At 35.5% G+C, this 67,370-nt stretch overlaps 2 protein-coding genes across 10 annotated transcripts; both read right to left on the bottom strand.

Moving 5' to 3' along the window:
* Positions 1-7,741: 7,741 nt before the first annotated feature.
* LOC122299428 (uroporphyrinogen-III synthase, chloroplastic) lies at positions 7,742-21,712 on the bottom strand. 9 transcript variants are annotated; one of them, XM_043109704.1, is made up of 10 exons: positions 21,382-21,687; positions 19,605-19,692; positions 18,921-18,990; positions 18,107-18,225; positions 14,314-14,406; positions 10,451-10,506; positions 9,674-9,759; positions 9,164-9,298; positions 8,263-8,328; positions 7,742-8,209 (listed from the first exon to the last, which is right to left on the bottom strand). In XM_043109704.1, exons 1-9 carry the CDS (start codon positions 21,613-21,615, stop codon positions 8,280-8,282), a joined length of 930 nt encoding a protein of 309 aa, XP_042965638.1. In that variant the 5' UTR covers positions 21,616-21,687; the 3' UTR covers positions 7,742-8,209; positions 8,263-8,279. The 9 variants fall into 9 exon arrangements, with proteins under 9 accessions (XP_042965638.1, XP_042965639.1, XP_042965643.1 ...); XM_043109705.1 differs by having other exon boundaries at positions 7,742-8,149; XM_043109709.1 differs by having other exon boundaries at positions 7,742-8,139; positions 14,314-14,400.
* Positions 21,713-23,007: 1,295 nt separating this feature from the next.
* On the bottom strand, positions 23,008-30,920 carry LOC122299437 (polyadenylate-binding protein RBP47-like). Its single transcript, XM_043109723.1, has 6 exons — positions 30,297-30,920; positions 27,745-28,216; positions 24,143-24,198; positions 23,948-24,078; positions 23,621-23,717; positions 23,008-23,374 (listed from the first exon to the last, which is right to left on the bottom strand). The coding sequence occupies exons 1-6, from the start codon at positions 30,660-30,662 to the stop codon at positions 23,213-23,215; spliced, it is 1,284 nt and encodes a 427-aa protein (XP_042965657.1). The 5' UTR covers positions 30,663-30,920; the 3' UTR covers positions 23,008-23,212.
* Between the last annotated feature and the right edge of the window lie 36,450 nt (positions 30,921-67,370).

Raw genomic sequence — 67,370 nt, 5'->3', positions numbered from 1 at the left:
CAAAAAGCAATCTATTTATTTTCTCAACATCCCCCCAATATTTATCATATTTGGCCTGCATCCTCATAGCCATACCAGATAATAATCCACATGAACCCGTACAACCTTCTTGCAAGTGGTAGTGAAGCTCTGAGAGCTCGCTGAAGAATAAGTTTGCAGTTGTATATGCGGATCCAGATATCCGCATAGTCATATCATAAAAAACTTGTAAAAATCTCACAAAATACCCCACACTAGTCCAGTCATGTGTGTCTGGCGCACCAAGCCCCTTTCCTGCAGGCTCCAGCAAAGCATACTTAAGTGCCCCATCCTCGACCTCCATCCGCTCGAATGCTCTTTGGTACTTTTGTGCCACATCCAACATAAGGTATGTTGAGTTCCATCGAGTCGGAACATCCAAACACAATGTCTTAGAACATGAAATTCCAAGCTGGCTTGCTATTTTCTTGAACTTTGACAGCCTTTGAGGGGAAGCCCTCACATACCGCACAATGTTGCGGACTCTGGTAATGGAATCATCAACCTCTTTTAACCCCTCACTGACAATAAGGTTGAGGATATGAGCACAACATCGAACATGAATAAATTCGTGGTTGCGGATGACATCAGCTTTCATACTCGTATTTCTCTTGAACCATTCAATTGCGGTGTCATTGGCACTGGCATTGTCAACTGCAATACATAAAACTTTTTGGAGATGGGCTATTAAGACAGCGGTGCCGTGCTTCTTTGAATGACATTTGCAGAGTTGCCCACAGTGGTGGCATTGGGCCTGTGGGTTCTCAGGATTACCAGGAATCCTGGTAAAATGCTCCCATGTCCAAGACCTTTTTCTAGTATTTCGTGGTTGAGATGGAGTTGTAGATGGAGGTGGTAGATCCCCAATACCCATCTCCTCATCCTCATTAAACTCATCCTCCTGTTCTATGTCTACTGGCATTGGAAATCGGCTACTTGCACAAGAAGTAGCTGCTTTAGAAGTGGGTCTAGATCTCGGTGTCGGTGACGGGATTGTGGGGCTTGGATTCTCTTCTGACCTTCCACTAGGTGAAGCCTCCATATCTATAAAAAATAAAATAAAAGAAATAGTTAATATAAATTCATCTATATGACAATTAAGATATTGACTCAGCCACCAATATTGACTCATCCACCAATTAAGATATATCACAAAATATTAATCCCTCCGGCTTGATAATGCAAGATCCATATTATTCACCAACAACATTTAAAGCAATATGATTCGAATGCCTATGTATATTCAAATTCTAAAGAATATTTATATCAAAGAATAGTTGATAATTTTAATTCGGCCTAACTAATATATATATATTATATATATATATTGAACACGACAAGAAAAACACAAGCAAGACATATATGGGCCATGTTAGGTTCGACAACAATGATGTTACATTTTTTGGCCCGATGCACGTACGAAATGGCTATAAAAGGGAGAGGTGCAGGAGGATTTTTTTTTGGCTCTGAGTATTAGTATTTTTTTTCCCATTCTTGAGAGATATTTTTTTCTTTGTTTTTTGTATTATTGTTTTTAGTTCTTGAGAGAACGCAGGTGGTAAACATCATGATATGTGTAGTGAGTTTGCTTTCAGCATCATGATACGTGCAATACTGAGTTTGCTTGAAAAAGCTCAGTGTAAGTACAGGAGTAAATCCTCACAATAATACATATATATACATATGTCAATAACATATTAAGTTGGGGTTATTCTAGCTTCCAAGGACAAAATTATTTTGGGCAAACTCCAAAGAAAAATAATATTTAATAACTTTCGAAAAGGAAAACACCAAAGCAAAAACATTTCCAGGCCTTCAACAAGCATAGCACTACAAAAAAGAAAAAAAGAAAGAATAAAAAAGAAGCTTTGACAAAAACTAGCATGTCTTCTTGCAATGGGCTGAAAAATCCTTCAGGAAGGCTGAAATATTCATTCGGGAAGCATGAAACATTGCAAAAAAGTGGATGTTCCACGGCTGTGCTATGACTTTTCTTTTTTGAACATTCTTTAAAGCAACCAACCAAGTTTCACATTTCTTTATTACTATTCAGAGTGTACATATCCATATTTAGCTCACCCAAGTGCAGAGTCTACAGCCACAATAACCCACCAAACTAAATGCTTAATTAATAATACTAATGCAAAACTACTGCAACATATATATTGGCTATTTTCTTTGACAAAACATATGCATGCTGAATGTTTTATTCTCAATGATCGATGCAAATGCCTAATGCTCAGAGTGATAGAGGAGATTCTTTGAACTTTTCTTGACTTATTGACAGCACATGATAGCTTAGACTGGGATGCAAATAGGGTGTTGAATCACTCTCACTCGTGTACATAATAGTATAATACTTATTCATATATCTAGCAAGCATCTTGCTGCCATGTACTTTCCAACCTTCATTGCTGCAGAACCGAGAGGGAGATACAGATGGACCTCAAAGCTTTTTCAGGCTTTGAGGCATTTATTCAAACACCTGGCGCACGAATCCATTTACACCTCAACAACATATGATTCTTACTGTAAATTTATCCTAGATACATCCAGCAATTTCCAAAATACATAAAGTTTAAATAGGACCTAAATACATCCAGCAAAAATGAGTGGCCAAATTTTCATTCCTAGGCCTACGGCTTACCAGTTTGTAATGGTGAATCGATGCAGGCGACTCGGCGGGCAGTGTGTTGACGTCTTGGGAGAGCTTTGACTTTGAGGCAGCCAACGGTTGAAGATTAAAAACGAGTCCGAGATTGAGAGAAGAAGTGGGGATGTTTCGGCGTTTCGCGAATGGAAGAAGGGAGTCGAGAGTCCGAGACGAAGAAGAACTGAAGAGTGAAGAACCAGCCTCGGCCGGAGAGACCCAGCCCGCAGCCATACGACGTCGTTCCTATCTTAAAGGAATGTCGTCGTTTAAATTAAGAATCTAAACAACACAGAAGCAAAACGACGTTTTGCTTTTGTGTTGTTTTTTAAAAACATCGGAGTCGGAGTTCGGAGTAGATCCAGACTCCGAACTCCGACTCCGACTCCGACTCCGACTCCGTTTTCGGAGTGGCTCCTATTCCGATTCCGAATTCCGACTACTCCGACTCCGTCGGAGTCGAATTCGGAGCGGAGTCAGAAATCTCGGAAATTTGCACAGCCCTAATTATGGGACACTACCCCCATCATATTGCCAATATCAAAGACTCTGTCCCACGACAGGATGAGCCCCCACACAACAGATTCTAGTATTTTTCCACTATTTAATTCCACCCCCCCCCCCCCCCCCCCCCCCCACCTCTCTTTCATTAGCAATTCCCTGTTGTTTTCAAAACCAAGAAATCTTGTATTTTTATTTTTATTTTTTATAATTCATCCAAGTTATTGGTTAGTGAGTTATTACGCATTCTTTTATGGGTGGATGCTCCTGGCAAGTTTACCAACTACATGCCCTTTAAGATATAGTTTTTTTATAATTCTTTTATAAAAAAAATGTAAGTACTAATAAAATAATAATTTTTTTATATGAATATCAAATTTAGCCATTTTTTTAAAGAAAGTGAACAGAACTTGTAAACTCTAACACTGTATATATCATTTCTATTTATATATTACACAGCCATTTAAAGATTTTTCAATTAAGACTCAACTTAGATTGGTTAAAAAATCTACTTTTTGATCAATTACATTAAATTGATATACATATTAATACGCAGTTGTGCTTACAATTAGATTTTTTCCCGACTTATTTTATTGTCTTTGGAGTGGAAGCTACTTACAAACGGATGCTGGATAATTTAAATTAAAAAAAAGGGAAAAAGAAAAGGAAAAAGAAAAAGGAAGAGGAAGAGGTTACCATTTGCCTATAGAAAACTATGAAAAATGAAACATTGATAGATTGGTCAACACTTGGCAATCATTTTCGTATTATACTCTAAAAGCATTCGTAGGGCTGAGCAGAAATCCGAAAATCCGACTCCGACTCCGACTCCGACGAATCGGAGTCGGAGTCGGAGTTTTTTTCCCCCTGGAAGTCAGAGTCGGAGTCGGAGTCGGAGGTGGAGGTGTCCCGACTCCGACTCCGCTCCGATCCGACTCTGACACACCGGCTCCGACTCCGACTCCGATATTTTGTATATTTTATAAAAATATGTGTTATCAATATATTAACATCTAATAAATAATAATTTACATTACTAATTTACTATAAGTTACTATATAAGTTACTATATAAGTTATTATAGCTTATTTTATATTTTACAATTTACATTACTAGTTTACTATAAGTTAATATATAATATATAGTTATATTATATATAATTATAGATTATATATATACTATATATATTAAGGGCTTATATAATATATAGTATATATAGTAACTTATATAGTATATATAATATATATACTATAATATATATAGTTATACTTATATAATATAATATATATAGTTATATATTAACTTACTAATTAACTATACTTATATAATATATATATAGTTATACTTATATACTATAATATATACTTACTGATTAACTATACTTATATAATATATATAGTTATATATTAACTTACTAATTAACTAATAACTATACCCATACTATATATATATAGTTATACTTATATACTATAATATATATAGTTATGTATTAACTTACTGATTAACTATACTTATATAATATATATAGCTATACTTATATACTATAATATATATAGTTATATATTAACTTACTAATTAACTATACTTATATAATATATATATATATATAGTTATACTTATATACTATAATATATATAGTTATATATTAACTTACTAATTAACTAATAACTATACCCATACTATATATATATAGTTATACTTATATACTATAATATATATAGTTATGTATTAACTTACTGATTAACTATACTTATATAATATATATAGCTATACTTATATACTATAATATATATAGTTATATATTAACTTACTAATTAACTATACTTATATAATATATATATATATAGTTATACTTATATACTATAATATATATAGTTATATATTAACTTACTAATTAACTGTACTTATATAATATATATATAGTTATACTTATATACTATATAGTTATATTATATATAATAGTATAGTTAATATATATAGGATTAAAACAAAATTAATATTTGATTTAGAGTTTAAAAAAAAAAAAAAAAAGGGCTGAATATACCAAAACAGAGCCCAAACGGCGTCGTTGAACTCTGTTTTGGTTGCCAAAACAGAGTTAATAATTAATTGTAGTAAAACGGCGCCGTTTTGGAGGTAAACGGCACCGTTTACTTCAGTTAAGACTCAAGACTCCAGATATTTCCACATCCCGCCCCCCCCCCCCCCCCGAGACACTGATTAGGGTTTCTTCAAAGTTTCACTCTCTCTAGTCTCTGGCCATTCGGCGAATCGGCAGATTGCAGTGCGGCACTCAGCCCCCAGTTTCTTCAAAGTTTCACTCTCTCTAGTCTCCTCTCTCTCTCTCTCTCTCTCTCTCTCTCTGTGACGGAAATCATGGATATGGCCCATATGGGTTTGAAATCATAGTCGGTGCCTTCTCTTCGTTCGAATAGTTCTCCGGCGCCAGTCGCAGATCTGGGACGGTGCCTTCTCTTCGTTCGAATCGTTCTCTGGCGCCAGTCGCAGATCTGGGTTGTCTGTTTTTTGGTAACTTGGTCAGTTGGTTGTCTGTTTTTTGGTAACTTGGTTGTCTGTTCGGCACTCGGCAGTCCCCGTCTGCCGTCGCCCCGAGTCCCCACGCCGTCGCAGATCTGGGTCATCGGCTCATCGCACGGTGCCCACGGGCCACTGCCCTCCCACGGTCTCACCGACTCCGTCCCGACTCCGCTCCGACAAGTCGGAGCCGGAGCCGGAGCGAAGCATATAGCCTTCGAAGCCGGAGTCGGAGGTCGGACTCGGCCTCCGACAAAGTCGGAGTCGGAGTCGGATGACCCAGATACCGACTCCGATTTGTCGGTGCTCAACCCTGAGCATTCGTGTGTTTCAAATTCCTCGATCAGTTCTATAATTAATTGTTCAGACTTTTCGTGTTTGCTTTCCACAGCATTGGTACCGATGTGTTGGCGATCTATAGAAAAGGCATGCCCATATATAGTTTTCAATGCGTTGTTACTAACAGACTTAGGTGTTTCCTTTCTTCATTTACAGGTAGTTTAAATATCACTTGTCCCAACATATTGCTCCTTTTAAAAGTTACATCCACTTGCAATCTGAGAAAGAAACCCCTCCGTGCTCACCAGGGTGGCACGATTGCCACCATCATTGATACCATTTTACGGCTTAAAAAAGTACGAGAAAGATTAATAATATGTGCAGGCCCAGGATGCTCTTCTCTCTTGGACATGGAGCCATGGAAAATATCTGGGACTTTCGAGAGTCATGAGAGTGATGAGAAAACACAGTTCCGAAATAATCATGCCTTGATCAACCGTAAGCAAATTCTTCTCTACCCATGATCATTGAGCATTTTCTCTCCCATCCTTTTCCTCTTTCATTCCTAATATTGTCTGTCTGAAATAGTAATGGCAAATGTTATCTTTCTAGAATCCCCAGCTGGAGTTTTCTTTTCAGCCAGTTTCTCCGACTATGGCAAAGCTGGCGACAAACACAAGCCTCAGGGCTCATAACACAACCCACGGTTTCTTTATAACCAGAGAAAGCTATCTATGCCAGTCATTCGCAAAGAATACGAACATAATACAAACTGTAATCAAACTTCAAAGGCATTGCATTGTGCTTCTTGTGAAGTTTCCTTGGGTTTATGACATATACCAATATGACTCGGATGCATATACTAGAAGACTCACCAAGGCTTCTCTGCAAGCTTCAGTGGATTGCAGATCGGGAATGCTTGAATTCAGCTAATACAGGTACATTTGACATATATATGATTTACACATATTAAATCAGATCCATTCACTATATTTATATACATTTATCCATATCAAAGAATCCAAAACCCTACCATGTTACTGAGAAATCTCTAATTTTAGAAACTCCAAATTTCAAATCCTCCCAACACCACCAGTCAAGATATTCCATGAACTACGATTAAAAAAAACATTTTAATCACTCAATTCCGTGCGTGCAGATCCAAACACACTACATAGATTAAACATTCTAGCCCTGATAGCCTAACCTATATAAAATGATTATGCACTATATGGCTAAACCAGATTTTTCATAATCAGACACAGCCAAACCACATGCAAATATAATGTATACAATTCTTCCATCCAAGCTCAAAACAGGCCTGAAATTGTAAAACCAAACCTGCATTCATCCTCACTCCACACCAAATTTCGAAAATCTCAAACCTATCAAAATTGCCCAACCCACAACTTGTAGTTCCAGTCCTCAACTGACTCTTATTGATGCACCTATGCTGCTTCATCATTGAGAGGTACTTGAACAGGTAACTTTTGACAAATTCCAAACCTACAGCAATAGCTAATAAGGCATTGCAAACAAAAAGACAATACACCATTACAAAGAATTGTGAACTCACCCGCCACCACATAATAATCGGAGGATGAAGACGCAACTTGACCTAAACTTTATTTGATCAACCCAATATTAAAAATGACCCCAGCTATAAACCTCACTGAATCATGCATATTAAGAAGGATTCAAACGAGTCATTTAGGAAGGTATGGACAGCAAAACTTAAGCAAGGCATGGCACAAAGCATAATAGTGAAAGTAAAAGGCTTCTTCTCTAACAAATTGTGTACAACGAATTTTAATGATGAAAGCTATGATACAGCATAATTTATGAGCAGACAATACTCGCCACTTTATCCTAAAAGCAATTTCTACTAATAGTCATTATTTTATATATGAGTACAAAAAATTTTATTCATTGTCAATAGAGTTGCACACCTGATGTTGGCTTTAATACAAAAAAGAAAAGATTTCTGCATCAGGATATCCACTTGACTAGCCTTAAAAAGATGCCATGGCAACTGGATATGATCTCTTCAGGGTGTCGAAGATCTTACCCCTTTCTGCCATGCTGCTTCTAAGAACTTCATCTTCCTTTCATGCCTTGTTTACACATGAGCCGCTAATTTTTGCATCTATGGGGCCCTGCCATCATCTGAACTTGTTACCTCCTCGTCAATTTGCAAAACCCTTGGTAAAAACTGAAAGGAAACAACTAAAATAATTATGACTAAAACACTGGAAGAGAAAAAGGGAAAAAAAACGTACCTTGGTAACATGACCTTCTAGAGCTGATCATGTGATCCCAAAGCTTCAAGGATGCTATCAACCCACCTGCCAATTGACTTCGCTAAATTAGGAATGTGAAACTAACTCATTTGGAATACAACTAGTTATATTCATCAAAACAGATTCTCAATTAAGATGTTCACCCCAGAACATAAAAAATAACTTCCATAAATCCACCACCCAATGATATAGATAACCCCATTTAGCTAGAGTACCTCAAAAAATTCCTAGCTAAGTCAGTCTCACTACCTCCAGATATTTAAGCGTTATCTCCATCATCATGGGTTTACATTTTGGATGGATCTCGTTCATTTAACTGTGATATCCCATACTAAGTGAGTATAGGTGGTGGATGGGATCCCACATTACTTGGAAAGGAAAGGTTCTTGCTCTTATAATGATACTTAGGGGCTTTACTTGTCCCATTGACTAGTCATTTTGCAGTATAGACCCAGATGTGGCTTAGATTATCTTCTCATCAATAGCTTTACATAAACATTTTTTGTTATGAGAAGCTAGTAACAAACGCCAACATTAACAGCCAATTCACAATTAATGGAAATAATAGTCAGTATAACGAAATCAATGACGTGTATTTTCCCCCTCCTTAACACATTATAAAATGATAATGAAAACAAATACCCCTTAAATAAAAAGAATCAGCCACAACCAGCAGTCAAACCTTACAATAGACATTCTAATTCCAATTAAGCACATTTGAAAAAGAAGCCTATTTTCCCTAAGTTCACAAAATAGAATTGCAACACAAGCTAGTTCAGCATCGCTCGGCATAAAGGGTTTATAATTGCGAACTTATGTAAAAAAAGATACTGGCATAAGGTAGATCTTCCAGAAAATAGGTAAAGAAAGTGAACATTACCCTTCAAGGCCTGGTTGCGCTGGGTAGTACACATTTTGTAGGCCTAATCTTTTTGCAGCCAAAGCAGTTGTCTCACCAATACAGGCAACTGAATTGTTCCATGACTGTGAATCGCTAATAAGTTTGACCCAGGCACTGTTGCAATGGAGATATACAAACTAAATAAGATTTATGAACTAAGTACATGATCTAAAACTTCCTCACCAAAACCCTCTGATCAATCTAGGTAGCCCAAACAAGAAAAATAAATATAAGGTGCCCCATTGACCCCTAGTATAAGTGGTGTGACTATAAAGTTGACTTAAAACTCCATCTAGGTGGTAAATAAATGTATGAAATGGAAGATTTGGTGGCACAGAGGCAACTTAATCCAAAATGTCCTCAATTGCAGGAAAAAAGACCACTAATGACAAGTGAAAAAAGGTCAAATCCATGTCAAACCATTCCATGTAACTTAGGAAAGTAATCAAATATCACATAAAATAAGATAAAATAAAACCAATTACACACCGAATCGAAGAAGGTGAAGCGACTGCAACAACAGGAGTAGAAAGTGCCTCCTGTAAAAGCATTTGGTCAACATCCTGGACTTGTACCTGGAAGAAACCATATCAAATGATGGGTCAAGAACCACAAGAAAAAAAAAAAAAAAAACAGCTGGCGAAAATGATGTCATATAAACAAAACATAATGATGGAGACTGTCTCAGACTAATTAGTTTAGTAATTCATGATACATAATGGAAGCCACAACAATCAAGCACTTTAGAAAAACAAGCAAAATGCTCAGAATCTGAATTGACTATAACCACATCAGAAATCATAAATTCAATCTGGTTGATGCAATCCCTACAAAGGGGGAACTATCTGACTCTGAGACTGTAAGGTGAAAATTAAGGCATGTGATTGAACTAAAGGATTGAATATGAGAGAACATCGCAAATTATGATTCATCCAACTGCAGTCCCAGTTAGATAATCGGTTATCAGAAGCATACTAGATTTCTAACAAGCAAAGGTTAATATAGACAAGTTGATATCAGCATGTGTGACAGAATATGGAAAAATACAGATTTTACATTATAATTTACAGTAGGGATATTTTCTCAGTTGCATCAAAATTAAATCAATAGAGGAAAAGTCTTTAATGGAGAAGTACTGGTAGCAAGCCAATGATAAGACATGTTTATTTTTAATGTTTTTTAATTGCAATATGTCAATACAAGTTTTAATACATGAATAGAGAGAAGCAAAGACCCACAGCTACACCACCATTTTAAATACTTTACCGTTGTATATGTATTTAGCCTTGTGACCTCAAATCCACGATTAGACAAGCCTTCCTCTGCAGCAAATAAAACATAATGGTTGATTAATATTATTTCCCAAGCTTTGGCCAAGTATAAAGGCAAAGATGGTGAACTTCAAGCATGTTGCTGGATGCGAAATTATGATCTATGAATAATATAAACTATTAAGCTCAGGCTAATACATGTTCCTACGAGATACAATATTTGAAGGAGATTCATCCATATGAGAAAATCCCCAACTGCCTGAATGTGGCAAATCAAACTTGTTAATAAAACAGACCTGACCATGAATGCTAAATTGGCATTCAAATTAACGAACTCCACAAGAGGCTTCCGGGAAATTACTACCTAGTGATATTAAACTGTAGTGAGGGGGAAATGGATCTTATCATATATCACAAAACCACTATTCTTATCTTGACTACAGAGGCTGGGTTAGAACAGTATAAAATTGTAAAAGCAACATATCTCCAATGCTGCGCACAAAATAAAAATTAAGTCATCACCAGGGCTAAACAGTACTGCAACAAAATGTTGTTTATTGATGATGTGATTGAAGAGTAACGTAATTTTATTGAACATGCAAGGGGATGCAAACCTAGTGAACAGGGAGTATACAGAAGGATACACCCAACTAGCAAAACAAGAAGAAAAAAGCGAAAGTGTTCAAAAGCTAGAAAGCTAGAGAGTTGGGAGCTATTGTGAGCAGCCATCCAAACATACAGAGTGCTGAAAATTTTCATCTTTATATTTTTCTAACCTTTTCTCTAGATGATTCACACAGCACCTCTGAAGAGGTGTGAATTGGTCCAAGGTATCTTCACCGATTGAAGAAGGCAGATTAGGGTTGTGAGACCTTTTTTTTCTTTTTCTTTTTTTTTTTTTTTTTTTTCTTTTTTTTTGGGATGTCAGGGAACCTCTCCAAGGACCCATCCCTTCAAAGTAAACTCCGGTCCCATGCACCACACCCTTAGAAGTTTCCCTACACGAAACTGGTTAAATCGTTGGCTTTTCACCAAGGGGTGTGGCCCCAAAGGATTGTTTATACCCATTAAGTGTTGAACCTTGAACCTTGAAGGGAGTGATACCCAAAAACCAAGGCCTTCACCACTTGAAGGGTTGCGAGACTTAATTCTCTTTAACCAAGCCCTATCGGGGAAGTGGGCTGTGGTGTTATGCCTACGAAAGAGAGAGCCTTTGAAGGGTACTAATTGACACAAAGTATGAAACTATAGGAGGAAGTTGGTGCTCACAAAAGATAAGGATGCCTTTTATGATTCATCTTTGAAAGAATATTAGAAGAGCTAAGGGGGACTTCTCCCGTTTGCCTATATTTGAGATGGGTGATTGGTCCAAGATTCACTTCTGGCAAAAATTGTGGTATGGTGATCAAACCTTGAAGAGTTCCTTCCCAAAGTGATTCAAAATTGCTTGCAACAAGGATGCTTATGTGTCAAAATCTTTATCAGTTTATACATCTCTAGTCAATGAGGTGTAACCATTAATAGGGAAGTTAATGATTGGGAGATGGATCTCTTTTCATCCTTCTTTGACAGACTATACACGTGCAGGGTGGGTCAAATTGATGAAGATAAATTGGTTTTGGCCCCACGTAGGAAAGTGTTTGAAGTAAAATCTTCTACAATGTGCTATGTACTCGTGACAAGACTCCTTTTCCTTGGAAACTCATTTCAAGAAATAAAGCACCACCTAAAGTAGCTTTTTTTACTTGGACAGTGGCCATAGTGAAGATCTTACCTTGGACAACCTGACAGAGCAGGGCATGATAGTGATTAATCGGCCTCTTTGGGATAGTTTAGGTGATGCCTTTTAGGATGATAAGAGTTCCTAACAAGTTGGAAAGAGCAATTTGGTAACCATAAGTGTGCACCTATGTGGAAGTTTAATCCATGATGTGTAATATGATGTCTATAGAGAGAAACAAACAAACACAATTAAAATTGCGGAAAATCAGTGATTAAGCTCAGTCTTCCATTCTACTCACCCTTTTTCATTGGATAAGATAGTGTTGCTCTCTCTGTTTCTACTTTCAAGAACCTTTTACTCTTTGTCCTTTTGTTTGTTAGGCAATGTCTTGTATACTTCTTGTGTACTACTGTAACAGTATTTTTCATACTTTCTTTTTTGATTGGTAAAAAGAAATTTACTTTTTTTTTTGATAAATAAATAAATTTTATTGATCAAAGAATGGCAAAAGCCTGTATTACAACTCTAATGTCCCACCTAAGTGAGCACATTAGAGGCTAGGAAATCCCGAAGGGCCATGCCATTAAAATCTACAGCAATGGCCCAACTACAAAGAGTTCTAAAAAACAAGAACTTAAGCTCCTCTATAGATCTTTCCTTGTCTTCGAAAGTCCGCTCATTACGCTCCCCCCACAAACTCCATAAGATGCAAATAGGTATCATCTTCCACATTGCTTTAATCGGTTGACTACCTCTTATGCTAGGCCAGCTGGCCAACGCTGCCTCCACAGTTTTCGGCATCACCCAAGCCAGTGCCAATCGAGCAAACACGTCGTTCCATAGAGTCCTTGCTACATCACAATGTAACAGAAGATGATTTACCGACTCTCCCCCTTCTTTACACATACAACACCAGTCTGCGATAATGATCCTTCTTTTCCTTAGATTATCCGTGGTAAGGATCTTTCCCAGGGAGGCTGTCCAGACAAAGAAAGAGGCTTTTGGAGGTGCCTTGTGGTTCCAGATCTTTCTCCAAGGGAAGAGAGAGTTGGACTCTGGGGTGAGAGCCTTATAGAAAGACTTAAAAAGAAATTTACTAAACCACGTAAATAGGCATAGCCCAAGTACATAGGCAATGTACAAGAGAAAACACCTAATTACAACCTAAGAACTAAAAAAAGCAACAAAGAAATCATTAAAACAGGTCCCATCCAATACAATAGCCAATGCCCAAAGAAATAACGTATGGAATAAAAAATCTCTATCTTACCCATCAAAAAATTCTTACAGCATCTTTCACAATTGTTCTTAGGATCTTTGAGTGGATTTCTCGATGGGTTTGAGCTGAAATAGCTTTTGCAAATGGCAAGCAGCCCAAAGAAAACCTATATCAAATTGTCTTAACATTTTTTATGCATTTCGTAGGTCCTGAATTTCTTCAGGGCACTACATCCCATCAATTGCTTCATCACACACTACAGCCATCTAACCTAGCTTTTGGATTGTATTATCATTTTGGATTGGTGCTATTTGTGTGAGAAAAATGGGGAAACTGTGGTCGGTTACATTGTGAGGTGGCCAGGGTTTTAAGGGATGAGATCTTCAACCGGACTGGTGTGGCATAGGTAATGCCTAGATGGGTAATGGATATTTTCAGATGTTGGAGTGGCCTTCGGGCTAATATTCGAATTGCTACAGTGTGGAAAAGGATTCCTCATTGTATCATGTGGTGTCTTTGGATGGAGAGAAATGGTAGGTGTTTTGAAGATCAAGAGCGTTCCTTGGACCAGTTGAAGAGATTTGTTTTCAACACCTTACTTTCTTGGGCTTCTGTTAATGTTTGTAATGGTACTAGCTTTCATAATTTGCTTGTATCTTTATCTACTTTCTAGTGGTTGCTAGGCATTTTCCATGTATACTTCCTGCATACTTGGGCTATGCCTATTGTTCATGCAATAAAATTATCAAAACAAAAACCTAGCACTTCACATGAATTACAATGCAAACCAACCAGATTCGTTGTACAAAGTAGTCTCATCAAATAACAAATATATCATGATATTTAGGAGAACGAATTTTAGTATTTAGATGGCCACGATGTAAAGAAAAGCATATAAAAGGAACATTTCATATACCAATCTCATTGCTAGCTTTTGCAGAAGCAGGATATAAGACTCTGCAATTTAGCCCATTCTTTGGAAGCTCAGAAGCCAGAACCTTACCTGTCGCTGGAGAGAGCAAATTTTTAGAAACAAACAATTGCCATTTTGATGCTTAGCAGAGCGAAACTACAATCATTTCCCTGAACGATTAATTATTAGATGAAAAAATTATTATAAACAGTAAATCAAGTTACTAATGATGCAGACTCAAAAGAGAATCACATTATTTTTTTTGACAATTAATAAAAATTTTATTACCAAGAATAGGCACAGCCTAAGTACACAGAAAGTATACAAAGGAAATACGTTCTAGATACTAGAAAGCAAGAAACTACAACAGACACAGATTCAGTACATTATCACCATTCCTTACAAAGATCCTAGCCCAGAAACTAAAGTAGAAAAGAAAAAATAATGAAGATCTTCAAAAGAACGCTCAGTCTTCAAAACATCTCCCATTCCTTTCCAGCCATAAGCACCACGTTAAACACAAAGGAATCATTCTCCATCTGGCAGCAGCACATTTCCTTGCCTCAAAACCACGCCAACATGCAAGGAGATCCACAATTTCCTTAGGCATCACCCAATATAAACCTTTCCAACCAATAACCTCATTCCACAAAGACTTTGCCACCTCACAATGTAAAAAATGATTATTTACAGATTCACCATTCTTCTTGCACATGACACACCAATCAACTATACACAAACCACATTTTCTAAGGTTATCCGTAGTCAATACTTTCCCTAGAGCAACCACCGAACTGAAGAACACCACCTCAGTAGGTACCTTCACCCTCCAAATGCTTTTCCAGGGGAAAACACAGCCAAAATGACAATTAAGCAGCTTATAAAAAGAACTGGCTGAAAACCTGAAATTTCCATCATGATCCCACAATAGCCTGTCCTCTCTTCCCTGCATCACTTTTGAGTAATAAAATCTTCCCAGAAAATCTGAAACAACAATCACTTTACAGTCATTTGCATCTCTAATAAAGTCAACATTTCATAGAATATTATTATCTGTACATTGAAGGTAATCTGCCACAGCAACATTTTGATCCCTTGCAATCCTGTAAAGAGATGGAAACTCTGATTTAAGAGCTGATTTCCCACACCAAATGTCATGCCAAAAGAGAATCCTCTTCCCTTCCCCCACCTTAAAGTTAATAGAAAACTCCCCCCAACCTTTACTAACACCTTCCATAAACTCACCCCATATGCTTCTCTAACTTCACTAGAGCACCAATTCCCCCACCCACTCCCATATTTAACAGCAACAATATTCTTCCATAAAGCATCTCTCTCTTCATGATATCTCCAAAGCCATTTTCCAAGGAGTGTGTTATTAAACAACCTCAAATTTCTCACCCCCAATTCTCCACAAGAAACCGGTTGACAAACTTTATTCCAACTAACCAAATGAAACTTGTTTTCCTCTCCTATTCCTCCCCATAAGAAATTACGATAAATATTCTCAATTCTACTAGCAACCCCAGCCAGTAAAGGGAAAAGTGAAAGAAAATACATAGGAAGATTAGACAACGTATTATTTATCAAAGTAATTCTTCCCCCTTTAGACAAATATAACTTTTTCCATCCACCCAACCTTCTCAATAACCCCATCCCATATCAAAACAGATTTGTGAGGAGCCCCCAAGGGAAGACCAAGATACTTCAGCGGCAGTGAAGCAATCTTACACTAAAATATTAGCCAAATCTGAAATATTACCTACGGCACCCACCAGTACAATTTCAGACTTGTTTAGGTTAATCCTAAGACCCGAGACAGCTTCAAACATAACAACAATGCTCTCAAAGATAGAATATGTTCTTGAGTGGGCTCACTGAAAATCAATGTGTCATCGGCCAAAAGAATATGAGATAATTTCATGCTATGCCGTTCCTCATTGCCCACCTCATAACCCACCAAGTACCTTCCTTCTACCGCCGCTTCCAACATTCTACTCAATGCATCCATGACAAGGATGAAAAGAAAATGAGATAATGGATCTCCTTGTCTCAAACCACGTGAACTATTGAAAAACCCAACCAGAGTGCCATTCACCAAAATGGAAAATCTCGACATCAAAATGCAATGTTTGATCCACATTCACCATTTCTCTCGAAAACCATACCTCCCAAGAAAATACAAGAGAAAATCCCAGCTAACATGGTCATACACTTTTTCCATGTCCAATTTAATCAAAATTCTAGATTCATATGATTTAGGCATCATTTGGTTATGCAGTTCAGATGAGATGAGATGTGATGTTTGTTGAAAGTTGAATAAAATATTGTCATAATATAATTTTTTAATGTTAGTTTCATTTTGGAATTCGAAAAAATTGAATTGTTTATTATATTTTGTGTGGAGATTAAAAAAATTGTAATGATGAGATGAGATAAGATGAGATGAGATAATTTAGGTTTAGGTAAACAAACAAGGCCTTAATTCTGCCGTCCACAGACTCATTAGCAATTAATACCGAATCAAGAATTCCTCTCCCTCTTACAAAGGCATTTTGAGATTTCGATATAATATTTCCCAACACGCCACTCATACAATTAGCCAATATTGTAGAGATTATCTTGTATACCCCCTTCACCAAACTAATAGGCCGAAAATCGCGCATCTCCACAGCCTCTACCTTTTTGGGAATAAGTGCTATAAATGTAGCATTGAAACTTTTCTCAAATTTCATCAATGTATAAAATTCATGAAAATATGTGGTTGGAGATTAAGGGTTTGTGGATAGGGTGAGAATGTGGTGGTCTTTGTACTCTTTTTATGGTACTCCGAGCTTTATACTGGCTGGTAAACTTAAAGCATTAAAAACAGATTTGAAGTAGAATGTTGAGGAGTTTGGGGACACAGAAAATAAAAGAAACTTTTGATGCAGTAGTTGCAAAGTTTGGAGGAAAGGGAGCTGTTGGGGGACTTATCCAGTGAGGAATTGGAGAGAAAAAAAAGTGGTGGTGGATGATTTAGAGAAGATCACTTTAATGGAGGAAATCTCTTGGAGACAGAAATCCTAGGTCCTTTGGCTGAAGGAAGGTGACAAGTACATGAAATCTTTTCACCGTACGGTAAACTTTCATCGAAGAAATAATGCAATTGAGGTTCTTCATGATGGTAAAAACATCATTGTCATTAAGGATCACATTGTCAATTTTTATGAGAAGTTGTTTAGAGAAGAATATTCATGAAGACCAAAGCTTGATGGACTGTTTTTTTACTATATTGATCAGGCAAGTGTAGAATGGTTGGAGAGAGCTTTTGAAGAGGATGAAATTCTCGATGTGGTTAGAGGAATGGCAAGGGATAAGGCTTCGGGTCCGGATGGTTTTTCAATGGCGTTTTTCAAAAAGAGAATCACATTATTACTCCAAAGACATATATTTATGTATGCCTGTGTGTGAATAGTGCACGGGTTCATGTGTGTGTGAGATGACTCAAGAAATAACCCCAAATGTAACAAAGCCAACCCCACTAAACAAACTGAAATTAATTTTCTCCTCAACATAAGCTGAGAGACTCGTTAATATGTAACCCTCTGATTTATTCATCAATCTGAAATGTTTCAAGCTTACTGCATCCTGATTATGAAGATTCTTATATCATAACACCCTTGACTGCTCAACAGATATGATTCTCATGTGCCCTTATTCTGTTCATTTTTTGCTCTAATGACCAAACAAGAAAAACAGGCATTAAAAATGTGTCTATATGTAAGTGCAAACCTGCAAACGCATGAACAAATACCTTTTGAGGGTGCAAAGGCAACATTGAGTGATCGATTGGAGAACTGCATCACGTCGTCAAAAACGCTCGCCGTACCAGCTCCAACAACACCTACATTAACATTTGGGGTCCCAGCCGCCCTAAAGTTTTAAATTAAGATCAAGTTTATCATTTTGCCAAGTTTTAAAAGGGGGAAAGAAAGAACAGAAAGAAATTATCCCAAATGCTTAATTTATTAAAAAGAAGTAACGTTTTCAGAAATTAGATTATGTGTTACAGTTTCTGTTTTGGGCATACTGAATTTTGGGGAAAAAAACAAAAAACAAAACAAAACAAAATTGTGCAGATTGTACTTTGCATCCAATTATGGGGATTTTTTATTTTATTTTTTTATAAGTATGGGGATTATTTGATTTGATATGTTCTATTAGTTATTTAATTTGGTCATAAGCTACAGAAAGAATCCATAATGCAAAGTCTTCAAGCATGCTATCCAGTTTCCAAATAATATATATCTACGTGGGGTGCACACAATTGTGTGTGCATGGAAAAACAAAAATCAGATAAGAGTTTTGTCAAGTCAGGTGTAAGGAAAAAAAATTTAGAAAGCCAAATACTGCATGCATAAATAGAAGAGATGACAATTTAGTCAAAAGAGAAAATATTGCATGCATGTCCTAGGATTAAGGATGACAAGCAGATTGACGGAAAAAAAAAAAAGACATGTTTAAACCACAAACTAAAACTCCAGTTTCAATTTCCAGAAAAAAGAATGCAGGAGAAAATAGCTATATAAAATATGTCAAGAGTACAGTCAACAAGCTCTAACCCTTACTTCCATGCCTCCAGAAAGACTGACCCAGCCTCAGGGGAAGTTATGACAATCCAATCAAATGGTGTATCTGCTGCGATAAAAACAAAAAAGAAAAGTATGTTCAAGTTTAAAAAATAGAAAAAAAAAATCAAGTCAAGGTAGTGGACCCTACTACCTAGTACAAAAGATACTGTGCTACCCATGTCTCATTTCATATTCAAAGACCAGCCTGATCCAGGCTTGACAACAAAATGACTTGAATGCTATTAGAAAGCAAAATGAAAATATTGGGGGGTCAACCGTGCAGCCCAGCTGGATGGATGAGTTTTGTCTCCGCAGCGATAATGCTGAGTTATATGATTTGAGTTATGGGGGAGCTTTCTACACCAGGTCAAATAGAAGAGAAGATAGTCCTATCCCTATAAAGCTAGATAGAGCTCTAACCAATACTATAGGGTTAAGCCCTGGGATTTACGGTGGACTAAACAAACAGAGGGTTCCGTCAACTAAAATGCATAGTACGCCAGTTAATTCTAGCTACTCATACATGCTTCAATGGCAAAAGAGAGAGTGACTATGATCATCATTGTGTAAGCACAGGGCAGTTCATAACAATCGTCCCTGGTATAATGGAATCACTTGCACCTACACTAAAAAACCATCCCATACCACCAACAAGCTAGACCACAAAGAAAACGAGCTTACCACTTAATACGGATGAAAGCCTACCCATATCAGGCCCCTGTGTATGCTGAATGAGGGGAAGCTCCAGACAGTTAATTCCATGTTTAGCCTGTACTCGGCATTAGAAATATAATCTTAATTCAAAGATATATTTGAGTACCCATGCACCAAGGATCCCACTACAACATGTTTCCTAGAGGTGGAGATACCAAAACATGTCTCCGCTGGAAACATGAGTGCGCACAGTACCCAAAAAATTGGATGAAAGCTCTTTCAAAGGACATGGCAAACAAAACAAGAGAAAAATTATCACCTAGGCAACATCATGCAGGTTCATAAAATATTTGTAGTACTGGAAAAGGTTTAATATAATATTGCTTAGATTCTACTTAAGAGTTCTGATGATCCTTTTTTTTTTTTTTTTGGTAGGTAAATATATAGTTGGGATAACTAGCATTTAGAGAATGGAGATGAAAAGGAAAAAAATATGATAGGTTAGGTTAGAGGAAGAAAGACAACACATTCATGCATCAATAGTCTTTTGAGGGATATCAACATTTGTAATGCTTTTCCTTAGTACTGTTTCTGCTTTAGATTGTACTTATCTTGTATACCACTTGTGTACTTGGGCTATGCCTATTTACTATGAATAAAATCTCTTTTATCTATTAAAAAAAAAAAAAAATCAATAGTCCAAAGCATTGGCGAACGGAAGTAAAATGCCAGGGGCTGTATCCATTTTACTGAGTGGCTTGAAGTATGTAACAGATTAGCAGTTGTGAATGAGTGGCAGTAAAGACAAAACAGATTAGCAACAGATTTGAAATAGGGATTTAATAAAATGGGAAATTGGGCTTTTCTTATTCTTTTGGAGGGGAGTGGGGGGATTTCCACCTACTTCATTATCATCAAACAGAAAATCATTATCCTTTGAATAGAGGTATTATCAAACATTATACACCTACACTATCCAAACGTAAATTTACTTATAAAAGAAATATTAAAAGGAAAATAGTAAAAATAATATGCTTCAAGAACATCTAGTTTTTAACACAATTATTTTTCAACGTTGAGGAAAAAAAAAAGAAAAAAAATCTTTAACTTTCTAATTCTGCCACTATCAGATTACCGAATGGAAATGGGAAGAAGAGAACTAAGAAAATAGAAAATTCTTCGCCATGGCCCACCAAAGTGTTATCTTCAAAATGATCAAGACATAGACAGACAGTAGATTATAATTTATTAACAATAAAAAGAGGCACAATTCTCCAACATCCTATTAATTTCTTTTTACTTTCTCTCCATAGCCCAATAGTGGCAATAAATATCAGTTCTTGCCCTTTTTGTTTCTTCTTGCGTTTTTTCGTAGAAAGTGAAACAAATGTAGCCTAACGAATATTCTTTAAAATGATGAAAATTGCTCTCTCCAAATGTAATATCAGTTCCACCCGTACATGTAGCTGATGAGCTTGAACACATAGCCAAGAATTCTGATCAGAAAGCCAAGAATGTACTAACTAGATAAAAGAGGAGCACATAGGTGAGAATGCAGCGTTCTTTTTTACACATACAATCGAAAACCTAATGTGCAAAATTAAAACACAAGCCAAGCTCAAAATATAAGCCCACAAACTATTCTTAATAAACAAGGAGAACAAGACTAGCAGACTCATCCATAGCATCGATAGGCCATTGCGAAATTCAAAAGAAACGCAAAATCAAGAAATCTCAAGAAAATAAAAAAAATAAAAAATAAGTTCATAATGTGAGGGATAGAGAGGGAGGAAAAAAAAAATACCAGAGCTCTGATGAGCTTGCCGTTCTTGCCGCGTTCTCTGGTGACCACGACTTTGGGCCCCGCTGGATTCGACGAAGAGCCCAAAGAAGAAGTATGAGAAGCTCGGAATCTGAAAGCAATTCGCCTTCGGCGGTGAATTTGCAGAGGAGGAGGAGGAGGAGGAGGAGGAGAAGGAGCAGAAGTGGACGGAGGGGAGAGAGAAGATAGAGAGGAGAGTTGAGAAGGAACGGCCATGGAAAACGTGTTGAGTGGTGAGCTCTGCCCCAGTCTCCAGCTGTTGCCAAATTATGACCCCCACAAAGAAATAATAATTCATTTAGTTATTATATTAATTAATTATTGGTTTAATCATTTGATTATTTCTTAAAGCGCCGACCCAACGAAGATGATGGAAGCCACGTGGCTTTCACTCGTAGGTTAATATAGTAACTGTTGTTAGGCTGTTCTGGTTTTTCTAAAAGGGGAAAAAGCTGAGAGGTCTTTTTGCGTCCCAACTGCCCCACCCAACCCTTGGGTGCCATGCGCCCCTGCTACCAACACTTGACAGCTCATACCTTTTTATTCCTTCCTTTCTTTCTTTTTTCACAATACATAGAATTTTGATGTTTAAAATATATTTTCAAGATCAAGATATGCAAAATTTTCATATTCTTTTTAAAGAATTGGTTAAATATGAAATTTAGATAAAATAAATAAATGAAATTAATTTTTTTTAAAATTATAAAAAATTATTTTTACGTACTATAGGTATATTATTTTTTTAATATTAAATAACTATTTTAACTAATTAATAATTTAATATAAAAAAAGCGAATATTGCAAGAAGATGAGTTAGATCGTGGGTTGGGTTGGGTGGGGGTGGGGGGGACCGTGTCCAGGGAAATTGGAATGCGTAATTAAGCGGCGATACCATTTGTTTTTAATTTTTTGTTTTTTCCATTCGTTCTAATATTACTTTTATTTAATTAATTATATTTGCAAGTATTTAAACAACATACTATCTATATAACATAAATTAATTTTAAAATTTTAATTTAAAAATTAAATTATGTCATATACATTACTTTATTTGAAAAAAATAAGCAATCATTTTGACCAATTACTTCAAATATACAATCATTTTTACATATTCTTCACACACCACTAAAATAATTAGTCAAAACAATTATTTTATATTAAAAAAATAATTCAATCAATCACATTAATAAAATATCTTAAGAACATAAAATTTTCTATATCTTAAGAACGAAAAGATTGGTAATCAAATATCCTCAACGTTTTTATTACTTTTTTTATTATCCCTTTACAAAATTTTAACCCAAAAAAGGAGTAATTATTAAGGACGGGTTTGGATTTAGAGATAAGATACGAGGTAATTTTAGATGAAAAATAAAAGTTGAATAAAATATTATTAGAATATTATTTTTTAATTTTATTAATTTTTTAATAAAAAAAGATATACATACAACTATCTTCACAACCCTGTTGTAAATTATAGACATTTTAGTAAAATATCTGATAAAAGTAACACCATTTTATAAAAATATCCTCAATTTAAAACATAAATATATAAAAAGTTGTACGTGTATCATTACTAAAAAAGAAAGCAAAAAAATACTAATCAAATATTCCAATAAATAAATTTCTCATTAAGTCCAGCAATTCTGACAAAGAATTAATCGAATCCCTACGGAATTACTTCTTGCTATCAAAATTCAGTTCCACTCCACAATTGGAGGGATTTTAAGACCACAGAACCAAGCATATTACAGAGAAATGGAGCCAATTTTGCCCCATCTAGAGTGATAATATGCTTGCTGGTTTAGTTCCGTCAGTTTACCTGTTGTTGGTGGTTGCCATAAACAGGGTAAGCCCCATATGCAGCAGCATACATGCTTGGGTCATGAGGACCCGGCAGGGCATACCCATAACCATCATAAACCGGGCCCCCATAGTATGCCCCACTCCATTGGTTGCCAAAATCTGCTCTAAACTGCCAAATCCCAAACAGAAAAATAAGCCAACGAATCAGAATTAATGGAGAGATAATCATTATTTGTTTTTGCATGGATCACTAAAATCAGTTGTCCACACCAATTGCAATGTGAGAACTCTACATTGCCCATTAAATCCTTTAAAGGTTCTTTCCAAACACCCAAAACAAAATAAGGCAGTAAAAGGAAGCAAGGGATCTTTTTTGTATGGCAGTTGAGAGGGTGGGGGTTGTGGTGATGAGTACCTGCTTATTTGCTGGATTGCGACCCCAAGAAAGACGCACAGTTTGATTGCCAATTACCGTGCCATTCAAATTCTGCAATGCCTCTTCGGCATTATTCCTGTGAAGAGAGATTAAAAGAATCAGGTAGTAATGGACAACCTACAGTTTCAACATACCATCTCTTTTTCCTTTCTGTTTTTTACCCCATATATAAGTAGTAGCTAACACACATAGTAAGTCTTGAACTCACAACCTAACCTTGCATCCAATTAAACTAAAACTCATTGGAAAGATTCTGATGTACCATCTAACTATGTGACAAATCAAAGTTACGGCTAGAAATTATACCTGTTAGCAAATTGTACAAACCCACAACCTTTCCCAACAGGTATTTTAACAGAGACTATCTCACCATACTGTAAGAAAGGCTGCTTGAGTTCCTCATCTGTGACATTAGGGTCCAACCCTCCAACAAATACCTAGCATATTAAAGTAGGTGAGGCTCCCAATGGTTATAATTTAAAACAAAATGAAAAAACTCACTGTTGTGTTTGTTGAATCACCGTCAGCCTGGTGTGTACCATTTGATGCGTACCCACCTAACAAAACCAAAAATAATTAAATCACAGAAAAATAAGCAAAGTCTAAGCTATAAGCCATGGTTACATAAAGATAGCTCACTTCACACTTCAAACCCTGTTCTGGACCAACTACAAGCAGCCTTCTTTATGATATGATACTTATTTCATAAGTGAATAAATTTTATTAGAAGCTCATAGTGGCACAAGTTCACAAGAAGTATGCAAGAGAACATATGACTCAAGAGAAATGAGAATACCAATAATTCATGAAATCTAAAAACATAGGAAAGTGTAAAGTGTAAACTGTGGTAGGCCATAATCCAAACATATGGAGAGTTGACCATGATGGACTCTAGCTCTTACAACATCCTCTTCAGTCTTCAAAGCCTTGGGAATTGCATTCCTCCCAAAGGCACGGCATTAAACATAACAGTATCATCTGCAATACTTATGCTTGATAAGGGCTACCCATCTGCCCTTTCCAGCAAGCCAATAAACCCACAATCCTTTTAGGCATAACCCCCTTTCCAGCAAGCCAATAAACCCACAATCCTTTTAGGCATAACCCACTTAATCCCAAACGGCTAAAAATCAAATCCCACAATTCTCTAGCCACATCACTGTTAAGCAAGAGATGATCAATTGATTCCCCACTCTTCTTGCACATATAACACCAATTTGTCACCAAAATGTGATTCTTCCTTTGATTATTTATGGTTAAGATCATCTCTAGAGCAGTCATCAATATAAAGAATGCCACCCTAGTGAGAGCTTTGTTGCAGGCAAATGTTTTTCCATGAAAAACAATTACCCTCTTGGGGGCTAAGAATGCGGTAGAATGTGTGAAACTCAAATGTTCTCTTCTTTGATAGGATCCATATATCGTCTTCCCTAGCTCCACTCAATCTAGTTGAATACAAAAGATTGAAGATTGTGGAAAAAAAATCCACTTCCCAATCATGAGTCTATTGAATAATGGTAATATTCCACCGTCAATTGTCATTGTAAGATTGTAAATGATTGGCCACCGAGGCCTCCTTGATTGAGAGATACAAAGCATTTCTAGGAAGGCCACCTTAATGGCTGCTCGCACTAGAATTGGATCTCACTTTGTTGTCCATCTCTTATATTACGAATCCAAGAAGTTCCCCAACCCCATCTTATGTCCTTCCAAACCCCAATTGATAAGAATGTCAAGGATTTGAGTGAAGAACTTTCAATCCCAAATTATGTGGGTGGATTGTGAAGGCAGGCATCAATAGTTGCTAAATCTAACATTGGTTGTGAGTTCGGTGAAACTGGATTATATAAGTGATCCTACGGAACTTTAATAAAGATTTGCATTCTTTTTTTTAGTAAAGCAAAGCTGTAGCAATTGCCAATTGCTTCCATAGTACATCATCATTCCTCTCTAGTCAACAGGAAAAAAAAAAGGTATTTTAAATTATATGTGCATAAATGACACTACCAGCACAGTGCGATCGCTTGAAGTAGAGGTCTAATAATCAGAAGAAATTAACTGTAAAGGAGTATTATAAACTCTTATCAGCACAAGACCACCCTCCCTTTCCTTGGAAGAGCATTTGGAAGTCTCATGTGCCCTCTAAAGTAGCCTTTTTTGTATAGAATGCAGCCCTTGGGAAAATCTTGACCACAAATAACCTGAGGAAGAGGGGATGCATAGTGATGGATTGGTGATATTTGTGTAAAAGAAATGGAGAATCTGTTGATCACTTCCTATTACACTGTGACGTTACAAGGGCATTGTGGGATGAGATTTTTCAAAGGGTTGATGTCACGTGGGTTATGCCCTTGAGAGTGGTAGTATTGCTGGGTTGTTGGAGGAAGATACAAGGATGTCCTCAAGTGGCAACAGTGTGGAAGATGATTCCGCTATGTCTTATGTGGTGCATTTGGTTGGAAAGAAATGCGCGCTGCTTTGAAGACAAGGAACGCTCTTTAGCAAAGTTGAAGAACTTTTTCCTACACACTCTATTGCTTTGGTTTTCCGCTATTGTACTAAACGGGGACAATGTTCATGAATTCCTGTCTTTATTTCATCACACATAGACCACCCCTAGGTGTTATATATACATCCTGTGTGCACAGGCTTTGCCCATTTTCTGATTAATAATATTTTTCTCTTACTTATCAAAAAAAAAAAAAATGACACTACCAACTGAAAAAAATATATACAGGAGAAGGTTAAGAATTTATGCAAGCACCTTAACATTGTTAGGAGAATTTATTCAAAAAATGACACTACAAAAGCTTCTTAACACCAAAATCATTGAATTAAGATCCAAATATAATGTAGGGCATATTTTTTGATATTGAGTATTAGTTTTGAGTTCCTCTATGTTAGGAGAATGCCTTCACATTGCTAGTATTCTCTTTTACTTTAAATCAGGGTATTTTGGTAACTTTTTACTATCCATGGGCATGGCTTATACTTTGGCCTACATAGGGTTATTTGAATTTTATAATGTTATTAATTGGGTTTTCTTGAGCCTCAGAAACTAATCTATAACTCCCAACCAAATCTCATTATGGGTTAGGTGCGAGACACTGTGGTCCAAAATCAGAGATTTCTTAACTATACAGCATCATTCAATGAGATAAACCATTGATGCTACAGAAACAATGCAACACAGATGCTTCATCCAGCCCTCCCTCCCCCTCCCCTTGAACACAAAAATCATCTCCTCCCGCCCATATAGGATGGAAAAAAACATCTCTCAATAATTTTACACATCCACATGACGCATCTACTAATGAGTCAATTGACGCCATAAGCCTCAGCAAGGGGGGTAGTAGAAAAGGTCACATGGGTTAAAACTAAATAGCTAAGAAAAAGTTGGCAAGCTAAGTGGCTCAATAAACAATAAGGTGGCATTTGTAGAAGCATGTTGGAGAGGGGCAGAGAGAGAGAGAGGGATGCAGAGAGAATCTAAAAAAGATACTGTTTTTTAACGTTGTGGTTTTATATATTAACAAAAAAAGCAGTATGTTGAAATTCCACAAAGCTACTGGCAGAACAGTAAAACACCACAGCAGTATGTTTGAAATTCCATCAGCTGCAAAGTTTTGAAAGAAAAGAAGTAAGAGCAGAAAGGTAGAGTGGCCATCTCAAAGATGTAGCACAATTAAGGCCAGATAGCCATTGGAAAGGGGAGGAAAGGAAGAGCAAAAGGTTTCACCACTTCACAAATATCAATCAAGAAGTAGCAGTTCTATTTATGAAAGGGTTAGCAGCTAGGGGTGTGATTCTAGACACCCACAATCATATGCATGTCTTTTCCCACATGAAGCATTGCAGAGTATCCTAAAAAACTCATTGTTTATGTGTATGGTTGCTGAAGAGAGAGAGAGATAGAGAGAGAGAGAGAGAGAGAGAGTGTGTGTTTAGCGAAACATATAGAGGCTCTACCAATATATTTGAAGGAAGAAAAAGCATAATACCTGGGCTGTGAAAATAAAACATACATACCAAAATACAAAACAAAAGGACCAATATAACAACAACAATTTTCTTATTTTGTAGCAAGCAGAGTAACTAAGTACCTTGTGATTGTTGATATCCAGATGACTTTCTAGGAGTTGCAGCACCAACGCGCATAGGCCTGCTCGAACAATAGGCACCATTCATCTCAGTCAAAGCCTGTGATCGCTCATTGTCATCCCCAAACCTCACAAAACCATAACCCTTTGATCGGCCAGTATTGGCATCAAAAACAACTTTTGCAGCTTTAACTGATGGATATCTACTAGCAAAAGTTTCTTGCAATAGGCTATCTGTAACATCTGCAGCTAAATCTCCAACAAAAATAGATATATCCGGAACATTATCAGACCGCTTGTCACCCATGCTAAATGTTGCCCAGTTCAGACGGAAGGGCTGTTCTGTATTTGGCATCAGAATGCCAGCATAATTTTGTAGAACTTTCTCCGCTGCTGCATGTGAATAGAATTCCACAAATCCATAGCCCTCTGATAAACCAGTCTGTTTATTGCGAATGACCTTAATGGAGGCAATCTGCATGATACATGACAATGGGTTATAGGCAATGGTAGCAAAATAAGCAGGTTACCAACATATCAAAATAAATCTGAATGGCCTAGTGTATCATAGACATAGTTTTAAAGATCATTTCTAGAAAAATAAAAAATAAAAATAAAAATTAAAAAAATCAGCAAAGTCCATCAAAATAAACCTAGCCAATTATCCTTATGACTGAGAAAAATGACATCATATTTTTATTCCACTTATTCTCTCTCCTTTCCCAAAACCCAATAAAACACCTTAACTCAAACCATTTCAATACTATTCACAAACCATTTCACTACCATTCACAGAATTCTCATCTCATCTCATCTCATCTCACTTCCCAAACGAGCCCTAAAGTCTTCATGATTTTCTTGTATCTGTTTCTGTTTCTTATCCTTAGCTAGGTGCTTTCTGTTGTATGCATTGTGTATTTGGGCTAGGCCTACTTATTATTTATCAATAAAGGCTTTAACTATAAAAATCAAAACCAAAATTGTAGTAGCGTTCCGTGTTGATGCAATCAAATTCTAATATGGTTAAATATAAGAATACACCAGAAGACACCTAACTGACTCTAATAAAAATTCTGGCTTCTGACATAAAAGAGGAAGTTGCACCAAAACATCAAAGCCCTTCACAGATGACCTTGAATATCACTATATATCTGGTCCTGCCGATAGACATACACTATCAAATGAACATATTAGTAGGCAAGAAAGAGCTTTTTCCCAGCAAGGATTATGTATATAACACCAACCTCTGATTCTCTATGTATATCTCTGATATGAAATTTGACTCCAATAATTGTAATTCCCAAATTATATATCATAAAAGAGATTGTTCCCATGGCTTCTCCACTTGCAACCTTTACTGGCATCAATATAGTCTTTATTCATTGGTGCCTCTAAACAACCAATGAGGCAGGCCTAGTGTAATCTAGCTTAGAGGCTAACACACATATATCTCAGCAGTAAAAGCAAATTAGGAATCCTTTCCTCACTAGGCCAATGGGGGATATCAAAATATATCAAAAACTAATTGTAGAATCAACTCCCTCTTCTGGTTAGGTAATTAATGCAGCACGCAGCTAGGTAATATTTCTGCTTTTGGACAATAACTCTGTAAGGAGTGGACTTGGTTCTGAAGGTGAGTATGGAGTTGTGTTCTGAAGTTCATGTTAAGAGGAAAGGAAGAGTGAAGTAACGAGTGGGCAAAACAGTGAGTTGCATTTTAATGAAGCGGTGTGGAATGTAAACGGTGCATTTATGCCTTTAATGAAATGATGCGTTGGGACAGGAAGGAATGGAAGCCATCGTGAAAGCTTAACGGCGTCATTTTCATCACTTGCTCTTTCTGTCTATAAATAGCAGTACAGAACTTCATTGTAAACTGTTCAATTGCATGAGATTAGCTCTTAAATTGTATGGAGGTTTAAGGTTCCTCGAAAACCTTATTCAAGAATCAATAAAGGGGATTCTTGGTTTCTTTCTCAATCTTTCCAAGTTTCTTGGTCATTCTTGTTTTGTATTTTCTTGTTTTGGGTTCTTTGTTGACACTGATATCTTGAGTGATACCTTACAAACTCCAACTTAACACCAGCTTCCCTTTTCTTTTCCTCAATCATAACTCACACGTTCCTCTAATAACGCCACCGTTTCCCAGTAAAAAGCTCTCATCTTTCAATCATTTCAAATCATACAATGTTCACGTACATAAACAAAATCCAGCACACAACGCAGCAAATAAAAGCAATGGAAAAGCTAAACCAAAAATCAATACGTGAGCTTAAAACACGACAAAGTTATATTATCCACTCCAAAGATAATACCTTGCTCAGAGGATCACCATATATATAAATAAATAAATATATATATATATATATAAAATATATGTATGTATGTATGTATGTATGTATTCAGGATTTTATTTAAACAATATCAAGTTATGTTCATGTGACAAATCAAAAACCAAATCAGCGAGTGCAGCGCAAAAGCTACGTTACAAGTATGCATGTGCCGATGGGAGAATATACATAAGAAAGAAGAAAAATGGATAACGAAATAAGGACCTCGCCGGTGGAAGCGAAGCAGCTATGGAGATAATTCTCGTCCATCCAGTGGTGCAAATCGCCGATCCAGATCGTCTTGTTCTCGCCGCCAGATCCCTGCTGCTGCTGCTGTAGATGTTGTGCATGATGCTGCTGTGGGTGTTGTACCTGTACGTGCTGCTGATACAGATGATACGGAACGTAGTGATGCGGCGGCGGCGGCGGCGGCGGCCCGTAATGCTGAGGGGGCATCAACTGGTGCTGCATTACCATCGGTACCGCCGCAGGGTACTGCATCGCCATCCACTGAGGCGCCGGCGGTTGCGGCTGCCGTTGACTCTGCTTCTCCGGCGGCTGCGTGTTCGAATCAGAGCCGTTGGATTGCATCTTATGTTCTCTCCTAGTCCACACTCTGAAAATTCCAAAAACAAAAAAGATTCAAATTCTCAGAACCTGAAAACAAGAAAATCGAATCCAAGCTAGAGAGAGGGGGGGCTTTCGTGGATAGACGTAAAGAACAGTGTTAGGGTCCAAATGGAAAGAGGATTTATCCAGTAGTTGTGAGGATCACGGTTGTTATTTCAGCCGTTGGATCAAACGGTAGGGTTGACCTGGACCGTTGGATTCGTAGACAAGGATATACACAACTATCTATTAGTACAACTAGGAGGCTGAAGATTTTAATACCTTACGACTCACACGTCCGTTCAACTGCCTTTTCATAGTGAAATTGCGTCGACATCTAAAGCCTGAAGCTTCGGTGGAAATACGTAGATGGTACAAACTATGGAGTCCATCCATTGAGACCTTGAATTGAGTCGAAATAAATTAATTTAAATTAAAATGAATTAAGTCTTTTATAAATAATAATAAATTGAAATGATAGAGTAAATTTTATAAAATCTATCAAAAATAAATTTGAATATATTCGAATATTAATATGAATTTAGATGTGTTTGAATATTAAAATAAGTTTAAATATATTTATAGAAAATTAAAAATAGTTATAACTTCTGCGTATAAAGAGATATTGAGTTTAAAAAAATTGTAGATCTCATATATAAAAAAATTTTAAATTTAGATAAATTTAGTAATTTAAGAATTGAGTATTTAAATATTAGGTTCAGTTTAAAATTAAACTAAATTGAATAAATCTGAATTTAGTTGAAGTTTCAAAGACGGCCTAAAAGGAAACTAATAATTATTATTCAAATTTATATCAAACTTGTTAAAAATTAATATTAATCCCAAATAATTTGAAAACTTCTTGAAATCTTTTAAAAATATGAAAATTCTCTTATAACCTCGTCTAATATTCTCTAGTCTTTTTAAAACTATGGGAAATACATGAAAAGAATACAGTGTGATTTATTATTTTATTGAATTAAAAATCTTACTATAACCAATTATTGAGTTTGATAAAAAAAAAATGTTTGTTATAAATTAAAAGGAAAATTAAATTAAATTACATCTATTATTTCTTTTTTTATAATAATAATAATAATAATAATAGATATATACACACATGCATAGACATGTCTATATATATATATATATGTAAGCTTCATCGTCATTGCATAGATCAATATGGTCCCTCCAAAGTCGAATTTCTGATTACGCATGATATCTTTTAGTTTCTACTCAAGAACAAATAATAGAGTTATGGAGGGACAAGCACCAGATGCATGGTTTTGTTCAAGTCTTTTGTAAATAAGTAGGCTCTACTAAAAAAGTGATTTTTTTACACATTTTCACGGTGGATCCACTTTCCTATAAAATGGCCTATGGACTTGATCATTTGAAACTTGTATATATCATTATTTTAAATAATATATATTTAAAGAGAAAATCAAAAATAGAGGAGGGAATTTCATGAGCATGGGAATTCTCTTGTAACTTTTTGACAATCTATTTTATAATTAATTAATTAATTAATCAATGTATCCATTAAAAATAAAATTCACTTTTATGAAACTGATTTTTCATTTAATAAAAGTTATAAAAAAATTATAAGAGAGTTATAATTTAATAATTTTTTAATTAAGTAATAATAAAAAGAAGAGAGATGTCATATTAAATCAAAATAATGACCTTTTAATATGGGTATATGGTGATTTAGAGCTCACTTGTGTGGATTCTACCAAGCACGTACAACAAGTGAATAACTTAGGTATGAGTCGAATGAAAAAATAAAATAAAAAAGTTGTGGATGAGTTTCTTTGTCATTCTCCCACCTTTTGCAGTGTGCCATGCACACAGAAAAGTTTATATGAATGCAATCATATGATGTGATAGGATAGCACAGGACTTAACCCTTTATTTTACTCATATGGTGTGATAGGATAGTATGTTGAATTTTCAAATCTTGGTCATTGCCGATGCAAACCTGATTGAAGGTAATGTACTCCTAAGCATGGAGAGTGAGATTGCTGAGTTCAAAGGTAATATGATTTCTTGTGCCAATTTCAAGGTACCAAGATAAATTGCACAATGACTGAGGGGATGCAACAAACGCAAACACATTAGATTGCCCATCACTTCGAAAAAGAGTGATCAAAACGATAACACTTCCAAAGTGATGTGGTCATATTTGCTACAAACTTAGCATAGTGGGTGATTCGTCTAGAAGGATTCAGTATTAGGCTAACCATGATCACACTCTACTGCAGCTAAGTCAAATGAGTTAGAGGCTAGCTAGAGTCGTGATAGGAGTCGGAAAGGAAGTGCCACGACCATGGTTAATTGTTAAAAGTAACCACTTGTACCGGCAGAGAGCTATCAATGGAGATTGTTTGCCTTTCAAGCACAATTCATGGGGCAGGAGGTGGCCATAGAGTTTGTTAAGCATCATGGGATCCAACTAAGTGGTCACAGATGTGACAAGGGCATCATACTTGGAGCTAAGACCTACCAATAAGTAGGTGACCACTTCAAAGTCTTGCAATGGTTGACCCATGCTGGCAAGGGTATCAAGGCTAGCCAAAGGGATGGCTGAATTGGGGGGTGGGATAGGGATGGTTGGTAATGGGCAAACGATGTTTTCATCGAGATAATCAAGCAGGTTCTGTCTACTAAGGTAAAGGATGAGTGAACTTTCTAGAGTAAGTAGTTATCTTTGATCAATTTTAGGGTGATAACATGGTGGAGGTTGATGAGAGGGGAGGATGAAGAGGAGAAAGGTGGTGCAGTGGTAGAGGAGCTAGACGAGTATTACAATTTCATATGATTTACATTTTTAGTCTTCATTTCCTTATATATTGTAGTCAACTGTATAGGATTATTACTAAAGATATTTTCCTTGTTAAACCCATGATTTATGGGATCTAGCTGTTAGTATAATTGTATATAAATCTTCTACATATTATGTAGAAATACAAAGCAATAGATTTATAATTTGTATATACTTTTGACAAATTTATAAGGCGAATTAGAACTATTCCCTTCACCAGCAAAATTCCGTCTCTTCTGACCTAGAGGGGAGCCTACTCCAAAACTATTCTCACTCTTTGCAATGGTGGCTATATCAACTAACTTTTGAAAATCTGTAATCTAATGACAAGCTACCTCTTTGCGTATATCATGTTGCAGACCCTCCTGAAAATGCTCAACCTGCATCTCTTCCGTGGCAATGAGGTGAGTAGCAAATTGCCCGAGCTTCATAAATTTTCGAGCATATTTTTCAATGGTCATATTTCCTTGGACCAAGCTTTTAAATTCTCGTGCCTTCTGTCGCCTGACAGAAATGGAAAAGAAACAGTCATTAAATTCCTTCTTAAAACGTTGCCAAGACACAGCAGTAAAAGATCACAACTCCATTGTTGCGCCTAAACTTTGACTCAAATTAATGAACCAAAAATTTAGTGCAGTTTTACCTGCAAGTATACAGGTGTTGTAGTATCTTACAGGATCGAATCCACAGGAATTGATTTTTGTGATAAAGAAAATAAATTCAGACAATGAAACGAAGTTACGAAAAGAAACGTGCAATCGAATGAAGATTGATAAAATAACTGAATCAAAGTAAAATGATAAAATGAATTGATATGGAGAAAGACTAAGGTTTAGAGGATCCGTCTAATAATTTATGATATTGTTTCCGATCGATTTACTTCAATTAAACTAGAATAATAATTCCGTTTAATTGGAAGATTTAGCATTTAAGATCAAGAAAAATAATTGCTTATGATTGAGCGTGAACGATTGATGATTAAAATATTTACAAATCTATTTGAATACCACAGGGATTCCTCAAGCATTTGCTGTATTCGGAAATCACAATGAATCAAGACGAGTATATATATAATCAAAATATCCAATAATAAAATCTTTCAATCGATCAAGCTCGCAGAATGAATTTTATGTGGATCTGAAAACAATATTTAAATTATTAAACTTCACCTCTAACCTTAATATGAAAGTTTAGCCAAACATATTTATTACAAATACTATAGAAATCACATAAATATCTTTCATAAAAAAAAAAAAAAACTAAAATGAAACACAAGAAATACTAGGCAATAATTTAGAAACAATAGAATTTGGAACTCAACCGACGCCTACAAAAGTAAAAACAAGAAAAAAGAAAAGAAATAATCTAGTACGAGAGAATACTAAGAATTAATAACCGAAAACTTAGAAAACAGAACAAAAGAAATAGTCTTCAAACGAGAGAGAGATTTCCGTCCGTCTAAACAATGAAAATGCAAAGAGAGAGCTGCCACCGAAGGTCTGGACGAGAAATGCCTCTCACAGACACTACCCTTTGTCAATTCCAGCACAACACTCACACGTCTCTTTCTATGTCCCACCGACTCCCTCTCTCTAATCATGCACAAACCGACTATCACTCCTGAAAAATAATCCCAGCCGACTAAACTCCACTCTCTCTACACGTCCCTCCAGCTCCAAACTCATGCACCGACACCTTAAATCAAACTTAACCTCAGCCAATTAAATTCCTTCACATCTACCCCTCAACTCCTACACCCACCGACTGCCTTCTTTCACTATTTTCTCACCCTCTTTATCTCTACTGTCCAACATAGAGTCAGAAAACTCAAGCATAGACTATCCCTTCTTTCTACCAGCGTCTCACTCTCCCTCTCTCCAATCAAATTAATCCAGCTGATGGAACCTACTTTCTTTCTAATCCAATGTCTCACTCCCCCTCTCTCCAACCGAATTCACACAGGCCCCACCAATTATGATCTCTCAACTTTTCTCTCCAGCAAATCACCTCTCACCTATTCAATTATGCACTGACCGACACAACTATCTCTTCTCTCCCTCTCTACTCATGACCAACACACCTCAACTCCTCTCTATGTCCCACGTAACCCTCTCACTCTACACCTCTCCAACCGATTGCTTCTTTTTTTTTTTTTTTTCAGCTAATCACCTCTCACCAATTGCTCCCTTTCTTTTTTCAGCTAATCACCTCTCACCGATTGCTCCCTTTTTTTTCAGCTAATCACCTCTCACCGATTGCTCCCTTTCTTTTTTTTCAATCACGTCCAGCAACATATATATATATATATATAGCTGCTTCTAGTCGTCCAAACTCCCTCCTCTAATCACAATTCCTTTTTCTTTCAATCACCACCGATTTTCCTCTTTACTTCCCTTCAATCACGGCACCTCTCTTTCTTTACACACCAACCAACTAATATTCAACTTATGCACCGATTTCTCTCATCACTCCTATACGTCTCCCTTGTTGAAAAATTAAACACGGCACTTCTCTACTCACCCACTCTCCTATCTCTTCTCTCCGTCCACTTTTAGCTGCACCAACCTTCTTTCTTTTTCTTTTTTTTTTTTTATTTTATCAGCCCACATGCCTTCACGTTTCAGCTCCATTTTTAGACTTTAATGTTGCACCTCCAAAAATTCTCAAGCCTCCGTGAGTTTCGTTCAACCATGAAGATCACATGCATCTTGAATAATCAAAGGAAGAAAAATAACAACTGATTCTTCATTTTGTGTCTTCTTTTTCAGCTGCCAAGTACGTCCTTCATTCCTCTCAATTAGTATGTATTTTTTATCAAAAGTTACAACCGGATCTTATTTGAATTTTATTTAAACTGAAAATAAGAAGAAAAAATAACACTTAAAAATAAATTATCAAAAACAGACTATATATGTGAGGAAATATTGTCCCATTAAATCATAGTTATAAAATTAAGCATAAACATGATATCAATCAATTAAAAATCACAATTCGTATTTATGCTTATTAACTATTTTTTCATCTAAAACCAATAATAGTGTCACGAAGAATTTAAAATACATTGGTTTTAAATAGCTAAAACATGCAATATTTCAGCTCAATCATCCATCACTAAAAGTTCCCTCTTAGTCTCCCACCAATTAGCCGTATCATCTTGCAGCAAGTAACTTGCATATAACACTGGTTTAGCCTCAGTGCATCCATAAACTTCAAACGTCCTCTCCAAATCTTTAATCCACCTTCAATTCTAGCCCGAAATGGATATTTTACACCAGTGAAAGCTGGGGTGCTATGCTCTAAAAAGCTCTCGTAGGTGCATCCAACTTATACCGCTCTATTCTGATCTCTTTGCGGCGGTCGAAAATTTTGTTGAAGGAATTCCTTCATCCGATTTAAAGCTCTAGCTATGGTGTAGTTCCCGTCACCACTCAACAAATCATCTTTGAGTTCATTGGTAGGCCTTCTTGGTCTTACCATCTTCCTGCCATAGTATAACCTTTAACCCCACTTAAATTTCAGACAAAACAAACAAAATAAAAGAAAACCAAATAATAATAAAATAAAATAGCATACAATAAAATAAACAAATAAATTAAAATCAAACTAAATCAAATAAATTCAAGTTAAATGAAATCATTTTAAATCAAATAAAATCAAATCAAATTAAATAAACAATTCAAATAGCAAACTTCAAACAAAATAATTTCAAATCACAACTTTAAAACTTTCTAGTACTGCATCTACGGAACAAGTAGTTTTATCCAGAACCAAACCGCTCTGATACCACATGTGATGCCCCTAACTCCCAAGTATAGACACGTGAAAATCGAGGTGTCGAGATGATGACAACATGGGTCATACATTCCATTCCCAAGTGCCAAATATGTGAACATACAACACGTGTACAACAAAAATAACGAAGCGGATGATAAAAGTCAGTCTACTAAGTACCGAAATTTTGTTTAAATACAAACTCTCTTAAAACAAGCATAACAAAATATTACGAGTCCCAATAATGTCACAAATTCGAAATACATAATTTTAAGATGGAAAATAATTTCCAAATAAAACAAACCAAACTCCAAATAAGTCCTCCGGCGGAGCCGCCTCATCATCTGCATCAAAATTTTCAGTATAAAAATGGTACCGCACGTAAGTAATAATCCAAGTAATCTCACAAGATAAAAAATACATTAAAACGTCAACAATATATATGAATAAGATGCCATATGCATGAGACTCAACAATAATCTTTTCTAAAAAATAATTCATTTTTCAACTCACGCCAAAAAGCACGTTTGGCTCAAAATATTTCCTTTGAAATTTTTCCTTGCCATTTTCACAAAAAATTGCCCAAAAAGCCAAGTCTCAACTCAATATTTATTTTTATTAACCGTATGCATCATGACCTCCCCTAGGGGTCATCCGCACGCCTTGACTCCTTCGTCACACCATGGGTAACGACCATACGTATGACTTTATAACTTGCGATGCCTAGTTCCGTGTCCAGAGCGTACATAGCCAAGCATCCTCTAGCCTCGGTCAGCAGAGGAGACAAGGAGTCGACACGAGAACATTACCATCCCGTCCAATCTTGTTGTCGCCCAACGACAACTCAGGGGACGTCACTCAGTATATTTGGCTCTCGAGTGACCAGAATACCTCAACCGAGATAATACCACATCTCAGCTAGGGGTCGTGATACACATGCACCCAAAAATTATCTTTTACACATGAAAACCCAGTTTTCAATTTCCAACACATGTATATGCATGCAATATGCAATGCAAATGACAAGATAAATTATCCAACAATCCAAATGATCCAAACATAAAATAACTCCATTCTCAAGTCCATCTAACCCCCAACTCTTCAGACTTAATCCAGCACAACAAACTAAATACAAGTATTGTTAATTGCAAAAATATATTTAAATCTTAAAAGAAGTTTGAAAAATACTTACAGTACTATAAAATATTTTTTGAAGAATCACGGAGGTGCAAGAAGCGACAGCAAAGGAACGTAACAGTGCAAAATGCATTGTGGCCGTGGGTCACAAAATACCCACTTTTGAATGGGAACAAACTAAAACTTGGAATTGCTAGGGAATCGCTTAAAGGTGTTAATGAAGCTAGTGGAAGTGGTGGTTGGCCATGGGTGGCGGAGAAAATGGTAGTGGAAGTAAAAAATGACCCAAACAGATTTTAAATTGTGGTGGTTGCTCCAGCGACGGATCAGAACTGGAAATGAGTGGGTTAGGTCAGCAAGAGGTAGGTGCTGAAGTGGTAAAGAAATAATGACCGGAGGTGGAGCAACGGAGGCAGAATGGCTCAAAAGCCGTGCAGCTTGGTGGGGCTCATGGTGGTTAATGGCGGCGCAAGAGGGGTTGGAAATTGGTGGGTAGGTGCGCCAACCGGTGGGGGTGGTGAGAAACATAGCCGGTGGACGGCGGCGCTACGACAGGACAAAAATTCCAACAGGAAGAGAAGAGAGAGCTATCGAGTGGGAGGAGGGAGAGAGAGAGAGACCGGAGAAAATGGGAAGAAAGAAAATAAAGAGGGAAGAAAAAAAAAAGAAAGAGGAAAAAGAAAAAGAAAAAAGGAAAATAGAAAAAGAAAATATGAGGAAAAGAAATGAGGCTCAATCCTCACATTTTAGGTCATGAAACTGATATAACAAAAAATAATTTTAAAAACAATAAATTGCATAAAATAATTTAAACATAGTATCTAGCTAAAATAAAATAATTAATTAATAAAAACTGACAACAAAATTTAAAATCCAAAAAAAATAAACTAATTTAAATTAAAAAGCAATTTAAACATAAAAAAATATAATTAATATCAAGAAAGCACCTCAAAATAAATTCCACAACTTAAAAATAAATTCTTAAAATAAATCTAACTAAAATCCGATAAATTTAAAACAAAATAACTAATATTTTAATTAAATTAAAATACTCATTCAATAAAAATATACTAAATACGGGGTATCACAATTTATGAGAAATGTGTGATTGCCAAATAAATAATCAAAGCTAGTATGTTGAATTTTCAAACCCTGGTCGTTGCCGACATGGAACTAATCGGGACCAATGTACTCCTAAGCATGGAGAGTGAGATTGCTGAGGTCAAAGGTCAAATGATTTGTTGCACCAATGTCAGGGTACCAAGATAGACCTCACAATGTCTTAGGGGAAGCAACGAATGCAAATACATTAGATTGCCCTTCACTTTGAAATGAGTGTTCAAAATAGTGGTAACACTTCAAAGCGATGTGGTGGTATTTGCTACAGACTTGGCATAGTGGGCAATTGGTTTGAGAGGATTCAGTGTTAGGCAAACCACGATCACACCCTTTCACTACAACAAAAATAGGTTTTAGTGACAGATGAAACTGTCACAAGAAATGGAAAAAATGTCACGAAATATATTTGATGACGGCTTCTGACCGTCACCACCACTGTCACGTAATGTGCGTCACGGATTACATTTGGTGACAATTTACTGTACAAGCATCACTAAAAATATTTTTAGTGACGGTTGGGGATGTGCTGTTTGAAATAACGTTCGAACGTATCATTTTCTATGACGGTTAGAATCTGTCACAGAAAATTACGTTCGAACGTAAAATATTACGTTCGAACGTAAAAAAGACGAGCTAACATCCGAACGAGAAAATGTAACATTTGTTGATTATAGTTCGGACGTATAATGTAAACGTTCGAACGTTTGTACGTGTGAACGTTACGTTCAAATCTCGAATCCAACGAAAATAAAATAATGTCCGAACTTTTGTATCATAACGTTCAGACGTTAATTCGAATGTTAAGAGAGTAAAGTTCGAACGTAAAGTGTACGTTCGGATGTTTGGAACGTTAAACTTTTTTGACATTCGAACGTTTTTTTAACTTGGGTTTAAACGTTCGAACGTTTTGTTACTATTTTGTATGGTTACGTTCGAACGTATTTTCGAACGTGTAATACTGTTGAAACATATTTTATTTACATTCGAACGTATATATCAGAAATGCTAAACTCATCCACTTAATAAACAAACCAATTGTTTCATATTACAGTACATATTTCACAACCAACATTGTTTGAAACTGTTTTCAAATTAGATGTTAAAAACGTAATACACAAATAAAATTCATTTCTTTTTCTTTCCTCGCCCAGCACGATTCTATTGCAATGACAACACGCTCTATTTGCAGCATCATCTCCCGCTGCACTTGCTCTTGGACCTCACTACGGATTCTTTCCTCTTGGTCTCTTTGTTGGTCCTGCAAACACGTCTCTAAATGAGACTGTCGCTCTAAGAGGGACTCCAACTCTTGCTGTCTAAACCTCATATACTCATTCTCGCGTCGTGCAGCTTCTAAATCTTTGGTAAGATTATTAATTTGTGATGTCGATGAGGTTGAGGAAGATGAACCGGAATGCTTGAAAGATCGTCCCAGACCTCTTGCCATACTAGAGTTAGCCCAAACACCTGTGAAAAAATGTCCAAGTCACTAGGAGAGGATTCCCCAGAAGCTGACTGCATCTCCATCATTTTTCCCTGCAGTTTGAAAGATCAAAACACACAATAAGTAACATATTAAAAGAAATACAAATAAAAAATAATTTAATCACATGTTACATAATTTATTTAACAAAATGAACACCGCTTACATAATTAATTGCAGCTGCAGGATCCATCCACTCACTATGCTCATTAGTGTGAGCAACAGCATAAACATGAATGAGAGAAAAGTTTTCAGGATCATCACGTTCCTAAGAAAACGACATTAGCAATTTGAAAAAGACAGTGGTAGTACTTCTATAAAAGAATAATAAGAAAAAATATGAATTATTGCATTTATTAATTACCATTTTTTCAACAAGACGATGGAATGATCTTAAACCAGCACGATGGTAAATAGTCAGAGCAGATCTATTATTTGCATTTGTAGAACTTAAGTACTACAAAAATAATTTTCACCGTTAATTGTAATATATGTACATACATATAATATAAACAACAAATATAAATGTAAATAATTATAGAAAATAAATCTATAATACCTGATATTCTGGAGGGGCAAAAAGATCACAATACTTTATCCAGTCGTCTAATTTCATCTGCTGGAAAGGGCACTGTGCAGCCTCTTCAAACGTCTCAAATTTCTTGAAATGGTCATGACATCGTTCCTTGTGACGTCGAAATAGTGTAGCCATTAACTCATTCACAGTTCTCAAATCCTCGCTACGACCAAAGTCGAGGTCAAATTCATTCTAATTATAAATTAATTACGTTAAAAATATGATAAACTAATGTAGGTAAAAAAAATGATATAATAAGTAAACTCACCAGCACACAACTCCGAATGTGTTCCTTAATCTCATTCAGCACATCTCTCCAGGAGCGCACATAAAATGGAGCGTAAGCTCGAACTACTATGCCAATATAGGAGGAAAGCGCTGCTGCACTATCATTCACTCCTCCAGTGGAATTATCAGGAATTGTGATTTTCAGTTTACCATGCCTTCAATTTTTCTCAAGTGAGATGCCGCGTGTATAGCCACGACCGCGACGAGCAGATGCATCAACTAATAGATGATAGTATAATTTTGAAGGTTATATATACTATTTATTTAAACAAACCTCGTGATTATATATAGTATTAACGTAAACATTCCTTACCGGTAGGTATCGACTGTGCATCGTTCTCTGTAATGTTAACTTCATCTTCGGGAATGAACTCCTCAGGTGGGGAGTCCTCAATGGGTTCAGGACTTGGACTCGGTGGAAGAGGCACATTTCTCCTTTGTCTTTTTGGCGGCATACTTGGAAATGATTATATATAACAAAAAAATATTATTAGAATAAATTTATATTTATTATAAAATTCTATAATGGTTGTATATGAATAAACTTTTTAGTACTTTTAGTCTTCATCTTCGGATGTATTTTTCATGTTTGTTTCAGAATCTCTCTGTATAACATCTTCGTCATCATCATCAAGCTCTTCTTCGTCATCCTTATCCACTTCCCCCTCGGATTCTTGTTCGTTTTCTTCTTCTGACTCTTCTTCTGTACTTTTCTCATTGTCTTCAATTGAATAATAATTTAATGAAGACAGGTCGAGATGGATGAGTGGGACGTCATCTCTACATAAGGGGAGCAACTCGAGTGCACCGAGGTCAACAAATAAGTTAATACCCCTCCTCCATCTTCCTGGTAGGCCTCTACATTTGGAGTGTCATCTTCATCTCCACTATTATCGTAATCTGCACTCGTTCCTACTTCATATATATTTCGAGGGACAAATTTTTGTACAACTGGCCAAGTTTTCTCTCCACTATCTTCATCAGCACTTGTCATTGGATCAATCAAGTAATAGATTTGAGTAGCTTGACAAGCCAGTACGAATGGATCATTTTCGTACCATTTAGATACAGTATTGACACTTGTAAAATGATTATCCCTATATATCAAATCCCGACCACTGCCTAGATCCCACCAATCACATTTAAAGACATATGTTATAGACCCACCCAGATATTTTAATCCGATAATATCACGAATGACACCATAATAATCAATATTATCTGTTCCATGACTCCCCTCGACCAAGACACCACAGTTTTGAGTTTTTCTATTACGTTCACGGTCCAGAGTATGGAATCTATAACCTCGAATTGTGCATGCAGTGTATCGAAGTGCTCTGTTTGATGGACCATGGGCCAATGCATACAATTCAAAAGAGACTGATCCGGGATCACGAGCACGTTGTTCCAATATCTAACAATTTAAATAATGTCATTTATTAAATATTAGCTAGAGTTAAAACTTTCATCATGTAACATATATTATAGAGTTTAGTTCATAAACGTTGTTCAAACCATCCAGAAAATTCTAACTCGTGTCTTGCCACTATATCCTCGACGCCTTCCATCTAAAGTTTATCCATGTGCTCACTGTATAGTATAATTTATCATATTATTTTACATAACAATAGTTAAAGAAATTCCTCATTATCTTTAGAATTATTTAAACCTTGTACAATGACATACCTGAGATAGTGATCAATCTCCTAACAATTATTTAGCACGTACCACCGAACTTTACCCAACTCTGTATCAAGTAAATCGTAACCCGTTTGTGCACCCAAAGGTCGTACATTCTGAGAAAACACTGATAGCTCACGAGGAGGCAGAGCAGCAAGATCAACATTTCGTTCTTAACAAATAAATCGTGTCTCAACACCATGAAGATATAAAGAGCAAAATGTTAACCATTCATCGTGTATATAGGCCTCTGATATTGAACCCTCAGCTCTGGCTTTATTCCCAACAGTGCGCTTCAATTGACCTAAATATCTTTCAACTAAATACATCCAACGGAACTGTATTGGTCCACCCAACATGATCTCCCGGGGTAAATGTATTGCTAAATGGACCATGACATCAAAAAATGACGGTGGAAAGATTTGCTCAAATTTACATAGTATAGTAACAATGTCTTCTTCCAGTTTCTGCAGCATATTTTGATTCACTACCCGAGCACACAAATCCTTAAAAAACATACACAGTTCAGTTATGGCAACATGTACAGCAGATGTTAGCTTCCCACGAATTCCCACCGGTAATAACTTCTGCAAAAATACGTAACAGTCATGACTTTTCAATCCACCAATTTTCCAGTCATCATGGCTTACGCATCTACTGATATTTGAAGCATAACCATCTGGCAACTTCACACCTTGCAACCATTTGCAGAAGTCCATCCTCTCCTCCCTTGTCATTGTAAAACATGCATGCGGCATGACCACCCTCTCACCTTCCACTCGTAAATGCAAATTATGTTTAATTTCCATTCTCTCAAGATCTTTCCTTGTCTTAATCGTATCTTTCGTCTTTTTATTGATGCTCATCAATGTACCCAGTATATTATCACAAATATTCTTCTTAATATGCATTACATCCAAACTATGTCGCAACATGCAAGACGGCCAATACGGCAACTAAAAAAAAATACTACGCTTTGTCCAATTCAATTCTGCTACACCTCGTTTTCTCTTATTCTTTTCCCGAACTTTGCCAAAATTGTTCCCTACCACATGTACCAATTGTTCTAGGATCTCTTCCCCAGACAATTTATTTGGCGCAATTCTATCTTCTACTCGTCCATCAAACTTAGCGGATTCTGTTCTCCATGCATGATTTGTTGGTAGATAACATCGATGATGCATGAAACACAACTTTTGAGAATATTTTAACCACTCACTAGTAGTTTCTTTATTACACGTCGGACATGCTAACTTTCCTTTAGTACTCCAGCCGGAAAGATTCCCATATGCCGGAAAGTCATTTATTGTCCACATTACCGCAGCATGCATCTGAAAAGTTGTTGATGTGGATGCATCATAAGTTCTGACGCCTACTTCCCATAACTCTCTCAACTCTTCAATCAACGGCTGTAAATATACGTCAATGTCATTCCCAGGTGATCTCGGGTCGGGGATAAGCAAAGTTAACAAAAAGTTGGGCGCCTTCATGCACCTCCATAATGGAAGATTGTATGGAATCAACACTACAGGCCAAGTGCTATAACTTGTACTCATATTTCCAAAAGGGTTGAATCCATCAGTTGTGAGTCCGAGGCGCACGTTCCTTTCTTCTATCCCAAACTCTGGATACTGATTATCGAAAGATTGCCATGTAAGTGAGTCAGCAGGGTGTCTCATAAATCCATCATTTTGAACTCTTTTCTCTTTATGCCACTTCATATCGTGAGTTATTTTCTTACACATGTATAATCTTTGCAACCGAGGTTTCAATGGGAAATATCGCAATGCTTTAACCGGCACGCTTTTCTTATCATTCCACCTCGACTCTCCGCATACGGGACATGCTTGTTTCTCCTCATTCTCATTCCAAAATAAAACACAATCATTCTTATACGCATGTATGGACTTATACTCAAACCCTAATCCCTTTCTCAACTATTTCACTTCATAAAAGTTCTTCGGCAATGCAGATCCTTCGAGAAGCACTTCGTTAAATAAGTCTAATACCATGTTAATTGCTTTGGTTGACATTCCACACAATGACTTTATGTGAAGCAACCGCACAATAAACGACATTTTAGAATGTTTTGTACAGCCTGGATAAAGCTCGCGCTTTTCATCTTCCCACATTTCTAGAAAATTATCTGAATCATTCTGGCGCCCACTTGAGCCATTGTCGTCAATCTCATCCATAAACATTCCAGCTCCAATGTCACTCAACATCTCCTCCATCTCATCTCGCTCATAATCATCATCCACGTGCCGCAAATTTTCCCACTGACTAAATAAGTCATCCGCTGATTCTGCATACGGCTCACCATGCAGTACCCATCGAGTATACCCCAAATCCATACCGTTCACAAATATATGACTTTCAGCTTCATCCAATCCTATCGCACACAAATTTTTACAACCTCGACATGGACACTTAATGTAACCACGACTATCAGCAGAGGCCTTTGCAAAATCAATGAAGGCCCTTACTCCACGCGTACAGGGTATGTAATCTTTTCCAAGTCTATCGCGTAGAAGCATCCAACTTTTATCCATTTTTAAAAACATCTAATTTTTTAGTAACATGTATAAGAGTTAAATACACATGCATGTCATGATACATCATGTTCAAAGTACACTTTCTCAAGGTAGTTGGTCCTATCCCATTCGAGATTATATTCTCCATATTGCACAAGTTCCGTCACTCTACTACTTTGAACGTTAGTAGAAATTTTGGCAGCACTTCCCCATAGTTCTCCAAGTATACATGTGACGCCCCCAAATCCCCACGCCCGAACACGGGGAAATCGAGACGTCCGGATGGTGACAACCCGGGTCACCATCCCATTGACGGGTGCCAAGTGTGTGCAAAGGCAACAAATGTGCAAAAGGAAACGCAGCGGATAACGAAAGTCATATAACTAAGTACCAGAATTTTTTTTCTTAATGTAATACAAGCTGTTTAAAACATACGTAAATAAAATATTACAAAAACTCAAATACAGTTTTAAACAAATATAAAACATATCATCAGCAACCCGGCGGAGCCGCATCCTCGGGCTCAGCCTCCTCCTCCTCATCCTCATCACCTGCACCAAAAGCTACGGAACCACAAATGGTTCCGCAGGTAAGTAAACCCAAACACTACCAGATAAAAACACATAGGACTCAAACAATATGCATGAAACATGCCCAATGCACAAAGCCCATAAAACGTAATTTTTTTCCACACACGCAAAAAATCCCATTTGGCCCAAAAACATATCCTTTCCGAAAAACACGCCAAAAGTCACATTTGGCCGCCAAAAGTCCATTTGGCCCAATATCTCGCCAGAAGTCCATCCAGCCCAATATCTTGCCAGAAGTCCATCTGGCCCATGCCAAAAGTCCCATTTGGCCTCACAAACCATTATCCAATTTTAACCGTATACACCATGACCTCCCCTAGGGGTCATCCGCACACCCTGGCTCCAGTGTCACACCGTAGAGTACCACCACGCATGTGACACCTAACGAGCGATGCCCAGTTCCGCGTCCCGCGCGTTCGTAGCCAAGCATCCTCTAGCCCTCGCCAGCGAAGGGCCACGGAGTCGGTGAGTAGGGCGATGCCCGGTTCCACGCCCGGCGCGTTTGTAGCCAAGCATCCCCTAGCCCCGCTCCCGTCATCGCTCTAGACAACTCAGGAGACATCACTCAGTTTATTCCGCTCCCGAGTGACCAGAGGAGCTCCACCGAGATAATAACCCATCCCGGCTTGGGCTCGTGATACACACGCACTCGCAATACACTTACGCCAATACACAGGCTTTTCACATAAATCCACAAACACACGTGCATGCACCATGTAATGCCATAACAATGCATAATAAAATAATCCAACAATCATAAATCAAATAAACAGGCAACTCTGTCCTCCATCCATCCGACCCCCAAAACTCCTCAGACTCAATCCGGAATCAACAACCAACAACAGTAAATAATTGAATGAGCAATATATATTAAAATCTGAAAATAGGGTTTGGAAAATACTTACAGCGCTATATGACAATTTTAGAAAACAAGCGGCGTTGTAAACGGCGGAGGAAAAGCAACGTAACAGTGTAATTTACACTGTTGCCGTGGGTAATAAATTACCCACTTTCGAACGAGGACAAACCAAAGCTCGGGATTGATAGGGAAGGGTCTTGAGATATTTATGAAGCTAAAGGAAACGAGTTTTGACCGTGGGTGGTGGTGGAAACGGCGGTCGAAGGCCAAAAAGGGGCTGAACGGAGATGAGCTCGTGGGAGCTATTCCGGCAACGGATCGGGGCCGAAATTAGGTGGGTTAGGTCGGCAAGAGGTAGGGGAAGAAGCTGTGAAGAGATGGTGGCCGGAGGTGGTGCGACGACGCCGGAATCGGTGAAAAACAATGTGGCTTCAAAGGGCTTTTCCGGCCAAACGGCCAGCCGGATGGGGGAGATATTTGGTGGGAAGGTGCGCCGGAGGGAGGGGGTTCGAACGAGACCGGCGGCGAGCCAAACGGTGGCCGGACGGCGGCGGTCTGGGCTGAAGAAGATTCCGGCGACAGGTGCAACGACTTCCGGCGGCTCTCGAAAGCTAACGGCTGGTCCAATGGCTCTGAAAATTGGTGAGGATGATCTATGATGGAAGGGGAAGAGAATGGTGGTGACGGTGCATCAAACGGTGGCCGGGCGGCGGAGAACCGGCCGGTCAAAGGGGCAGCGACGGGATGGATAAATGAGAGAAAAACGCACGGGGGGGAGGGGTCGACGCACGGGAAGAAAAGCAGGAGAAGAAGAAGAAAAAAGAAAAAAAAAGAAAGAAGAAGAAAAAGGAAAGAGAAAAAGGAAAAAGGAAAAAGATGTGAAAAGAAATGAGGTCCAATCCTCACTCCGGGAAAACAAAACAAACCGCCGAAAAGAGATTAAAAACCACAAAACAACTAAAAGAAATAAAACACAACATCAAGTAAATTAAAAACCAATTTTAAAACGCATGTAAATTAAAATAATAAACTAATATATTAATTAAAATAAAAACAACCATTTCAGCGAAAATACACTCAAAAGCGGGTCGTCACAATACATGTTCACATATAGGGATTGTGACCCTAAGAACAGTATACCCGAAGAACAAATGAGGAAGACACCGAAACTTCATACTAAACGTTCAAAGTAGGAATAACGTTTATGTGCAATACAGATAATATAATCTCAAACTGTCCACACTGGATAATTCAGGAATTAATGTACACCTAAATGTACACTAATTTCCAAACGGGTCTAAGGTTATTTATGCAATGTTATACAATATCTAACAAAAAAGTCTACAAATAAATTAGTACACATTGTTTGAATTAACATTATGTACTAATAATATTTATATTATTAATGATTGATAATACTTAGAAATTATTATTAGACTTATATAATTCCTAATAACTGATTATACTTATTATTAGCTATATAATATATAATACTACTATAAAATCATTTATAATTACTATTATAAATTACTGATAATACTTATATTTTATATGTTATTATATAGCATAAAATAACAATTTGTAGACTTATTTATTTCCTATTTAATATAATATATAGTAAATTAGATTATAATTATTAGTTATACTATATTGATAACACTTAATTGTTATCAGTTATTATATAATTATTACTATTATTGCCAAAATTCTTATAATTATTATTATAATAATAAGTAATTATTATTATAATTACTTATATATTTCTTATTATTCCTTCTTTAATACTATTTATAATTACTTGATAATTATTATTAGGGATTGATACTAATAATTCTATACAATATATTATTAGATAAAATATTTGTTATTATTGAGCTATTAGATTTTTAGGAATTATTATTTTATAATTATAATTTTTAATAATTGTTAATATATAATATAGATACTTATATGTTATTGATAATTTTACTAATACGAATTTTAATTCTTACTATATAATTATGCCTTATAATTGACACTTAGTAATATAAAATATTTATTATATTAGTTATTTAACTAATTATATAGATAATAGTTGTAAATAATATTATAACTTATAATTATGGTAACTATTCAAATATACTATATATATTGCATATAGTATTCTTTAATCACACTATTTATTTATTTCGAAATTGTTATATATATTCTTTAATTACAACGTATTACTAAAACATACACTAAAACATGCACAAAAATTCACAAATTATTATTATTCAACACCATAGAATATACTAAAACATTAATATCTACTATGCATAACAAATAATCATACTATTTATTTATTTCGAAATTGTTATATATATTCTTTAATTACAACATATTACTAAAACTACAACTAAAACATACACAAAAATTCACAAATAATTTTTATTCAACACCATACAATATACTAAAACATTATTACATTAAGAATAAACATATAAAAAGTCTACAATTTTTATTTTTAATTCATCCAAACAACACAATCCATATCACAAATTAAATCCACAATAAAAATGTAACTAAATAGAGTTTAGTATATACCTTGTGCTCAAAATAAATTCCTCTTCAAAAATAAAAAATTCTCAACAATTCACAACAAATGATCCTTCAAAAAAATACACAATATTAGTTAGTTAACTTTTTATATAAAAAAAACATTGACAAATATTATGTAAATTACAAACAAAATAGAGAAAAAAATAATTTACCTTAATGCTTATAATTCCTCTGCAAACTCTCTCTCACACTAACTCTCTCTCTCTCTCTCATTCTCTCCCTCTCTCTAAAACTCTCTCTCTCTCTCTCTCTCTCTCTCTCTCTCTCTCTCTCCAAATTCAAGCACGGCAGAAAGCAAAAATGACTCTGCTTTCCCGTGCGTGAAACTTTTATATTCTGCTTCTTATACAATTAACATTCGGACGCTCATTAATGAACGTTCGAACGTTAATTTACCCACCGAACGTTCGCTTTGTAACGTTCAAACTTATAATTATCCCACCTACTATTTATACAGTACGTTCGAACTTAACTTGATAACGTTCGAACGTTATACTTAAGGTTTGAACTTACTGTTAATTTTTGGTTTAAGTGGGAAAATTTCCTCTGAATTTATTATTACGTCCGAACGTTATTAAAGAAGGTTCGAACGTAAATTAGATTATTTTATTTTTACATAACTGAAGTTAGTATAATATATAAATAATTTAAATATTAAATTATAATATTAGTTAATATTATATTAACTAATAATATAAAATATAATTATTATATTATAGTTATAATATAATAATTATATTTTATATTATAGTTATAATAAGTATATATGTAATATACTATATAGTACTAATTGTATATTATACTAGTATAATAGTAGATATTATACTATATCTAATAACTATATTAAAGTAACAAAGTTATTAGATAATATAGTATAAGTATTATATAGTATATAAATCTATATATAATAACTATATAATATAGTATCTATAATATATAGTATATATTATAGATATAATATGCTACTAGTATATTATATAGTATATATACAACTTGTATAATAATATAGTATATATACTACAAATATATACTATATTATAGTATACAATTAGTGTATATATATATCCAACAATATATATATATGGACTATAGTAGTATATTAAAGTCATATACTACTATAGTCCATATGTAACTATGATATATATATTATACTAACCTATTATATATATAATTATATTAAGACGTATATATTATTTAGAAAATTAATATTTATAATAACTTTATGTTAATATATAAAGTTACTATATATATATATAGTTATTATTATATTTATTTTATTTTATTGTTGTTTCATTCTGTTTATGTTTAATTTCATGATGAATTATTACGCACATAATGTTGGTTTCCGTGATCGCTATGAATTAAATTGTTTAGAATATAATTTGAGACTTGAATTAAATAATTTACAAGAAAGGATAAAACATCTTAAAGAAAAACAATTATTAATGAAACTAGATTATTGCTCAATGATGGAAAGATATCACGTATATAGAAGTAGGCAAGCTGCAATAGAAGAATTAGAAGATCACTGTAACTTCTTAAGATCTGAAATTAAAAGTTTAAAAAATCACCTAAGTATTCTTGCTTTATAAAAAAAAAAAAAAAAAAAAAAAAAAAAGTAAAAATTCGTTGGTATAGAATTTTATCAACGGTAACCTACATAAAAGAAAATAGAGTATATTGAGAATCTTGTGATGGTAAGCCGTGAAAATCCGTTGGTCAGCCCAATCTTGCCAAGGAGGCTTTAAGGGTGGTCCCGGTGGTGTTCCCTCAAGATCTTAATCTACTTATTTCTCTTTTATATAGGAAATCTTTGCATAAAAATTTTATTTCAATGAATTCTTTATTCAAACCTGAAACATCTACGGTTAACACACCTTTAGAAACTGAAAATGTAAATCAAGAAGATTATAGCATTATAGACATAGAAAGAAATTTACAAGATTGGACAATTCCTAATGTACCTAAAAACCAAATATATAAATATTCAACTTTTTCTTCAAAATTATCATTCCTCACAAATTATACAATTAAAACAGTAGAAAAGACTATTAGCCTAAATAATGATTATATTATATACTATATAATATATATATATATATCGTATATAATATTATACATTATATAATATATAATATATATTATATAATATATCATATTATATAGTAATATATAGATAATATAATATATATTATATTAATATATTATATAATATATATAATATAATATATAGTGTAAAAACGTTCAAATGTTATAATTAAAACGTTCGGACGTGTTAATTAACATCCAAACTTATATGTTATACGTTCGCATGTTAATATAACGTCCGAACGTACACGTTATACGTTCGCACATATGATTCTAAATCCGAACGTATAATGCATAACGTTCGCATGTAGAGGAAACGTTTGAACGTTAATTAATGAACGTTCGAACGTTAACTATATATAAAGCCAGGCACGACAGTTTCCAGGCCATAACATTCATCCAAAACTCAAACTCTCTCTTCCTCTCCGCCACGCACGCCGCCGCAACCGTCGCCATCCGCCACCGTAACCATCACTAAAAGGTAATGTGCCTCTCCCTCTTCTATTTAGTACCATTTTAATTAGTGGGTTTCAAAAATTCGAAACCCACCGTAGGCCGGTTATAACACTTGCATTTCCGGTCACCATTCGCAATAAATTGATAAAATAAGACCGTAGAAACATTCACCACTGTTAGTAGATGCTTATTTTGGTTGTTTGTGGCTTCGAAACATGCGTTTCGAAGCTTTCGGTAATGGCTGAGTCGACTCAGCGATTCCGTGTCGTAACGTTTGGACGTCACGACACAATGTCTGAACATGTGACCTTTAGTATTCTTTACATTCGCACGTTAAATTGTAACGTGCGAACGTATTATTTTTACGTGAGAACATTTTTATCCAATGCTTTAACAGAATGTTGGATAAAACGTTCGAACGTAAACCGTTGGTCTTCTTCGGCTAGTAAGAACGTCCGAACGTATGACGGTTCAAATTCATTACGTCCGAACGTTTATATCATACGTTCGGACTGTGACACCCCCAAATTCCGTTTGGGATTGGATGGACATTTGAAGCGTCGAGACATGCAACACAAGGTTACCTGCCCTCGTTCATGACATATAAGATGCAATGTTCCTAACATGCATCTAACATTATGCAATATTGCAAGCGGATAATTTTTTTTTTTTAACAATACTATGCACCAAATTGAAAATATCCCAAATGCTCGAAATATACTTCATACATAAAAACCCATTGAACAGATCACAACACTAGTCCAAAATAATTATGATTCAAAAAGTACTAGAGATGCAACTCCATCGTACAAGTAGTAATTTACGTTAACTACTATATTAACTTTGACGTCGCACCGTCGCTTAGTCAACTGTGTCTAGTTGATCAGCTCCTGATTCTCCTTCAGGTCCTGTAACAAGATCTACCATTCAGGGGGAATGGTAGTTGGGACTACCAAAGTGAGATTTGATTACAAATCTCAGTAAGTTAACAAAAAACTTCCACACAAGCTAATGATGTATGGATGACAGTAAAAGCATAAATGTATAATCAAATTCATAAGTAATTAAAACATAACTTGGCGTACAACATAACATAATTGACATAATTTAAATTAAAACATGAACTGAACTTGACTTGACATGAACTTGATCTGAAACTTGACTTAGCATGAACTTGTTCTGAAACTTGAATTAACATGAACATGATATGAAGCTTAACTTATCATGAACTTGTTCTGAAACTTGACTTAACATGAATGTGATATAAAACTTGACTTATCATGAACTTGTTCTGAAACTTGACTTAACATGAAAAATACATACTCCACAGTTGTTGTGGCCCCATATATTCTACGTGTAAATATATACTCCACAGTTGTTGTAACCCCATGTATTCTACACAAACTTGACTTAACATGAAAAATACATAGTCCACAGTTGTTGTGGCCCCATGTATTCTACTTGTAAATACATACTCCACAGTTGTTGTGGCCCCATGTATTCTACACAAACTTGACTTAACATGAAAAGTACATACTCCACAGTTGTTGTGGCCTCATGTATTCTACGTGTAAATACATACTCCACAGTTGTTGTGGTCCCATGTATTCTACGTGTAAATACATACTCCACAGTTGTTGTGGCCCCATGTATTTTACACAAACTTGACTTAACATGAAAAATACATACTCCACAGTTGTTGTGGCCTCATGTATTCTACGTGTAAATATATACTCTACAGTTATTGTGGCCCCATGTATTCTACGGAAACTTATTCTTTAACTGCTTAAATACATACTCCACAGTTGTTGTGGCCCCATGTATTCTACGTGTCACAATTGCTGTGTCTCACGTAGTGTATGCGCCACAATTGCTGTGACCCCATACATAAGTAATCAAGATGAAACGTGATTGGAATACGAAATGACTGAAGCCCTGACGTAACATAACGTGACTTGAACATAACTTGAAATACATGACTAACTTGAGATAGAAACATTTCGTAACATGACATAACATATAATAGACAACATATTTAACATGACATACTTGCAACAATGAATATTACATGACTTGATATACATGTAATAGATGACATATTTAACATGACGTACTTGTAAGGTACAGTAATACATGACAAAATATATTATGTAACAGATAAAAATTGATAATAGAATAAATTTTGTATAATAGACAATTACGTGATAACTTGGCATGGCATGACATATATGATAACACACATATATACACTGTAGTTCCTTTATTTAGCACACATACACAGTAGACTGCTAGTAAGTTAAAAGTTAACTTACCTCAATCTCCGCGTTTCTTATAAAATCTCAAGCGCGATCACGAGGAATTGTAATTAGTGATTCTAAAAGTTAGCACTAAATCACTAATAACTTGAAATATGAAAAATACTAACTTAAAGAGTAAAAGTTTCATTTTACTCTCTACATATAGGAAAATGACCGTTTTACCCATAACTTAAGGATTTTGCATACTAATTCCAAAAGTCACCAAAATTTACATGCCTCATATAAATTTTATCCTCAACTCAAATATCAATTTAGAAAAATTTAAAACTAATCACAACTATTAAAACTCCATAGGGCCGAAATTCCCATATGCTATTTCCATTGATTTTTGTTTCTAACTTGTTTTGATTAACCTTTTGATCTATGACTTATAAAAATGTGATCTTCAAACCAAACCATCACATGATTTAAAAGGATGTCTTAAAACATATATAAGCTTCTAATTCAAGATCACATGGTTAAAAATTAACCAAAACATAAATTTAGCCAAGAACATCCACACTTTGGCTTATTTGAATATCTCTTTACATAAAATTTCATATCTTTGAAACTAACATCAAATATCTTCAATATAATAATATAACATGTATATAAGATGCTTAGGATCCTCCAATAAAATTATCAAAGTCATTGGAATAGGTTTAGACCACCAAAGAGTTAAACTTTCTCAAAACAGAAACTGTTTTTCCTCTTCCAGTTTCTAAGTTTCTAAATCTAAGAAAATTTTTCATCAAAACCTTTAATCATGCAAAAATCCTCAAAAAATAATCATATACACATGTTAAAAATACTCCATAAAAATTTCGGACCAATATCTATCCATTAGCTTGGTCAAAAACTCTAAACTATAACATATTCTCCAGTTTATCTCCCAGAATGACATTTCTATAGTTTACACAATATTTGACTGACCAAATGATCTTCAAATGAGACAAATAAGATATCCATGTAAACTAGACTAAGAAAAGAATAACTTATATGAAGGAGACTTTATGATAAAACACTTACAAAAGCTTCGAAATGGGCGTGTAAAAGAACACCTAAAAGCTGTCCGAGAGAGAGTGTTTGATATTCTTTCAATGGAAAGTACAAATGAAGATAATTTCGTGGGGAGGGGTGACTGGAGATACTTATGGATGAGATATGGAAGAGATGAAGTTGGAGTGAGAGTTAAGTATATGACTTTCTTACCCGAAGTGAGAGTGGAGTGTAGGACTTTCTTACCTAATAATATCTACAAAAATCAACTCAAGATATTTTTACCCAATAATATCCACGAAATTAGCTTAAAATATTTTTATCCAATAATATCTACAAAATTAGCTTAAGATATTTTTATCCAATAATATCCACAATTTTGAACAGATGTTTCGTCCGAAATTATGAAAAAATGTTATTGCGCCATAAGACCTTAAATAACCCTCCGAGTCTAATGGCACAAACCATAATACATTTAGACACTTCTAACTATTTCCAATAATCAAAAACACACTTCTTATACTATAATGAGTAATAACACTAACTATGTAGTTAGACTAAAACCTATATGATTAATGGATTCGTGAAAGTTTATAGAGTCTTCACGAGGTTTCTAAAGTCAATAGAAATTTCACAATTAAATTTCTAGCGGGCTGTTACACAGACGTAATGAACTCATTCGTACGTTTTTATCGAACGTTAAAACGTCCGAACGTATCATCTTTGTAAATTCGCACGTGACAATTTTAATTTTAACATGCGAACGTACGTTCAATAATGTTCGAAAGTTTTTTATTAAAATATTTTTATATTGTTTCTTTTTATTATTATTATTTTAGATATTGAAAAGTGAAATTATTTAAAAATTTTACTGGCAAAATTATGTAAATTTATAAGGATGATATTTTAATTTTCTGTATAATCCATATATGTCATAATACGTATGTATCTGTGATTCTAATCATTTTTTTTAAATATTATAACTTATATTTTTTTTAAAATTTTCAGGATATGGCTCAGTATATGATGACAAGGAAGCGAAGGAGGGATGGAGGCAATCCCGACATTGCTCGACTGGGGGCACGAACTATTATGGGGGAACGAGAAATCTTCATTAATGAGTTTGATGAGCTCAGCTGGGAGCAGAAGACGCTGAGAGACATCTTCGTCACCAGAGGCTGGGGCCCCATATGCACATTGAGGGGAAAGATTTACCCCTCAATGGTTCGAGAGTTTTACATTGGGATGGCCACCATGCCTAACGATGCATCATCTCATACTCTCAGTATACGAGGTGTACAGTTTCAGTTCTCGGCGGATGTTCTTGCTGACTCACTCCAGATTCTGCATATACTACCTGAGTCGACAGTTGCTCAGGCTGGTGACATAGCAGTTGCATTTTCCCCGGGCATATTCGAGGCAGATCCAGCCGCTTCTGCTTCATTTTTGGTCCCTGTTGAGTTTATGCCCAGTCATGAAGAAGATCGACCCGAGGGCGATCCTATTGCTGCTGAGGTTGGTGATGATGAGCGGGATCAGGATTTCTACATCCTCACTGGCACGGACCGCACGAAGCTCGATAGGCCGAACTCCTTCAGCCAGAATCAACTGCTGCCTTTCTTTCGCATGTTGCACATTTTTGTTGCAACAAATGTAGACCCAGTGGCATATAAGAGCACATTCAGTCGGGCTCGTGCACAGTTCCTGATTTGCTTGACACGTGGTGAGCCCATTGACTTGCCCCTTGTTATATTTGAGCAGATCCGTTACGAGGCCAGCATCATTACCACGGATAATCTCCCGTACGGAGTCATCATTAGCCGCTTATTACTAGCCCGGGGAGTGCCACTCCAGGCGGAGGAGATGATGATAAACCAGATGAGCCTCATCGACATAGCCACACACCGCCGGAGCATTGGACAGGGGAGAGGCTCAGCTCGGTGTCAGTCTGGTCCTATGCCAGATCTTGTTCCCCCGACTGAGTCTGGGGCCGATGTTGCTCGCCCATCGGCGAGTACTAGTCAGCAGCCGGGAGTTACATCTGCTGGGGATGTGCGACCTGCTTGGGTTGATGTAATGATGACAGATATGAAGGCGCATATAGACCGACAGATCGATAGACAGATTGCGCATATAGATCAAGCTGTCACACATCTTGCACATCATGTGTATGTGCTAAACAATAAGGTTGAGACATTAACTGAGGAGTTTCGATCTTTTGTAAACCAGCAGTTCTGAAAGTGATTTGTAAAAATTTATCATATTTTATTTTTTATTTTCGACATATGTAATGGACACAAATATTTAATGTATGTATTGTGTAGCTTAATTTCTACTCTTAATTTTATTTTAATATACCGTTACTCAACCTTACTATTAAAAAAATATATATTATGGTTAATTTATGTAAATTAACATATAACGTTCGAACCTTATCACTTTAACGTTCGAACATTGGCGCTAATATATTAACGTTCACACGTAATTTATTAAAACGTTCGAACATTCGAGCTAATATTTTTACGTTCGCACGTCAATATACATAACATTCGAACGTTATTGTAACGTGCAAACGTATTATGTGAAACGTCCAAACGTTTTAAAATTCTTACCCAACATTTAGTGACATTTCTCACAAACCGTCACAATAAATACGTTTTGCTCACAGTTTGAAAACTGTCACTATTTATAATCTGTCACTAAAAGTCATATTTGTTGTAGTGTTTATAGCAGCCACGTCCATACAAGTTAGAGTTGTGATAGAAACAGGAAGAGCCAGAGTGTTGTTGAGAGGAAGTGCCACGACCACGGTTGTTACGAGTAGCCACATGTGCCAACGGAGAACTAATGTCAACAGAGACTGTCCGCCTTTCAAGTGCAATTCATTGGTCAGGAGGTGGCCATAGAGTTCGTCAAGCACCATGGGGTCTGATTGAGTGGTCACAAATGTGACAAGAGTATCATACTTGGAGTTGAGACCTGCCAGTAAGTAGGTGACCACTTCAAAGTCTTGCAATGGCTAACTCATGGTGGCAAGGGTGTTGGCAAGGGTTTTTACTATCTGAAAATAGTCTGAGATTAGGGTGCTACCCTTCTTTAGAGTGGATAGCTGGGAGCGAAGATTAAGGATACGGGTGTGGGAATGGGATGAGAACATTGTCTCAAGTGCCTTCTAGACATTGCCAAAGGTGAAGAGCAGTGCAACATGGCAAAGAACTCCTTTAGAGAGTGACAATATGATTGTGCTAAGCATAATTTGGTCTTGTTGAGTCCAATGGAGGAAGGCCACGGTGGCAAGGATGTTGGCAAGGGCTTTTACTATCTGAAAATAGTCTGAGATCAGGGTGCTACCCTTCTTTAGAGTGGATAGCTGGGAGCGAAGATTAAGGATACGAGTGTGGGAATGGGATGAGAACATTGTCTCAAGTGCCTTCTAGACATTGCCAAAGGTGAAGAGCAGTGCAACGTGGCAGATAACTCCTTTAAAGAGTGATGATATGATTGTGCTAAGGATAATTTGGTCTCGTTGAGTCCAATGGAGGAAGGCCAGGGGATTAGTGGTGGTGGGGATGGTTGGTGATGGGCAAGCGATGTTGTCATCGAGATAATCGAGCATGTTTTGTCCACTAAGGTAAAGGACAAGTAGAGCTTTCCAGTGTAAGTAATTATCTTTGGTCAATTTTAGAATGATAACATGGTGGAGGTTGATGAGAGGGATAATGGAGAGGAGGAAGGTGGTGTGGTAGAGGAGTTAGATGAGGATGACATTGATGAAGTTAGTGAGAGGCTCAAGATGCCAAACAGCTTGAGTGCAAGTGAATTGTTGAGTTTTACATATTAGTTTTGATTAGGAGATTTTCTAGATACATCAAGTCCTATTCTAAATCAAAGTTTGCTCACTCGGTACTGACTTGAGGAAGTTTGTGTTTGACTTGGGCTTTGTTGTTTTTGGATTGCTATTAACTTCATCTTGATTTCTTGTAGTTTTGGGATAGTTCTTGACTTTCTCTTGATCTGTTATAGTAATTTTGAAAGAGAAATACTTTTTGCAGTCGGCAGATGCAGTCGGCGTGCAGTCAGCTGTAAAAAAGTGAATTAATATGAGATTTACATGAAAAAAAAAAATTATTTTTATAACTTTTTTTTATTCATGTAGGTCTCCCTGAATATAAAAAAAAAATTTATAATTTTTTTTATTCATTCCGTACAGCCGACTGCACGTCGACTGCATTTGCCGACTGTATGTAGCAAAGCCCATTTTGAAATGAGATGAGATTTTGAGATAGTTTGTGTTTCCAAATAAGACTAAAGACGGCATTGGTAGCACACCAACATAGGGGCGCCCCATGCCCTCCTAGTTGCATAAAGTTCGGAGAGAGCAAATCCTATGCATACAAAGATCCTTTGTCTAGGTTTAAGGGACCCAAGACGCATTGTGTGCAAACATACACAAGCAAATTTCGGGATTACATGCCCTATGGTCGCGAAAATACAAACACAATTATTATACATTTTTCACATCTTTTTAATAAAATACTTTTCTAATCCAAATCTATCAAAGTCAAACAAAATTTAAATATATCTTAAAAATGAATACTTTATTAGGTCGTGTACACAAGTATATATAAATTTTATTCTGACTTTGTGCTACTTTGACGTTGTGTGCATACAGAGTCGAGCCCACATGAATGTATGGTGAGCTGACTTTTTTCAAAATCTTTTTTAGATGGGTAATATCTTATAAATTTGTGAATTTCTTTTTATTGTTAATTGCAACCACACAAAAAATACAAAACCAATTATAAAAAACTATTTAAAATTTTAACCATTAGAACCAAAAAATCTTGTTGATCTTATTATTTTATAATTATTTTTTACTACTATTTACAGATTTTTTAGAATTACCTTACTACCCAAATGTACCCAAAACATGGATACTGCCACCAAAATTAGATCTAGAAAATCCTAAGCCAAAGTCGTTTGGGTTTTTTGAAAAAACTTTGAATTTAATTTGTTGTTCAATCAAGGTTGGTTAGAAATTAAAAAAGAGTAATCTCTATTTTCACACATATTTCTTTTTTATTAGGATATATGGTGATTAAACGATTATGGAATGCTTGCAACATATTATAAAGACATGTAGAATACATTTATAATAAGTTCTATTTATTGAGTTAAACGTATTTCTTACTTTATTTCAGAAAATTAGATAAATGTTATAGGCATAAAGGGGTTTCACAAAAATAAATTTACAAATAAACCGACTTGGCTTAATGTAGTACGTCAAATTGTAAAGTTATTTTTATTATAAAATATATATAACCTATAAAATGAACCCATACCAATTTTAAGTTTATTTTTATAAAATTTGTTCATGACTTTAGCACTTTTTTTCAAAAATAAAAAATAAAAATAAAATTGCAGTACCCCATGGAATAAAATCTTGACTCCATCAGTACTGTGTACATATCATCATGGAAAAATATAGTTGCAAGCACAATTGTGCACTAATCTGTGCACCAATATGATGTGATTGGTCAAAAAGTAGATTTTATTGAAAATAGTGTTAATTGAAATTTTAAGTATGAATAAATCAGTATTGGTACACAGATTAGTGCACAACTGTGCTTGAATGTAGCAAAACTCTATCATCATATGCAAACAATTTGAGTTTTCACATTATTTCCTTTCCTATCACGTCACAATTTTTTTTTAATTAATGTGTATTTTTTATAATTAACCAAATAATTAAATTACGTACAAAATATTATCTTTTCTTGTTTTCATTCTTTATCAAAACGGCTTATCCGTATATAATTGATATTAAACGTTTTGATTAATTCCTGATTATATATAAATTATTAATGTGTTTTCATTTCTATAAGTAATTCTTATTTTAATTTAATTTCTTAAATTAAATGTTTAAGAAATTTGTCTGGCCTAAGGGGAATCAGATGAATATTTCATCACTCGAACTAATTGTTTTTTGTCGTCAAAAGAGTCGATCCGTCCCAAAAAGAGGCATTTTCAGAAGTAAAATGACCACTTTTGTCGTCCTAAACCTACTCAAAGTGGACAACGACTGTCTAATGTCAATTTATCAAACGAATTAAACATACTCTCCCTCACTAGAGAAGTACTTGTCGTGGAGCCTCCTTTCAATTAAAAATAAATAATCTATTTATGGCAAAACCATGTCCCTTATCCTTGGAAAGGGAATTCAATTATGAAGTTAGTTGCTTTACAACACTAAGGTTATGTTTGGGTAGTGAGGTAGTTTTAGATGATTTGTAAATAGTAGTAAAAAGTAATGATAAAATATTAAATAGTAGTAGAGTGGTCGCATTACTCAAACATAGCTTAAGTCTATATTTGAAAAGAAAATTATTTTCTATAAACGAATCCTATAAAAGTGATTTTACATGTTGATGCGTCGGTCATTAATTTTATTTTGAGATGAGTTTTGTAATTAACTTTTAGAAAAAGCTAAACCCATCACTCCAGTTGGAGCTACCGCTGCAATTTTTTATTTTTTTATTTCTATTTTTACTTTGTAATTAAAGAAGTCTATATTTGTGTAGACGTAACAGTATTTATAATTTAGAAAATGAGATTGGAATTACAAAGCACCCATCAACTCAAGATGAGGCCATACATTAGCATAAATAGCATAGAAATCGAAAGGAATCTAGATTAGAACTAATCAAGATGAGGCCAACTCAAGCACTGCAATTAATACACAAACTGATTACAAAAGGAAGAAAGTACATTATACAATATTATTACATGCATCATGACAAACCAAACCAAACCAAACCCAAATATATATCTAAGTACATTAATCCGATCCACAACAGAAAGCAATTCACTTATTATATTTTTTTTTATGAACAGCATCACCATGATATATGGTAATCATGCACGTACGTACGTAAATGTTAATGAGACATGCATGCAGTATTAATAATATTTATATGATCTAGAGGTTTGGATCTACGGTTCGAGGCCCATTAGAATGGCCAGCGCCGGGACTGTGCCCTGGGGTAGTGGATCGGAAATCATCAAGACCGCTTGCGGCTTCAACACTAATGCTCACAGATTCTGGTACTACTTCATGATCATCATCCAAAATGCCATGGCGCAAGTTGAGATCATGATGATTGCCGCTGATGCCGGCCGCGCTGCTGCTCATGATCCTTCCTGTTTCTCTGGCGTTTTTGTCACAAGTGGATGCATGATTTTCACACGATTTCATGTTCATTTTTGGCGTCCTTAAATGCCTTGATCCCTCGATGGAAATAATCTCAGCAGGTAAGACTATTGCAAGGAGGAAAACGACAGTGCATATAAGCTTGAAGGTGGCCATGATGATGATCTTGATCAGATATTGAGAGATCAAAGCAGGAAACAATTTTTGTTTCTGAATATGGAATTCTAGTTAGCCCTCAGAGTTAAGTATTCAGATATATTCTCTAGGGTATATATAGACCTCTAGAGTTGGGCAATACTGCAATTAATTATAATTCCATCAAAATTCCTTCAAATAAATAAAATGTGGGAAATTAAAATGCATGGTAAATATATAAGTAAACGATTCCTATGATGATGTTTGCCAAACTCTGCGTGGAAGATACTGCATATATGAGTACTGTATTCTTGTGTTGCTTGAGGGTGTAGAATTCTATTTTGCATGTGCCATGCAACTATTCGATCTCCAGTACTTCTCTCTGCATTATGGATCTTTTACTTTGAAAACCTTAATGCCAGAAGTAATATTACTGAAATGGAAGTAGAAAAGAAATCCGTAGTGCGAAGGGATCTTCACCCACTAACCTAAGGTATGATGAGACGTTTCTGGTACGAATCCAACGTTTGACTTTTGAGTGTTTTCTTCTTGAAGATTCTCTGCTCAATTAAAAGGCTGCGCGACTATTTGTTCGTCAGTACTCCTATCTTGTTGGTTTACCTAAAATATCTCCACGTCCTGAAACTGAAAGTGATGCGTGCTAGGAATAATAATACTGTGTTTGGCCGACTGATTTCAAATTACTTATTATATATTATTTATAAATAGTTCATTAGTACTTAAAAATAAGAGGTTATTATTTATAAATTATTTATTATTGTTTATAAATTATTTTATTATTATTTATAAATGATCTGAAATATTATTAACATTCTAACATATGGAAGAAAAACGAAAGGTAGAATTAATCACATATGATACAAAATTTACGTGATTTGATAATGTGTCTACGTTTGTGAAGTTGCAGATGATTTTATTTAGTTGAAAATCAAAAATATATTGCGACAGACATATAAGACTTTAATATATATATTTATATATATATAATAAACCTTAATTAGTGGGTCGGATTGGTTTAAAAAGTTAAAAATAGACCTAACTGAAAATTCACTAAAAATATCACATACGAATTATTTTCAAGTCAGATCATCAAACTAGGCTACACACAAACCGAATCAGACTCCACATAAATAAGCCCAACAATTCGCACAAACAAAACCATCGTGAACTGAATTACAAATATGCATAGGTTTTTTGTGAAGAAAAGAAAATTTCTCTTTTTCTGCAAGAAAAATAGGCTAGATTCCTAAAAGAAAACCTAGAAATTATATATGTAATCCAAAATTATTCTCTCCAATGATCCAAACTCCTCCCTAGCTACCATCTAATGAAAACTAATTAAGTTGCTCTATGTCATCTAAACTTGCATGTTTTTATCTCTGTCAAGGATATATATAAACAGCCATGCCAGCTTTATCTAGCTTATATATATATATATATGTGTGTGTGTGTGTGTGTGTTTTATATTGATTACTTGCTGATCACAATATCTCTGTGCCAGATTGGAGTTATAATTTGGTAATTAATTATTAACAACGTACTAGCAATGCTAATATTTATTATTTAGATTCGAGGTAGCAAGTGTAAGCAATTTGTGCAAGTATATAGCAATATTGGTTGTAAATTGTAATGATGAAGAATCTAAGGTACTTTTGATTCTGTGGGCGGGCTAGCTAGCTAGCAGCTCTTTTCGACTGAAAGTTCTTCAAAATGCCCGAAATAGGAATGAGCACTTAAGAAGGCTCAACACTGCCGAGCAAAATCTAGAGGAGGGAGAGGCTCCAAAACACAGCTCAAAGATCAAAAAGCAAAAACAAAGCAGCAACATCGATCATTAATTTCTGGAATCATATTTTCTTTAGTTCCTTGGATCATTTACAGTCGTGTCACATCAACATTTTAGTATGTCAAATTGGATTTTGGGACCGACCGAAATGAATGATCTTGATCATGCATTAGTAGGTGAAGAAAGTGCAAACTCTAGACTTTTGATGCTAAAAGAAAGGCCTTTAAGGAATGAATTGAGATGTGAAGACTAGCTAGCTAGTACTCGATCTCTCTTTGTCCACCAAAGTGCACGTGATTGGAGAGAACTCATAAAAGTTTGAAGTCAAATAAAATTAATTTATTGTGGAAAACGCTAGCTAGGCTTTCTGCTGGTCGGAATTTTTTTAATTTTTTTTTATTTCGTAATTAAAGAAATAAAAAATAGCACTAATACACTAGCACCCAACAACGGTGTCGGTAGAGCCACCCGTTTATCATTCTACTGTTGTTCTGAACGGTGACATCTCTCTCTCACTCTCTCTCTCTCTCTCTCTCGGGGTTGGCTCCCGAAAGTGGGGAAGTTCATCGCACCGCTCAATGTTGGACCAACCTTGCACCTAACCACTTACCTCTTTTAAGTGATTGATAGTCTGCACTCTGCGGTGGGGATGTGAGCAATCATGAAGGCGGCTGACAGAAAAAAGCATTCAAATAGCCGTCAAATTCTAGCCGTCAATATCATCACTTTTGAGTTCTAGTGGAAATATCCTAAGAGGAATTACGCTTGGTTTTTATCAATAAGTTTTATTATCATTATGAATTAATAATAAAAAAATTTAGAATCAAGAATATCGCCACTCTCTTTATGGTATCACTCAAAATTTATGCAAGTGTTTAATTAAAAAGATTTGAGGTTCACTTCTTCATTTTTTTTTTTCCTAAAGGCTTATAAGATCGGCACTTGTGCATAATATTAGTATGGAAAATTCTAAGAGGACCGAAGCATGCACCGATGGGTGAATTTATGTTATTGTGCTTTTTATTATTAAAAAAAAAAAACAGAAATGTTAATGTAAAGGGGCCACAAAATAAAAAATAGTGAGAGAAAAGAGTTTGCTTCAAGGTACATTATAATGTCATTTTCTTTAAGATAATATTCATCTTCACCAATAATAATATATACACAGATCAAGTGAATTTACCTCTAAGATACAATGAAATCCAAAACAAATTTGTTTATAAAACTACGTTATGCATATATAAAATTGTACTCTGAACATCATCAAAATTTTCAATTTAACCAATATATTATTAATCTATTTTTTGCAAAATAAACAAATTCTAATAAAAGTTTTTGAAAAAATGAAAACTTTTGGGAGAGAGAGAATTTCTAAATTGCCTTCTTCCCTTTTTGTGTCTCTACAATTCATAGGCCAATTAATCTATTTATAGAGGGTCAAAGGATGTGAATGAATAGTTGTAACTTTTCATTTTTCTGTAATATGATATGAACAGGTATATTTATCTTGCCTGTTACCAAGTATTAGTGTGACACAATTGTTGGACCCAGTCCAATGGTCATGTTGCTTTCTCTTCAACTGGTTTGCCGAAGTTCGAGTCCCAACTTGTGCAATTTGAAAATTTTATTTTTATCATGCATTGTCTCGTGCTAGTACACCCATTGATGCATTGTAGTGCTTTACGCATGAGCGCCTTGGTGCTTGGCCGCATGCCATGTTCTTTATGGAACAAGCTCTCCATAAATCAACAAAAATCCCTCATTTGAAGAAGGTGTGGCCCAAACCAGCCCCATCGCTAAACCTAGAGACTTGCCATAATGGCTTATGTTATGCATATAGACCCAAAATAGTAAAAGTTTCATAAAGTTTCCATAACTTTTCTCTCTCCAAAATAATTCACAACTTCTAAAATCAATTCCAAAATATTATTACTAATAAATATAATATATAATTAATTATTTTAAAAATATTTCCAACAAGAAATATACTCATCGGTGCTTCGATGCATGCTACGGTCCAGAGGGACCATATTAGTATTAATTTAGTATTTAATATATCCTTATCATTTGGGTCTTTCTTCCGTGTTCCTCTTCTTTGTGCATTGGAGTTTTGTATTTTAGAAAACACTCATTTTTTAATTACATTTAGGACTTATTTGAAAACTTGGACTATCTCATAATTATTTTATGATTAGTAGTGACAAATATTAAACTCCCTCTAGTTTTCCATATTTACGTACTGATCTTTTTTTAAAA

This window comes from Carya illinoinensis, chromosome 16 (assembly GCF_018687715.1).
Source record: "Carya illinoinensis cultivar Pawnee chromosome 16, C.illinoinensisPawnee_v1, whole genome shotgun sequence".
NCBI classification, from domain to species: Eukaryota; Viridiplantae; Streptophyta; class Magnoliopsida; order Fagales; family Juglandaceae; genus Carya; species Carya illinoinensis.
Note: the sequence above shows the minus strand (reverse complement) of the source record. Positions and strands in the feature narration are given on the sequence as shown.

Excerpts from the sequence above, each read along its gene's own strand:
- LOC122299428 (XM_043109704.1), bottom strand. The coding sequence starts at position 21,615 with ATGGCCGTTCCTTCTCAACTCTCCTCTCTATCTTCTCTCTCCCCTCCG. Across the intron at positions 19,693-21,381 it reads GCAAGCTCATCAGAGCTCTG|GCTAAACATGGAATTAACTG; the intron begins GTATTTTTTTTT and ends TGCCGAGTACAG. Across the intron at positions 10,507-14,313 it reads AAAAGCTAGCAATGAGATTG|AGGAAGGCTTGTCTAATCGT; the intron begins GTATATGAAATG and ends TATTTGCTGCAG.
- LOC122299437 (XM_043109723.1), bottom strand. The coding sequence starts at position 30,662 with ATGCAATCCAACGGCTCTGATTCGAACACGCAGCCGCCGGAGAAGCAG. Across the intron at positions 23,718-23,947 it reads TTTGTACAATTTGCTAACAG|GAATAATGCCGAAGAGGCAT; the intron begins GTATAATTTCTA and ends CTCTCTTCACAG. Across the intron at positions 23,375-23,620 it reads GCAATCCAGCAAATAAGCAG|TTTAGAGCAGATTTTGGCAA; the intron begins GTACTCATCACC and ends GGGATTTGGCAG.